We start from the raw sequence: 72,089 nt of genomic DNA, 5'->3' as shown, positions 1-72,089 counted from the left end.
CCTCTATATTCTCATAATTCATGGGTGCTTTGGAATTGAGATTTCCGTGACACTACAAATAACAGTTATTTGTTATCTCTGGAAGAATTAGAATTACCTTAAATAACTGAATTACAAAATCATACTTTCTAATTTCTCCTTAGTAATAAGATATTTCTAGTATTTTTTCCTACCCTTTATGCAATAATCATATCATGTCATTAAAACAGCTTTATTTTCAATTTCAAAAGTTATTAACATTGTAAATTGGTATTAGTGCCTCAGTTGTTTTATTGAATGATACTGACATTCAAGGAGTAACTAAAATAATCAAGACAAAACAGTAATTCTTTAAATTATTATTTAGATAAGGGTGGTTTTGATATGCGTCGTGTTACCATATTTGAGAAGATAGGACGTAATCTGTACCATGATTGTAAAAACTTTGATGAACACTTAATTTATTTGAGGGTGGCATCGATCTCTCTTTATACTATTTTCTTTCAAATGCCTCTTCTATACATTTTGGATTATCTCAAAAATTGTATGCATACTTGAGTTTGTTATGCCATCAAATGCCATTTCAGACGTGTCTGTTTTGAACCATACGCATGAAAATAGCATTCAAAATATGCCACCTTTCCTTTTACGAAATTTTGAAATTTCAATTGAAGCGAAGTGGGATTTGCTTTGCAGACGCCATGTTTTATTCTTAAATTGAAGTACACATTTAATCTTGCAATTTTCAAATAAAATGATCGTTTCAGCTTCGCATCGTGTATTGATATCGAGGGTTGCCCGCAAAACTGCGGTAATCTCTTTTGTTTTTTTTGAAAATCACTTTTTCGAATTATTTCATATAATACACCTGCAGAAAAATTTATAGGGTTATATTCCCAAAACTTTTGTTGTATAATTAAAATTCAACATAGTTGTAACTCAAAATGACAAAATGTAATTCCCGCAAGACTGTTGTAAGTTAACTTACTGCAGTCTTGCGGGAAACTGATGGTCATTTGTCAATAAGAAAAAAATGTCTTACTGCTATATTGCACTGATAAGAATTTTGAACTGTTTTATTTATACTCCTAAATTGCTTCTTATAGTAATACTTTTAACATAACTGAAGTGCAAGGATGTTGTAAGATGGTAAAAATGAATTTTTAACTCAATGCACTATATATGCGTCTCCTATAGAAATGCTTCGAAAAGCTTTTTCATACAAATTTAATAGTTTATAGTGGTTTAAGTACCTTTTCTACACATATACAATAAATAATCAATAGTTTACAATAGCTTTTAAGAAAAAAGAAAAATCTGATCAGCAATATGTACCGTCATCGTATGAGTATAGGTAGCACCTTTTTACCCAGATTCTGGTCAGGAAGGACCAATGCGCCCTATACATGGGTAAAGGACAAGCCACATTTTTCCCTGGCTCAAAAAGTTTAGAAAATCTATCTTTGTTTACACCACATACCTTTACATTGAAGACAATTCATAGGGAGTTGCTATATATATACCTAGGGCATAGGTAAAAGCTGGTATCAGGACCTGGTGTCTTTAATGAATTTTTTATCAAATGTAAAATTAAGAGCCCCTTTTTAAGCTTTAAAAAATGCTGTTCTACATTAATATATTTTACAATTGCATTTCTATAACTCATTATTAAGTTTTTAGCAAAACCTGTGTAAAACTTTCCAAAGTTGGTGTTTTCACACATCAAATGAATTGTTTAATTACAAGTTACCGCAACACAGGAGTAGATAATCAGGAGATGTTTGAGAAGGTGATGAGATCGAAAAGGTGTTTCGAAGTTTGACAAAGTTTGGACAAAACTTTAAATACCTCCCGATTTCAATAAGTCTTTTTCACAACTTTGTTCAAATTATGGGTGCTGCAACAATGGACTTAAAAATTACATGGTTTTGAGATTCCTTTTTTTGCGACCAATACATGGTTACAAACATTTTTTTCAGAAATCTGTATATATTTTACACTGTGTCTTATATACAAATGCGACCTACTATCATACGTCATCATGACGGTATGTTTTGCTCCCCTAGCTATAAGCAAGACTTTCTGAAATTTCATACAAGCAGTCTATTGCAATGAGAGTCTATCAAATTTGATCACATGTATACTGGAAACTCAACTCAGTAAAAATTGCTTTGTAACAGTCATGTGGTTGGGTCTTGAAATAACACTTTCCACCCATAGAAGTAATATTACATTTATATAATACAAAATTTGACTCATGTAGCTTAATTGGTAGAGAGGTTGCCTCTGAGTAGGTACAGAATAATAAGTTTCAAAGCTACATGCCTTTAAATAATAGCCATGTGTACTTGCATGCAAAACTTTTGGCAAGGTGTGACGCAGACGCAGACTCCAGGGTGAGTGAAGCTGAGTTATGGAACCTACACACCGCATGTCATATCATCACAGTGAACAAGTGTGTGAAGTTTCAATCTATTCCTATTAGTGGGTACTGAGATACCACAACTTGCTTACATGTAAAAACTCAACCAATACATGTACTTTCCTAGTCAAAAAAGGGGCGTTAATTTGTAAAACGAGCTATCGGAGGACAGCAACGCTACACTATTCAACAGCCTTGTCATCTGAATGAATATAAAAGTCGAAAAAGGGGCATAATTCTGTAAAATTGCAAACAAGGTTATGCCAGGAACCTGTGCAATGTATATCAGCTCATGACAATGAACAATTGTCTTAAGTTTCAATCCATTTCCCATCAGTGGGTTCTGAGATACCAGCTTACATACGAAAACTTAACCAAAAGCTGCTAAGATGAAAAAGGGGCATAGTTTTGTAAAAACATAAGTAGAGTTATGGAACCTGTGCATTGCATGTCATAACATCACAGTAAACAAGTGTAACAAGTTTCAATCCATTCCCATTCGTGGGCACTGAGTTATCAGCTTACGTATAAAACCTTTACCAAAAATTTCGAAGTCGGAAAACTATTATATAATTTTGTAAAAAGCAAAATAAGAGTACCGGTAATGGAACAATCATGTGCATTGTAAGTCAGCTTATCACAGTGAATAACTGTGTGCAGTGTCAATCCATTCCCACTAGTGGCTACTGAGATACCAACTTACAAACGAAAACTTAACCAAACCTGGATGCAAATGCATGGGTGAGTCCAATAGCTTCTTTCAATAGTCAAGCTAAAAAGCAAAACAGAGTTATGGAACCTGTGCAATGCAAGTCAGTTCTTCACAGTGAATAATTGTGTGAAGTATCAATCCATTCCCTGTTGTTACTTACATAACAGTTTTACATACAAAAAAGTAAACAAATGGGATGCCGACACCAACAATTTATTATTATTATTATTATTATACCACATTTATATAGCACTCTTTTCATGCACGTGTACACGTTCAAAAGTGCTTCACAGAAAAAATGCAAAAATACTAACAAATACACATACAAAAAAATGCATTCCACATTAACAAAATTCATAAATGTAAAACGTATAGATTAAACAAGACAAACATACATACATATTTAAAAGTAATTAGGTTACCCTAGGATAAAATACTGTTCTACGCAGTTTTATGAAGAAGAAATTTAAAAAAAGCATCAATGTATCGGTCAGTTAACAAAATATTGTACAAAGAAGTGGGTTTTAGCAGGCTTTTGAAAGCAGCTAGCGTGTCAGCTTCCCTGATCTTGACGGGAAGGGAGTTCCAATGCTTCGGAGCAGTGCAAGAAAAGCTGCGATTGCCATACATCATGGTTTTAGTTTTTGGCATAACCAGTGACAGTGTGTCTTGTGATCTTAGGTTTCTGACCGGTTTATACACTTCTATCATATCCCTAATATAGGCAGGGGACTGATTGTGTAAAGCCTTAAATGTGTGGGTCAGAACCTTGTACTGCATCTTGTATTTTACTGGCAACCAATGGAGCTCCTTCAGAACCGGTGTTATATGATTGCGACGGGGCGTCTTGGTGGTGACGCGAGCTGCCGCGTTCTAGACATGTTGCAACTTGTTAATTGTGCTGTTTGGAATACCACTTAACAAGGCATTACAGTAGTCTAACCGTGAAGTAACCAGGCTGTTGATAAGGGTCTTTGTGGCATCACTGGTAAGATACCGTCTGATGTGACCTATTCTACGAAGTTGTGCATATCCAGCCCGGCACACAGAGTTGACTTGTTGTTCCATATCCATATTGCTGTCAAGTACTGCACCAAGATGGATGAATCCAATACTTCTACCTTTTCATGGAATAGTTGATCTAACAAGAGCTGTCCGTAAGATAACATCCTTGACTTTTCTCAGTGCTTGACTCTAAATTAGAGCAATGCCAGTAAAAGAACAAAAATCTGTCAAATTTCCAATCAGAGTTATGTGGATTGATTTTTATGTTATTTTTCTCCTGGTGTAGACTTTGAAAGTTAATAACTATTTCAAGTTTTAAGTCCAAATCCTTGATTGTAACAGAGATATTTGACTTTATCAAAAACGTTAACCAAAAAATTTTAAACAAAAAGGGGCATAAATCCGTAAAATTCAAATAAGATTTATGGAAATTATTTCCCTTGGTGTAAACTTTGATAGTAAATAACCATTTTAAGTTTCAAGTCAGTAGCTCTGATAGTAACAAAGAATTTGAATTTATCAAAAACTTTAACCAACAGAGACGCCGACACCGACGCCAAGGCAAGTGCAATAGCTTTACATTTTCTTCAAAAAGTCGAGCTAAAAAGTATGTAATATTTTTGTCAAACTTGCTTCTATATTTGATTTGCATGCATGTGTACACTGTGATGCCAGGCTCTCATAATATGAGAAATTTATGCCAAGTTAACCAGGCCTCAACTAAATCCACTATCCTGTCGCAGATATGATTTGCTCTGAGCATGTGGAACTTGTTATAGTACTTGCCCTGCAGGATTAAAGTGTGATTTTTGACCAAAAATATAAGTAAATCCAATTAAAAAGGCTTTGCAGAAGCCAGATAGCTAGAAGATGTATATGGAATCGCAACTATATAATTCATCCCTTTTCCTTAATGTACCTTAATTATTAAATTATTATGATTGCATTAGGTAGACCCTTGACAATCAAGAAGAAGATGGACTGCTTTTAAGGGACTTAAAAAAAGACATGTCTGTAAAAATAAATTCTCCTAGCACGATGAGCACAAATTATAGCTGGGCAATTGACAATTCTGATCAGTCATCCTTCAGAATTACAAATACTTTCAAGGACTTTGTCGAGTCCAGTGTTATAGGAATTCTACTGTTACATTCATATTTGTTATATTACTCTCATTACAAAAGTCATGGATTATTTATACCAATCCCTCATTTAGTTCAGGAGATAGATAGACTACAGGACTATGGCTTAAAAGTCAATACCTATAACATCTATGCCACATATGTGGCATAATAATCGTGGTGCACAAACATGCACAGTTTCAATCTTCTTTGAATAATAGGAAAAATAAATCAGATTGTGCAAGAAAGTTTATTTACAGTTAGCATTCTAAAAAAGTTGATAGAAGTATATGGATGTGAGTGTATGGAAAAGTAAATAACTTTACCAGAATTAACATTTAAATTACTGATTGAGTGCAAATGTAACAATGCAAACAGTTCATATTCACCAAGCCGTTTCCAGATTCTTAAGTTTATATGAAAAAGGAAACAAAAGAAAATTTAGAAATGCATAATTATAAGTTTTATTTCAAATGCAAAAAGTAGTAACTGATACAATGAAAACAATTTGTAGTATAGAATACTGCAAAAGAGTTAACTTGCAACTTTAGATACAACATTTTTGCAGTAAACAGCAACAATGCAATTAAAATAGATCTGCTCGCAAGAGTTGTAAGTGAAGTTACAACACGTTTGCGGTAATGACTTGACTGCTTAAAGTTAGAAAGTCATGCAATGTAGTTGTAAGTAATTGTAAGTCAAATATCTTAGATAGGTATAGCTCTAGACATAAATGAAGAATTTATTTTGATAAGTCACTAAATATTTTCCAACATATCTTCAGGGTTTCTCAAATAAGCTGTTTCTTGTAAAATAAGAAAGTTTTTAGCTTTTCCTGAAAAGTTTTCAAAAATGCAGTTACCGCAGTTTTGCGGGCAGCCCTCGATATATATGTCTTAATTTTCATTCTTGTTCACAGAGTTTCTACAAACTGCATTTTTGTGGCATACATTAATCAATTTTCATGCGCTGTTGAGTACATTGGTCCAGTTTTTAGCTCACCTGAGCTTTTGAGTTCGCTCGATGTCCGGCGTCTGTCTGTCTGTCGTCTGTATTCTGTCAACATTTAGCTTGTGTATGCGATAGATGCTGTATTTTTCAACTGATCTTCATGAAATTTTGTCAGAATGATTACCTTGATGAAATCTAGGACGAGTTCGAAAATTGATCATCTTGGGTCAAAACCTAGATCACTAGGTCAAATAAAAGGAAAACTTTGTGTATGCAATAGGGGCTGTATTTTTTATTGATCTTCATGACTTTTAGTCAGATTGATTACCTTGATAGAATCTAGGTCGAGGTGGAAAATGGGTCATCTGGGATCAAAAACTAGATCACTATGTCAAATCTAAGTAAAACATTGTGTATGCGATAGAGGCTGTGTTTTTCGACTGATCTTCATGAAATTTTGTCAGAATGATGAACCTGATGAAATCTAGGACGATTTTGAAAATGGGTCATCTGGGATCATTAACTAGGTCACTAGGTCAAATGAAATAAAATCCTTGTGTATGCGATAGAGGCTGTATTTTTCAATTGATCTTCATAAACTAGGTCACCCGGTCAAATCAAAGTAAATCCTTGTGTATGCGATAGAGGCTGTATTTTTTAATTGATCTTCATGAACCTTAGTCAGAATAATTGCCTTGATAAAATCTAGGTGGAGTTTGAATATTGGTTAAAAGTAAGTCACTAGCTTAAATGAAAGCAAAACCTAGTGTATTTGAAAGAGGCTGTATTTTTCAATTGATCTTCATGAAATTTCATCAGATTAATTGCCTTGATCAAATCTAGATCGTGTTAGAATATTGGTCATCTAAGCTCAAATCAAAGAAAAACATTATGTCTGTGTTAGAGGCTGTGTTTGTCATTTGAACTTCTTGAAATTTGGTCAGTTTGATTGCATTGATGAAGTCTAAGTTATTTGTGAATATGGGTTATCTGCAGTCAAAAAGTAGGTCACCAGGTAAAATCAAAGAAGCACATTTTGTATGTAATAGAGGCTTTATCTTTTGTTTGATCTTCACGAAAATTAGTCAGAATGATTTTCTTGATGAAATCTTGATAGGGTTTGAATATGGATTGTCTGGGGTTAAAACCTAGATCACTAGGTCAAATCAAAGAAAAAGCTTTTGTATGTGTTAGAGGTTGTATTTTCACCTGAACTTCTTGAAATTTGGTCAGAATAACTGCCTTGATGAAGTCTATGTCGAGTTTGAATATAGGTCATCTGAGGTCAAAAAGGAGGTCACTAGGTCAAACCAAAGAAATACCTTGTGTATTTGATAGAGGCTGTTATTTTCAATTGATCTTCATGAAATTAATGAAAATTGGCCAGAATATTTGTGTCCATGAAATCACTAGGTCAAACATGTTTACACTGTTATGGTACTTTTCTCAGGTGCGCGACCTAGGACCATCTTGGCCCTCTTCTTAATCTTTCCTGTCTCACTCACATTCTGACATTGCGGTGTCATAATGTTTCTTTTTTAAAACAGCTCAATATGCTCATCATTTTTCTTGGTAAGTATGCCAAAGTTGAAGGTAAACAGCGTCACTCTGCTGCTGCACTGGTCTATTATCAATTTATTTCTAAGCTGTTGATTTCTTCCGCGAATTATACATATTACGAAGAAAGCAGTAAATGTTTCTGTTTAAGTATTGATTAAATATGCAAACTGTGTGATACTGCCAATTTCAGAAAAGCTCGCCGAATGGGCGTTTACATCAAACGCAGGTAGTGGATGACGTAGTTGTCACTAGTGATCGTTGAGAGGGTAATCTGATGATGCTTGTAGTTTGCTCCGCCCAAACGTATATTTCTATCGGTCCTAGTGGAAAGCAAGTGTTAGTTACAAAAGTGAAATACTACGGGAGTTTATTTTAGGATAATTCTGCATAATCATTACAATATACACATGCATGTGCATGTACACATACGCAGCATATACACTTAAAACTATTTGAGCCGTGCCATGAGAAAACCAACATAGTGGGTTTGCGACAAGCATGGATCCAGACCAGCCTGCGCATCCGCGCAGTCTGGTCAGGATCCATGCTGTTCGCTTTCAAAGCCTATTGCAATCAGAGAAACTGTTAGCGAACAGCATGGATTCTGACCAGACTGCGCGGATGGTTTTCTCATGGCGCGACTCATTTACATTATAGACCTGGACTGTCTGAAGATCGACATGTATGTGTATAATTCGTATTTATAGCAACTCTCGATGAAATACATCTGGTTTCATGTATTTATTTTGAATTGAAGTATCTAGTCTTCGTATTTTATTCACGGATGTCGGTCATGGATTTTTTAAACGCGAAAAATACCGCTTATTATCGATGTTGTCTTCCATATTGAACTATAAGGTTCGTTTACCCATTTTGCATTCAATTGTGAGAAAACAAACTCGACAATATTTATTTAAAACTACATGCAGTGTTTTGTCAAAATACAACGGAAAGTTTTGTCCCTAGAATCGTGAACGTCTGGTAATACTTAGTACATATATGTATAATGCCCTTCTTCTATTTCAACCTTTAGCCTGATTGTGGCAAGTGTTTCTGCCTTTGCGACCAGTGCAGACCAAGATCAGCTTGTACGTCCGTTGCATTTCGTTCGTGTTACACAGAGAATAGAAACCTAAGATCATGCACTAGATTTTGTAATAAAAAAGCTTTATTGTCCAGTTTACATGTCATGTTGATTGCTATTTTAGCGCGCCAATTTTGACTGATGTCACTCTATTAAACCTGCTTTCATGTCACTGTTATATTATAGCACTAAGTCTTGTTCAGTAATTCCTTTCTTCTACACATGTGTATCGGACAATTCTGTAAAGAGCGCAACGCGCGCTGAGTGCGACCGAGTAAATCGCGTGCAGTCTTGGCATTTTTTTTTATTTTCATTTTTGCTTCAGAAATTACTAAATGGTGCAGATAAACACGCAGCCATTTTTTAGGAAAACTAACACGCATTTCCTTTCCTACGATGCGATGTAATCCGATTGTCGGTAAAAAAAAATACAAAGTGAATCAGATGTGGTCACTATTATTATTTCTCCATCTGAGTCTGATTACTACGGTGGCACAGAGGTGACATCCGCAATACTTTATTTATATTGTGGCCACAACTTAGTGAATTGTGGCCACAATTTAGTAACTGGTGGCCATAATTTACTAAGATGTGGCCACAACTTAGTAAATTGTGACCACAACTTAGTATATCGTGGCCACAATTTAGTTACTTGTGGCCACAACTTAGTAAATTGTGGCCACAACTTATTAAATTGTGGCGTCAACTTAGTAAATTGTGGCCTGAACTTAGTAAATTGTGGCCACAATATAATAACTCGTGACCAGAAACTATAAATAGGTGGATTGACGGACAGACAGATGAATAAATTGGATGGTAACTACGTACCTACTTACTTATTTATTCGTCAGCTCTTCCGGCCGTCTATCTATCTTCCATTCTTGTCTTACCCTTTGCAGTGACGTAGACATTTTTATGCGTCCATTTCGTATGGTTGCTGATTTCTGCCATTTTGCGTTATCTCTCTGCGACCCTTTCGAGCGAAAACACGAGATTTAACAAGTTAAAATGCGGGGACGCAGGCTGAAAACTCTCTATTGAGTGGGGAAGCGAAGCGAAAACACGATAATTACCGGGGTCACGGGGTGAGAATTAGTAGCTGGTATGTCAGGGGTGGGGAGCGGAAACAGGATAATTAGCGCTGCTTAAACGTTGTATTTCCGAACCGCGCCCCGACATCCAGTTACCAATTTCACCCCGCGACCTTGTTAATCATCATGTTTCCGCTCCTTGCCCTCACTAAATAGAGAGTTATCACCCCGAACACCCACCATTTAACTTGTAAATTTTACGTGTTTTCGCTGGGCGCGGTCACCAGGCGAAAACTCGTTATTAAACGTTTAAGCAGTGCTAATTATCGTATTTTTGCACCGCGCCACAGACATACCAGTTACTAAATCGCCCTTGCGGGGTTTCGGCCTGCGTTCTCGACATTTTAACTTGCTAATTCTTATGTTTTCGCTCGAAGGGGCTGCGGGCTAAAAATATAATATAATTGGGCTAAAACGCGAATTGGCAGAATTTAGCATCCTCAAAGAGTGCATAAAAGTGTCTACGTCCCTGCAACGGGTTAGACAGGAATGGAAGATAGATAGACGGACAGAAAGACAAATAAATAGGATGATAGGTAGGTACCATCCAATCCATCCGTCCGTCAATCCATCCGTCCATCGGTCCGTACCTCCGTCGATCCATCCATCTATCTATCTTTTATTCCTGTTTAACATTTGCTGGTACGTAGACACTTTTGTGCGCTCCTATTTTGCACTCCTATACAGCAGCGAAGATAAAAACAGTCGTTTCGATTGGCTAATTCTGTCATTCCGCGTCTTAGCCCTATTAAATTATATTTTCGTCCCGCGGCTCCGTCGAGAGAAAACACGAGAATGAACAAGTTCAAATGTCGAGAAAGCAGGCCGAAACCCCGCCAGGGAGATTCAGTAACTGGGGTGTCTGGGGCGCGGGGCGAAAACACGATAATTAATGCTTATGCTTTAACGTTTAATAGCGAGGTTTCGCCTGGTGAGCCCACCGAGCGAAAACACGTGAAATTTACCACTTATAATGGCAGGGGTTAGGGACGATAACTCGCTATTTAGCGGGGGTGAGGAGCGAAAACATGATAATTAGCAAGATCGCGGAGTGAGATTTAGTAACTGGAATGTCGGGGCGTGGTTCGAGAACACTACGTTTTAAGCAGCGCTAATTATCGTGTTTTTCGCTACCCGCCCCCGACAAACCAGTTACTAATTCTTGCCCCGCAACCCCGGTAATTATCGTGTTTTCGCTCCGCGTCCCTGCAGAAGTAGAGAGTTTTCAATCTGCTTCTTCGCATTTTAACTAGTTAAATTTCCTGTTTTCGCTCGACGCAAAATGGCAGAATTCAGCAACCATACGAAATGGACGCACAAAATGTCTACGTGAGAGAGGTGAAACAGGAATGGAAGATAGATAGATAGACGGACGGAAGTACAGACAAATAAATAAGTAGGTAGGTACGTAGGTATCATCCGTCCGTCCGTCTCTCCATCTATTTATAGTTTCGATTGGCTGATATAAGTCATGGTCACGAGTTATTATATTGTGGCCACAACTTATCAAACTGTGGCCACAATTTACTAAGTTGAGGCCACGATTTACTAAGTTGTGGCCACAATGTAATAAGTTGTGGCCACAATTTACTAAGTTGAGGCCACGATTTACTAAGTTGTGGCCACAATTTAATAAGTTGTGACCACGATTTACTAAGTTGTGGCCACAATTTATTAAGTTGTGGCCAAAAGTTACTAAATTGTGGCCACGATTTACTATGTTGTGGCCACAATTTACTAAGTTGTTGCCACAATATAAATACAGTGTTGCGGATGTCACCTCTGTGCCACCGTAGATTACCACATCCAGTCTTCCAAGTTTCACATGGGTTAAATTAGGTTGCCTTGATGCTGTTTATTTCGATTTTCCAAGTTTGACGCCGAGAATTGTCTAAGTCAGATAAGCTTACGATAGGAAAATTATAGTTATGATTTTAAACTAATAAATGCACATGAGATTCTGATTAAATGCATATCATGGTCAGATGGTAAGATCGTTGAAAACTAGTGTTTGTGACAGGCAAAGTATAAGAATGAACGCCTTTTACAAACGCTGTGAACATAGAGGTGCAATTTTACTTTCAGAGTTTTAAATCAAGAAAATCGTTCGGGACACGTAAATTCTATAGAATCTATTTTGTATTTACGACATAATCTGTAAAATACCAAAGCAAAGGTTCGACATCGATTGGAATTTCATTGGAGAGTTTTCAATATGAAAAATACACCTTATTTCATAGAAATCCGTCAAAGTATTACAAAATATAGAAGACATGTGGTATGCGATGTCATGAATACTTAAGTCAAACGGAAAAATGTAGAGATAAAACTAAGCTGTCCGTCGATTCCATCGCCCTTTTAATCAACTTGAGAGTTCTATGTCGACTTCTGCCGTGTGATTTCTAGAATCCGAAATGTAGTACATATCCATCGTTTGACTGCTCCCGTAGTCGAGTGGTTAGTCGTTGTCTTGAAATCGCTGTAACCTCTCACTGATTGGGGTGGGGGCACGGGTTCGAGCCTTCCTACCGACCATATTTCTTTATGTGAGAAAGTTGACAGTTTCTTACGGAGACGAGAGTCTAGTACTGGTTCTTCCAAGGAGCGATGCTTAATTAAGTAAACTAACCTCCTGACATCAAAAAAGAACTGTTGAAATCTGGCGTTAAACTCAAGAAAATAAATATCCGTCGTGAGCAAGTTTCATGGCAAGGAGACTTACTTAGTCATGACCCCGAATCCAGTTTCAATTTGCTATTAAAGCCAAACGAAGGAGCCCAGTACTTAAGGTTTTTAACTTCATGTACAACGGCTACATGACCGGAAGTTGAATCATTGATAAGTAGGACCTAAATACATGTTCAATGTACGAAAATAAAAGATTCCAGTTAATTCAAGAATGTCTTCAGAATCGCATGTTTGCTGGATTACCAAACACACTGAAATGCTTAGAGCTATTACCTTTATAACTTGAGTGATGTATATAAACAGGCCATTTATGTTTAAGCAAAATATGTAATTTTTAATGTGAAAAGTGATGCCCATCAGGCTATGATTTACTATTGTAAACTTAGATCCCTGACCAAGCGATAAAAATACACATTTTTTTATCGACTTGTCACAAGGAAATCGATGTACATCGGTGACAGGTAAAAATACTTATAATGTATACGTTAAATGATGAGGAGAATGCGACGTTAATCAAGTTCAGTTTTACAGACATAATGTAATCAGGTCGTGTGCACGTAAAAAATGTTTGTTTTAAAACTGAGTCAGAGATACGGCTAAAAACTGTAATATCATCCATTTTAAAAACCATAAATACATTTGCACAGACTTTTCAGTTTAACTTGACTCGCGTCTTGGGCGGAGTTTATGTAAATGACGGTTACAAAATTAGCCACTCACGATAAGAAAATCGATATCAGTCAGTGACTAAATGTGTATGATGCAAACACTGAATCGGCGCGCTATCTGAAATTGGCAGTAAGGGAACCACCTCACAACAATGTAGAATTGTAATAAAATTTAGAAGATCATTTGGAAGCGTAGACTGTTATCAATGTCTGTGGTTATTGGTTCATTTGGTACGTAGTGCATTCATGGTTGCTATAATGAATCATGTTTCATGTCTTCAAAAACTAAGTTTATAAAATCCATAATCAGATTTTGGAAATGTCACATTTAGCTAAGATTGCTCCCCGACATAAATAGGTTTACCTCTTGTATAGTCTATATCCGAAATTAAAGCATATTTTGAAGGTTTTGAAACTGCCACGAGTAAATGACAACTTCTGTCGAGATATATGGGAGAGTGGTTATCTTTGGTGCTACACAAGAGATCAGTCTAAGAGATGGGAAGCTTGTCATGTTAGAGATGGTATGTACCTCTGTATTTCAAGTTAATTTCATCAGTCATTGAATCCGTTTGTCTATTTGAGGTAGAGTATTTCAAATGACATACCGATGTTACATGGTCATGTTTCCTGGCATTTTTGGCATAGTTGCACTCTAAACAAAAATACATTGGGTGACTCTCTACCAAGATTTTCCTGATTATTCCACCAGAGGATATGGTCACTTTGCTATGTATGCCAATAGAGGAAACTTTAACAAATTTCTTGACATACACTGATGGTCCAATTGAAGAAAAAAAGATTTTTCATAGATTTTATTGTAGTAACCCTTTAGAAAGATCTTTCCATGTATCGAAGTCTTCAAAAATATAGCTGTCATTGCTAAAAATTAAAAAAAAAATCAACAACATCTCCATTAAACCTTTGTCTGGTTTAATCATATTTCCACAAGAATGTTCCTTTCGTGACTCTTTACCAGTGTATTTTTGATCATTCAGATTGATCAAAAACAAAGCCGCTAGGGGTGTTGGTCACTTTTCCCTTTCTTTTCAGAACCTGTGAGCCATATTTACACGTTGTAAATTTCCCTTTATGAATATATTTAGACTATTTCTGAAACTATTGCACAAGTATGTTTTGGTGATTTCAACCAAGATTATCAAATTATTCTGAATCTTCAGAAACGCGGCTACCTGGTTCACTTATAGACTAAATAATGTAAAAATATCTTGTTGTCGAAACTGTTCGTTCCTACCTCAGTCCCTTGGACGACTAACAAAGCTAACAGAGAAAGTTGACATTATATTCCGATTTGCAAAAAGGTACAAATAGACACAACTCACTAAATGCATAATCTTACAAAACCTTTGCTACTGATTTGATTTTGAAATAATTTCATAGAAATGTTCTTAAGCCATCTTCATTTGCCAATAAAAAGGAAAAGGAAAACATTTATGTCGGAATAGTTCTAGTTTTCCATATAATTATACCTCAGATAAAAAACTCTGAAAATCTGTCTTTGTAGACAAGTTTACAAAATTGTACGACAGAAAACTGGTTTTAGGTGTAAAACTCGAGAGAAAATTGGGCCTATCATTGCCGAAGAATTACCAACAACAATTTTCTTTACATGTAATTCTTATAGGAAAATACATACAAATGAGAAAAAAAAACTTTTTAATGATAATTTATAATTATAATAATAGATATATATCCGGAAAGAGAATGCAATATCGACATATACAATATCGGAAGGAACAACGTTACAATATCCGGACAAACGTGTTTGAGTTGGAATGTAACTTTCGATGACAATACTTACAGTACTTACCAAAATTTGTGGACACTAGATAACTATTGCCGTGACCCATTTCAGGAGGGTTATGCTTGGTGTTATGTGGATTCATCTTTTGAAAGGGGAAATGTCAGCAGAGAGATTTGTGCGACTGAAGGTCAATGAAAATCCACGTAAACCCTATCTATAATTTAGATTTTAAATTTAACATCAGTATTTAACGATAAAAGCTTTCTTCACAATTGGAAATGTTTTTAAACAAACGTCTTGAATGAAGTATTCCTAGTTCATGATAAATTAGATAAATTTCCATTGTGTAGCTTAGATACGTCAGTCAATATGTATTTTCTGCAACATTTATCATCAAGAGTTAAAAAGTTAAGACAAACAAGTGATCCAAGTATAAATACCTACTTCTGAAATCAATTGGAGATTGGTATATTTCCAGGAGGTAATGTTAGGCATCATTTAAGATCCAGCCACCTAAATTAGGTATATTTTCGTATCTTGATGTAAGTTAAAAAACAGAAACAGTTCGAAACTCGTCCTATGATTCTGGCCAATATTCAGTCAGAAAAAAGTATTACATTTTTAAAAAAAAGTCTTTATATCATTGTCATACAATACGAAACTCCACTATACAGTCGAACTTCCTATTTAGAAAAATAATTTAAATACATGTGCCAAAATTATAATGTTTTGACTGATATATAGAATGTACACTTTCCAGACTTGTGATATCAAGTGTAAAGGTGTTTTGCAAGTCTGAAAATGCTATCTTTCAATCTTAAAACGTAACTTAGAAACAGTCGATCAGATACAGCAGTTTTACAACAAGTTTAACACAATTACCTTCATTTTGATTTCTTATTGTGTATATACAGGCTCTTTTTTCAGGAGTGAAGACTACCTGAACTATAACTTTGTTTAGAATTTGTAATCTCTTTCTTCTTTTTTCTATTAAGAAGGAATCAAGATGACACAGACGAACAATTACAGTACTGAAATTATCGATTTTCACTATAATAATGGAATGGCTTTACCAAATTACTTCAAATGTAATGACAAATTTGAATGTAAGGATCTCACAGATGAAATTGGTTGCTATAGGAATTATTCAGGTTCGTTTCAATGATCTCACCAGTTTAAAACTAGTCGTATTTTCCCTTTTAAACTCGCATACAAAAATAAGTGAAGTAATAGATTTGAAATTTTCATAACTTCTCATTTACACCTGTTTGCTAAAAGCTTACTAGAGTTTAGATTTTTTTTGTTGAATTTTTCAAATTTTAAATTCCTATATAGTTTTTCAACGAAGAAAGAGTTATTTTTGCATACTACCATTATGATAAACATACATTGCTTAAAAATGATTTGATTATAAAAGCTATCATCTTGCCAGCGATTAAAATTGGATGTCATTTATGTGCCTAGCTTATGAAGTTAGTTTTACCGCATTTTGACTAAGTGAATGTCCGGCTTGCGCATTTTTCATATCTTTCAAAACTATTCCTTGTAATCACAATATGTCTGTAAATCTTCCAAAGGGAAGTATAGTACAAATCTGTGTTGATATTTTACTCTTTATTTCGAATTTTCGGACACTTGTCCTTTTTCAAGAATATGGAAATATTTTTCTGACTAAGTAATATCCATGTAACATTTATATGACAGGAAATGAATGATGTTGACGTCCTGTCTCTAAGACGACGTCACGTCATTTCCTGTGTAAGACGTGACGTCGTTTCCCGCAAAAAAGGCAAGGTGTCAACATCATACATAACCAGAGAGCAAAACACAATACTAAGTACAGCAACATATACAAAAACTAAAAAAAAAAATTATCAGCAAAATAACTGTCCAATTCAGTTTTTAAACCCTAAAATTTACAGGATCTATATTCACAGTCAGTACGGAAACACTAGAAATGCATGCATTGTCATTAAAGTGAAGGGACCCTCCATAGTTACTAAAATTACCAAAATAAGTTGAAGAATCCAAGGGTCACTACTGATGACGATAATGACCGAGATAAGTGTCCTTACTGAATGCATTTAAATATTAAGTTTTACGTTACATCCCTGGGGTGTCTTCGTGCCTAGCTTCTTTATCCATTCTTCTTCCACCATCTTTCTGTAAATGCGTCCTTCGTTAATCACCTTTTGAAATGTCTCATAATTGGTTTATCTGGTTGGGAGAGACAGAAAGATGCCTGAAGGAACGCACAGAAGAACATCTTAGAGATGTCCGTCAACAAGCAGATAAACCAATTATGAGACATTTTGACATTTTGAGGGCCATACAGCAGCAGATGTAAAGGTTGCAGTACTTCAAAAGGTGTTTAACGAAGGACGCATTTACAGACAGATGGTGGAAGAAGAATGGATAAAGAAGCTAGGCACGAAGTTACTTTGCTGATAAAATTTATTTTGCTGATAATTTTTTTTTTAGTTTTTGTATATCTTGCTGTACTTAGTATTGTGTTTTGCTCTCAGGTTATGCATGATGTTGACACCTTGCCTTTTTTGCGGGAAACGACATCACGTCTTACACAAGTAATGGCGTGACGTCGTCTTAGGGACAGGACGTCAACATCATTCATTTCCTGTCATATAAATGTTACATGGATATTACTTAGTCAGAAAAATATTTCCATATTCTTGAAAAAGGACAAGTGTCCGAAAATTCGAAATAAAGAGTAAAATATCAACACAGATATTCCTTGTAACACTACAACTATTCGTATCGTGCTCACTGCTATTCCAGATACAAACTTGTCATTGCAAACATATGGCATCGATTATACTTTACCATAGCAATTATTCGTGGCTATGTGGGTGCATTAACTAGCTCAAAAGTAGCTGTTGAAGGTAACCTCTTGAAATTACAGGGTAATGAAATACTAATTTGAAGTATTTTATCAGTGAAACTGATGCAGTTAATATAAATTTTCTGAGCTCCGCTCTTTCAAAAGAATCTGAAAAAATGATTCAATTTTAAAAGGATGGAATAACGTTTCTATTTACTCTAACAAAAAGATTCTTAATTTTTGTTTTATTAAGTAAGTTACTTATTGCTAACATCATATATTTTTGTCTGTACACACTACAAATATTATAATATGGTTGTACCTTTTGTATTCTTTAAAACGTTTCTCTCTCTCTCTCTCTCTCTCTCTCTCTCTCTCTCTCTCTCTCTCTCTATCTCTCGAAAAACTTCACTTTGTTAATATTGGACCGGATTTGCAAAATGGAGGTATTTAATAAGAAGCGCAGTGTGCTAGGTGTCTGAAAAGAGAAGCCTGTAGCTGTTCCTAATGATCAGATAAATATAAAGAATAAATGAGCTCATTATTCTTACTTCCTTTATATCTATATAACACTTGAGGCGCAACAGTTTTTCTTTATATTAAAAGAAAAGTCCTGCTTAAGCCGATGCTAGAAGATATGTGGGTGTCGCACTTTCAATTACATCTCATAAACAAGCTCAAGCAAACCGAGTCTACTATGATCTTTTTTATTGTGGCATCCTGTGTTTCAAATCTGAAAGGATCGTTTTACAGATCTTCTTTATAATGTTATGACTTCCTGGCATCAAAAATAAAGACCTCGTCAGGATATTCTGCTGATTGGTTTCCTTTGTTTAAGTAAAAACTGAATGTATAATCTTTTCGAGAGAGAAAACCAATCATCCTGACTTGCTTTTAAACAACATTTCGGTGCTAAATGAAAAAGAAACATTTTGCCTGACCACGTCTGTAACCTCCTGCCTAAAAGCAGACAGTACCAATACAGTCTTAGACTTCCAAATGATATTATATCTATCTAGTTTATTTATTTCATGTTCTTCCAAAGAATGTTTGAGGACGCACTTACTTGTTCGACAATAGATACATTTTAGTTCAGTCATGGCTATCGGTGCAATCCCCACCTCTTTTATCCAATAAAACAACCTGAGAACCCGTCTTGGTCAAATAGTTCACGCTTGTCTGTGATAATTATGAAGTTTTTTTATATAACGATTAGTATCTTATGTATCAATTGTTATGGTTATCCACTTCTTACTAGCTTGCAATAAATCCAGATATTTGATAATTGCTAACGTTATGTAGGCAATGGAATTAAATGAAAACAAAATTTCAAGTAGGCACAAACTACTTTAGATGTATGTGTAGTTTAAGTACACAGTCTGAAATAATACTTAAGATATCATATTTAAAAAAAAAGAGTTATTTGAATTTAAAAAATGATCCTTGATAAATTACGCATTATGTTTATGGCTTCATTGAATTGCATGTACTCAACATTTCCAAGGATTTTCTAAGGGAACTATCGGAATATTTACCCCTTCTTATAATCGAAATATTGTACACGTTTCCCCCTTTAGTCGCAAGAAATGATTATTTCCGTGATTTAAGTACTATCGTGAAGTTTCATTTAAAGTATTTTATAATAACTCTCTGAATCAGATAATAGTTTTCGTCAAACAAATTCCCTATAAAATTTTATTCGACGAGGCGGCATCGAGTATATGGGATACACTTTTAGTTTGGACCATGTGAAGGTAGTTATGAATAAGTTCGAAACTATCAACAGAACACAGTGAATAGTGTGTTAAAGGACCCGCAATATTGCACGATAGACTTTAGTGAATAAACAAAAAATGGCAAAAAGAAAAGATAAAAAAAAATGTATTTTAAGCAAATTATATGTGATATAAAACGATGTTATTTGTCATTCCTCTCTTTATTTTAAGAGCAGAAAATACTTTCTTTTTATTTAAAAATTCTTCGAAATGTTGATCCGATTTATTGATAAGGGAGGTTACCTGATACAACGACATCTATACCACAATTAGCAGTGGGCTATTATTCTTGCTAAAGTTTCTGTAACCAGACACTGACATATTTCTAGTAACATTTCGGTTCAACCACAGAGGACTTCAGGTTCACAGTTCGTCCGAAAAAACATTGAATTCTACGATATTCCAAAAGTATATAAGAAAGGTTCATGACATTTGCAATATAGAGATTATGCATGTTATATCATTCTTTTCTTGGACAAAAATTGTGGATGCTTTGGCAACGGAAACATCAAAACACTGTTTATAATCTGAATCCTGGAATCTATAACGTAGGGGACTTAGGTCCCTGAAACTATATCATTGAATAGAAAATGATAATATTTTTTTGGTGAGCCACAACTTAGGAATAATTAGTTTTCAGCATTTCCAAAAACAACTGAATTTATGTGAAACTTATACATATGCACCTGCATATAAGAACTTTCCACAGGTGCTGACCTTAGTTGATGAAATAAGAACTTTAACTTTGCATGTAAAGCAACCACCAACTAGCAATGTCAAGGTCAGTAGAGGTTTGTATTGCATGGTAATACTTCTTTACCATATTTTTTCTTGACTGTTTTTAACAGTTTATAACATATTTTGTATTATGTGCTAATGATGATAATTTGTAACCAGTAGGTCTAATACAGTAAAGATTTCTCATATTGTAGTAAATGTACTTTAGACACAACACTTGGCGGCGTCTTTGATACTTGCACCAATAAATTTCCTTATATTCGTTAGGAACGTATTTTCTTTTCAGCACCTCAGCTGTTACCGACTTTTGAGGAGAGTGAAAGTAACCAATCCTTTGTTTATTACCACCAAATGTTCTTGTTATGTTCTTCAAACGAATGGATAAACATTATTGCCGTCTGTGATACAGTAATAGATTGTTTTGATGCTTCAGACGAGATAGGATGCGACTTTGTATCTGGCTATACTGATTCCGTATGTTTGTTCACATTCAAATGAAAGTTTAATGCGAAAATGTATTGTAGTTTTTATTTGTTATAGAAACAAATATAAAATCATGTAGTTGAGCTAATCAATTAATCTCTTTTAGCATTATTAATGTCAAAAGTTCGAGAATATTGTTTCAAAAGTCTTCAATTCTTGCGTGGATACCGATCTTATTTCACATTCACTTGAAGAATTCACCAACTCAAAGAATATCACATAATTTTGTCATTTTTAGTAACATTTCTTAAGTTCATTGCTTCTTTAGATATATTTGAACATTGAAAAGCATATTAAAAACGCGTGTTAAATGCGCTGACTTTGATTTTGGCTAAACTGTTTTTCTTAAAAAAAGATGGTTGGTCATATTATGAACAGAATACTGGTACTGATGATAAACCCAGACAGATGATAAAGTCGACCACCTGGGAAATTTTCAATTGCAATCGGTTATTTATAAAATTGAACACACCATCTAATAGTTTCCACTAACAACACCAACTGGTGTAAACAAAAACAAAATTGGTAAATATTCTGTATAAATAAATGACTTACATTTATTTGTATAAAAAATATTTATCCAAAACTACTGGGGAAGAGGGTGTTTTTTGCACATGCTCACTGTCGAAACATGAAGGCCTGACATTTGATAACTTTTCATTACTTGATCAGGAATGAATGTTGCAGATTTTTTGGGAAGGTTTCAATATAATAGTATGAAGAAAAATTTGTAAATGACAATGTGTTCGAATTTATCATCAGTCAACGTTCATACAGACCACATTTTACAAACCCCTTTCAGGGCCTCACTTCGTGTGAGTTTGTTAACTGAAAATAAATTTGAATTATGTAAAGTTTTCAGCAAATGTTAAGCTTTATTTTGATACCTACCATTGATTACAATTTGCAGAAATAAAAAAGTTATATGTAAAAACCCTCATTTTCTGTTCGGGTTTATCATCAGTACCAGTAATGTGATTTTTGTTAAACTATCTTAAAAATGCTAAATCAAGAAAAAAGATGCCCACGTCGGGACCCAAACCTGGGCCACCGCGGCAATAAAAGCCACTGACTGTTTATTTTTCAATTTGTTTAGTATTTGTCTTATTTTATTATTGAATTCATTTAAGTTTATGGATGCATGTGCTCAGTGTATATGTTTACGCGTATCATTATTGTCATATGGAGAGTCGTATTGTTGACCGCGTTCTTTAGATGTGGCTTTTCCTACTACATTCAAAGTACTTCTAAATGAAGATCCTTATTTTTGGTTGAGATAAAACCAAAGTTCCAAAGAGCTAAATTAAATATCTTATTTAAGGGCTTTGTCTAAAACGTTTGATAGATATAGGAAGAGTGTCATGTCTTAGAACGTGTGTTTTTTAAACTTTATCGCATTGATGATCTTTGTAGAAATGCAATTTAATTTCTAAACGTTCTCTAGATGTTGCTCTCAGGACAAACATCGTGTAGGAAGGATCAGTTTCAATGTGATGACGGTGATTGCATACATGTCAGTCAAGTGTGCGATTTTATATCTGATTGTATTGATGCTTCAGATGAATACTGCGGTAAGTATCAAGATATAGTACTGTCGTGTAACAGTTAGTGTTTTACTTATTTACTTTGGTTATTAATTATATTCTGCACTATTGTATGTATTTAAATGTTACTAGGCAAAGAAAAAAATAATTATACTCTAGTTTGTATTAATTAGGCTAGTTTTCACACTTTGATGAAAGTGGCAATCTATGATTAGTTTTAACTTGTTTATTGATGACAATTACGTAGCTATAGAATAAGTTAGTATAAACATGTAGTATAATGGCGACTGCTTAGCTATAATACATTGATAGTGATTAGTATTTACATAGAGTTCCATGATGATAACTTAGATCTTGATTTAGTTATGCTTTCATCATTTATATCTAGTATAGCGACAATTCCTTACATGTTGTACACGGGTAAGTATCAATATGTCGTACGATGGTAAGTAAAAGAATTCGACAAAAAGCTTTATTAATTAAAGTCCATTAAATGCCCTTGAATGTCCTTTTTGTACGGAATCGGGTAAGAATAGTCATAAAAACACAGAAACTAAGGCACGGTTGCCGTTTTACCGCATGGCCGAGCACATTGCACAATAATGTGTGATATTGATGTGGAAACGATAATGAAGGTTAATTATGTTCCGGGAATATTAAACGTAGAAGGGCCGTCGGAGGTTGTCGCAAGCTGGATCATAATAGTTTAGAAAATATAACCATATACATTAATCAAGTAGACACCACTGAAAAAGTGTTTCAGTTTCTTTTAAATAAAATCATGAATATGATGTGCAAGCTGAATCTTTATTAATTGTAATTAATTTATGATCTGTTCAACCTGGGGCTAGAGGGCGTGGACGGTAGCGTGGACAGTAGCTTGCATTTCCGCTACCGTCAATGTACATGTTCAATTAAACCGACCCTGCAACATTTTTCCTTAATGTTGTGTTGGACGACTTGTGGTTTCCGACTTTTTATATTTTTAAAACCTTTAATACAGAAACTTGCATAAACATGCATAAAAGTATACGTATACCTATAGTTTGTTGTACAATAGTTTACCAACGCAGATCTTTACAAAGTGTAATAAAATATACATGGAGCAAAAAATCCATACTCTAATCAAGTGAACTGCTATCACCCATCTCCCCCACCCCTCCCAAATTAGCTAATAGGTTGACAAAAACTTAAATGGAGACGTCCTGTGTTCGATCGCCACGCACGGAGTGTGTTCTCCTTATGGTTTGACAGAACGACAAATCTCGTCCTCCTTCGATGTTTAATATTGCTGATGTTAATGACATTCAATACTTAGATAAATTCTAAAATGTGTTTTGTATTTGACTGTTATCATGCAAAGTATTGTTGTAAGAATTATCTTATTAATGAGGTGACTTATTACTTTACGAACTGAACCGGGTCTTTAAATCAAGTGCTGAGGTCGGTATTTACTTTTTATAATGAGGTCTTTTTTGCATTAAGTACTGAGGTGACCATTTGTATGAAGTACTGAATGCTGAGTACAAGTACGTAAGTGCACATGTGTATCAAGTTTGATGGAAAGATCTAATTTACATAATAGGGTAGCGATTAACGTTATTCTCTTATGTCGGTATTTATATTATGTCCTGCCCTGACTCCAATAACTGCAGAGAAGGATATTTACATCAGCTATTAATTTTGGTATAAACATCTAGTTCTGAGTTCACCATGATAAATCTTTTTTAAATTCTGTTGAAGGTGATTATATAAAATTCTAGCAATGAGATCACTATTTGATTTAGATGTCTATTTACATTGACCACTTATGTAAGTATTTAGATGAAGTACTGAGTTGAGAATTAATGTCAGGCACAGAGACATCTATCACAACAGTAACATCTTTGACTTGTTTTAACATGTGACACTTTCCAGCATAAGTTAGCAAACATGTGTATGTTTCAAAGTTTGACTTCACGTTGAATACATGATATTCAATATATCAGCAATGTAAGAGACACAAAGGAAGAACCTGCTACCTTTGATGAAGCAAGCTTTGAACTTGTTGTTTTACTTTAAACATAGTGTAATTATGCTCTCCGTGTCGAAACCGAGTTTCTCGTTTATTCGTCTATTATCTTTTTATTCTGTCATGAACTCTGATAATAAACTTTTACAGAACATGATACTTGTTCCTCATCAGAATACAAATGTGATAACGGGGAATGCATTTCTTCTGAGAAACGTTGTGATGCTATAAAGCAGTGCGTAGATGGATCCGATGAGGATAATTGTGGTTTGTTGATATTCTTACCTGATAATATTTAATTTTGGAGTATGCAGTGAAATGTCCAGGAGTCTGACTAAATCATGCTTTTTCGTGATTCTCTTTAAAAGTTTTAAATGTTTATTAGAAAGTAATTTAGCCTGATGTAAAACAAAATACAATTTGAACTATTAAGTTTGCCACCGTGTATTTGATCACTCATCAATGCTTTGAAATAAGTGTAATGTATTTTATCTAAAATATGTTTTACAACATATAACCTGACGTTCCTCCAGCATTGCATGGTCCGCTCTGGACTTTCTCATATGGCCTGCATCTTGTTATGAGTATTGTTGAATTGTGGTACCTAGAGAAACTGTTCACGGATTATTATTCACATAGCTATATTCGTTAGAAACAGTTAGACATATGTCTTGAAACAAGGCAAAATGAGTAATGTTGCTTTTTTGCAAATCAGTCTGTAGTTCCGTTGAGACACTGGAGAGAACCTTTATTTATTGTTGTGAGGAATCCCAGCACCCTATATTTATATAAAATAAAAGATCAATAGATCATGCACTTCGCTTTGAGGGTATACTTTAATAGTAGTGCATGCTTTACGTGTTTGGATATCAGATTCGGATTTTCTTTCTTTCCAAAAGAAAACAGAAATCCAAAGTAATCAATAATTTTTTAGATATCCAAAGAACTAAAAAGGATAAAACGTCGGCACAAAACCATGTCCAAACAATCAAACAAACAAACGTGAGTTTCTATCATGTTTGTATGTAATTAAATTAGCTTTAGCTTGTTATTAGTGTACATTTTTCAACAGTGTTGCGTACGTATAGGAAAATATGATTATACATTAATTTTCTTCAAATTATAGTAAAAAAAGAAATGCACTACAAAAAAATATGGAAATAGATCTAGTTTCTAAAAGGATCAACTCATTAACCAACGGAAGAGGCAAATCGGAGATATATAGTGGTAATATATACTATGATTTTGCTGGAGTTTGAATATGATGTCTCTCCGAAAGAGAAACCCAACTAATTTTATTTATTATCTATGAAATGAGTCAAACATGTGAGACCAATTACTATTCTTGCAGCTTCAAAATGATCCTCTTACAGACTTTATTCATACTGCATTTTCCAAAGGTTTCTGTTTAAGCAAAAGTGCAGCTATCCCATACGATCGGTGCGTTTTCCAAAATAGGCCGTAGATAGGAAACGGTATTCTGAGATACAAATGGTACTATCAAATATTAAACTTCTGTTTTAAGGGTTTTATTTATTTATTTATTTATTTATTTATTTATTTAGTTTTTGTTTTGAGATCTGAATTAAATTTTCGAATATTTACTAAATTCAGCTATAAAATTGGCATACGTTCGAATTGCGAGAGGGCGTAGTGTAGAGCTTTGAGAAACACCAACTTTTATACATTGTGCATCAGAATATGAAGGATCCTACAAAAACCATTTGCATTCTGTTGCGTTAATCGTTTTAAATCCATTTGTTTGACCGTAAAATTCTTAGTTTGTGTAAAATCCAGAATGTTACATATTGTCAGATGCTTTTGATATCACAAAGAACCATACAAGTACTTTTTTCATGATCAAATTCTTTGCAAACTTGCTGTAAAATATCAGTTAGTAGATATACTGGCCAATGAGTAGAAAGGAAACCTGGCTGATTCTTATGAATGAATTATTTGAATGAAAATAAGATTAGCATTTTATCAGGTCTCCAATTCCGTGAAGAATTTATATTGCTTAAATCATATAGTCCAAGCGGAAACACGATATTTCTAGACTTGAGCATGCATTTTTTATCATTAGCTTTATCTGTTACTCGTTTTTATTTGTTTCTGAAATGTTTTGGATAGGACAACATCTTGTTGTTCCATAAGCTCTTACAAATTAAGTTGGAATACTTGGTTTTATCTTGAAATTTATTAAATTGATAAAAGACGTACAAGGTTCATCAACAAGTCTCGTCAAATGAATCATTTAAAAGAGATGTCGCATTTGTTCACCGTGTTTAATCTTTTAGGTGGTTTAAATATGCATTTCTTAACTGATAAAATTAAACCTTATAACTTGAGAAAAAAAAATCAAAAATTCAAAGCCATACAGAAATCTACTTGACCTCCGTGATCTTATCTTCTTTTAAAGTGTGAAGTAAACATACCAAAATATAGTAAATATAAGTGTTGAATGATTTTCTTTCCATTCTTTACTGTTCCCCGAGTCAAATCCTATGCAGCAGTTAAAATGCAGACTCCTTAAAATTACTTACGATGAAACACAATAAGATGTTGTGCATAACTATTTTAAGTGTTATTGATTTATCTCACTGAGGCATATCTTTTTGGCGACTAGAAAAATTCACGTTTTGAGTACTGATAAGCTACTGTGTAGAAAAAGACAACTAGATCTATCATATGCTGAAATGAATTCATTTTTCAAGGAACACAAATATATATCACACACTTGGAAATTTCCAAATATTGATAGAAAATATAAAAATTAACCAGTGTTGAAGAATTGCAAAATTCACACCTCTTTTGAAGCATTACTGCCATTATTTTGCATCTTGATGATCAGAATATATCTGGCTCAGAAATATCTGCATTGTCAACCTAATTATATCAAATTCCTGCAAACAATTTGTCTTAGTCGTACTGGCAAGTTACATTTAAATGTGATACTTGAGTAGGTTATAAAAAATGTTTCCTTAAAAAACTCAATGCATATTTGTCAATACAGATATCACAAAGCAATCAATCCTTAATATTTTTTATTTCGGTGTGCTGTTGAAATATGTCGGCATCTGTGACAATGAATTTGATTTTGACGTATCTGGCTACAAAACACGTTTTGGTGATTTCCTTGGTCCCTCTATATGTATTATCATAATGCAAAATTTGTGCGAGTGTCGCATAATATCTGCAAAGATATAATTTGTTAATTAACATATTATATTATGTTACTGGCATAAATATTTGTTTAATTAATAAAATATATTGCAGAGAATTGGCATTTCTGAATTTGAGAATTAAATGATAATTGAAACGCCGTTTAACTCGTATGTCCCTGAGTTTGAACCCAAAAGTCCCATATATATTGTGACGATTTGGAGAAGAATGTTGCTAATGTTGTTTAAGCATGTTGTACCTGTAGCACGACTCATTGGCACTTGGTATATGAATACATCAATATAGTGCATATTTATGTTAAGGTAATAGTTTCAATAAAACAGTATTAAACTAACCGACCTAGCCTTTGGCGTCGTTCTGTTCATTATGGTTGTTGGAAAGGTTGAACAGTTGCACAAACATAATATACTCTGACCTACATTTACACATTTTTAATTACAGATATATGCCAGCAGAAAACAGCATTTCATTGTGATATTCTCAGATGCATTCCAAAGAGATTAAAATGTGATAAGTATGTAGATTGTGAAGACGGAACTGATGAGGTCTCCTGTGACAGTGAAGCATATGTCTCTTGTAAGGAATGGTGGGATGCTGGATACAGACTAAACGGATATTACGTAATCGGTAGCAATTTGCTTTAAAGTTTTATACTTTAAATTCTATGTTTTTGCCATTATATTGATGACTTAATGCAACAAAATCTAACATGATAAGATTTTTTTACGAAGCAAGCTTACTAAAAAGGCGAACCCCTGCACAAAAGCATAGCAGGTCTGTATCCTTCCAACCACTCGAAGGATACACAAAATGAGGTAGCAGATCTTGATTAATTAAACGCTTGCAAACTCTTTATAGTAATTTAACACAAATCACACTTCTGAAAGAATGATTTTTTTCAACACTTCGGTTCAAGCTCAATGTCGAACGGTTAGGTCAAAGATTAAACAGAAAGAAATTCAGCCCATTAAGAATTTTGTAATATCTAACAATTACAATTATGGGATGACTTACTGTGCCAGATGCAGCAGTATTAGGTCAAGGTCAAGTTTAAGACTTAAATATAACATAGGGCAAAGGACTAACGTTTAACTCCGATGACAAACTTCAATTGTAGTTTTAAATGAGGTTGTAATAGAATAGTTTTATTTCGACAGCTACAAAATAAGATGATTTTATTCCAAAGAGTAAACGTTCTTTTTGCCGATGGCTTCTACTGCCCTTTAATCAATATTCTATATTTCATAGAGGACATTCTAGTGCAGTATTTTGCCGACGACTAACTTAAAATCGTTTGATCACAGTAGAGGAGATAATAATATAACGACTAATATAACGTTATTTTGGTTATGTCTGTGATTTACTTGGCAGTTTCCTATATATTGTAGAGGGGATACTAGTTAAGTGTAATTTCGATGATTACCGTGATTACGGCGAAATATATACAGTGATTGATGCGCTTGATATATATGGAATCCCGCCTGCAATAATCGGCAGAACTGCTGACATGATAGACGACGTTATATACCTATCGAACAAGTACAACTGTACTCAAAAGGTAAGTTGATTTCTTATACTTTGTTGTAAAGGGATAACGTATGTTCTTCCTCATGTCGTTTGAAGAATACCGAGCGAATCTGCAGATGCTATGTAATGAGAGTAGAACATGTATTAACACTATTCTAGGTAAAACGCTATATGTCTATAAGCGATCACCTCTTCGCTGCGTCTTGTTTTACTTAATAGAGAGTTTGAGATTTCAACCTTCGCCTTCCCCTTCAACGTCTCTTGCAAAGTTAACGTATGAAGTTGAAGTTCGATTAAAATTCCTTGAGATTTCAAACATAAGAATGACCCTTACTTCTTTTAATCCGCCCATTCAATTTATCCGTAATTATGATCGTTTTTTTTTTCGTGCATTTCGATACCAATTGTCCGAAAGGGCAGGAATTTTACAAGAGGTTTTAAAAATGAAAAAATGAAAATTAAATAAAAAAAAAAACATTTCAATTTATATAATCATCGCATGGATATTAGAGCGATTACCCAAAAAAATATATATAAAACGATAAAACAATGTGAACAATGTAAAAACTCGTTAGAGTTGCTCCAAACATTTAGGTTTTATATAAAATTATGTCAGTATAGTCGGTATACAATGCACGATTGTAAATCATACATGATAGGAAATAAAAATGATTATTACATACGTAGAATTATTTTCCATTGGGTTTCAATAGACCGCGATCGTGCAATATTTTTCCATATCATGACGTTGAACGCTTTCATATCGGACTAGTCCCAATCCGTGACTCTAGTTACCTCCCCTGACGGTCCGTCCATTGAGGATCTCGTTTCTTTAGATTTTTGTTGCTATTGTGCGTTTGTTTAATTTGTAATTTATGCAACATTTTGTTTACTTTTACACTTTGATTAATCTGACCTATTAGATACTGGCACGTAGTAATTTATCAGACTGAAATGAAATGAAAGTTATAATTACGTCATGAGTTGGACTAATATAGGACGTGGAATGTTTTCTTAACGTTGTAGCCTAATGGAAAGAATCGCGTGACGTCCATGGCGTCCAAGCGCACGTTGCGACAAGAAGTTGACGTCATTTTCGCGGAAAATATTAATGCGCGTCAGTTTGATTTGTTTATTGCGTTTTTTGGAGATTTTTTTCTGTATTTTTTCCTTCTTCCGTGACAGAACGATAATTTAGATATAAATTAATCATTTGATAGTGGATATGTAATAAAAAGGTTATCAATTTTGTATGTGGGTATATGCACTCGTTCTTTCGCGGACAATATTGCGCTCCTAAAGTCGCGCAATATTACCTCTGCAGAACTCGTGCATATATCCACAAGAAAGTTAATAACCTATAATGATCATATCAACGTGATAATGACACTCTGTATAACTCTGTATAATGCCAAACTCTCAGACAGCACAATATGATTTTAATATACTATTTTATAAGTAAAGCATCTGCGGATCCAGGAATTTTGGTTAGAGGGACACCAACATTAAAGAGGGGGTCACCCACTTCAGGGGGGGGGAGGGGAGGGGGGTAGGGGTAGGGTAGGGTCACACCGAGTTTCAAAACCGACTTTCTTTGTAAAATGTAAGAATCAAAGGGGGAATTAACCCACAATGTCCCTCTGCCAGGCTCTGGTTCCGTGCATTTAACGAATGGAGTTATCCCATACGGCTAACAGGAAACGTCTCTCATCATGATATCATAGATCTGAAATTGTCTGACACTTCAGAAGAATTTTCCGTCTTACTAGTACCATTTTATGTTTATAATTAAAAACGCAATTGTCGTATCAAATGTCCGACAGAAACAGATCGATTTTATTTGGATGTGAAAACAAAATGATAATCTCGCGTAATTATTTATTTTTCAAGTAAAATGACTGTCATGCCATGTGCCTCCATCCAGATTTCAGTCTTTGATGCCGAGTATGTGGACAGAGCAGATGTAAAAAGAATGAAGTTTCGACTTTCGTGATATCACATCTTCGGACGTTCTAAACTTAACTTTATACGACAAAAAGGCCCATCTGGTATAATCGATACCGCCTGGGGACACAAATATGCTGTAGAAGTTAAAGTTTGAACAAAATCTCAAAGTTTCTCAAAATCAGTTGATAAATTCATACTTCCAGGTTCAGTTCAATGTATTTAGTTAAAATCATTAGCCATACAAAACTTCATTATTCTAATACCTATTGATAGTGTTTCGCATCAAATTTAGTCTAATTATATATACAGATAATCAAATAACTTCATAAGCAGAAATCCAGAAACTAAGCTTTTTATTTCGCATAGTAATAAAGAGAAGTCTTAGGCCTACGTGATATTACATGAAAAACTTTAGTAGCAACGTGTGATATTAATAAAATACAAGCATATCGGGGAGGTTTTACCCAAAATATATATGAGAGACGTTGAAGGGGAAGGCGAAGTTTGAAATCTCAAACTCTCTAATGTTTCTTGACCGTAGTACGTTTACATCTCGCCTTGGAATGTGCCTACGTAAAAGTGTAATAAAACGTGAATCCTTGTTAAAATGCGTACATTCCCACATATCAATTGGCTTTTACCAATTGTTGTTATAGGTTCATGTATCAGGCCCTAGTCATTACACGACTATGAGCTATTCCATGTTTTATTTCAATTAATTTGAAAGGAATATTATTTCAATTTATAAAAATACAGCTTACAATAATGCGCGGTATATCTACCTGTCTTGACAGGATCCCGCTAAAACAACCATTTTTCTCCATCAGTCTCATCTTATATAACCACCACAACTCCCAAGAAAATATATTACTGAAACCAAGCAAAACACAATATGCTTTGTTTGTTCGAGTGTTTTCATTATAGTGGAACCTTTAATACTACAAATGATTCAAAAGGGCCAGTAATAATAACGCTGAATTCTTCTTGAATATATAATATGAGCCTTAAATCTACTGTCTGCATTTTGTGATTAATTCTATGTCTTGTAAAATTCTATGTTTTGTAAATACAAACCAGGAAAGCCTGACATTTCTTCACTGCTTTACATCAAATTTGTTTAAAAGCACTTTTATTCCACACTCCCTTAACCTTTAGCCTGCTAGCGGCAAGTAATTCTGCCATTGCGACCAATAAAGACCAAGATCAGCCTGCACATCGATGCAAGCTGATCATGGACTGCACTGTTCACTATTCAGTCAGTAAATTTTCAGTGAACGCCCCCTACGATAATAAATGGTATTGCCTAAATTCATTGATGGACCAGTCCATTTTAGAAATTAAGCAGGGTAAGGGATAAATTAATAACATCATCTATTGCAGTTCTTGGTCTGCCTGGGACACTTATAATATTGAAAATTGGAAACTGATAGCTCTATTGTTTCAGTGTAACAAGACTTAAGAATAAAACATTAAAATTGAAACACTTACAACCTTTTCATAGCTAGGTTTCTGTTGTCTGATTTTGGACCTCCGCCAACGTTTTATGTATAATTACATTAAGAAAACCTGCTTAAATGTTCTCTTGAACGTTTATAATTTGAAATTTGTAATTTTATATGTAACAACAAAACGAGTCATCCCGCAGAAATTTCATATAATTATATTTGTGATTGTCATCAAAGTTGAGCAACGTAGTTAGATTATTTGACATTTTGAATTAATTCAAGTACACAACTAGTATAATACATTACTGTTTCAGATCAAGAGTGTGTGCGAATATAATGTTCGTGAATGGCATGGCAATCAATCTGGCAAATGTGAATGCGTGACATTTACATACGATCCCGCATATTCCAGGTATTTCAGGTCTTAAGTTTCCCTGCGTCATTAACACTTCTTATACTTGAATTTGCGAATATAATACATAAAAATGTGTTGTCTGCCTCCTAGTGAATATGTCTCTCACCACCCTCAACTCACTTGGAGAGATATATTGTTTTCGCCCTGTCCGCCAGTCCATCCGTCCGTTCGTCACACTTCAATCCCGATCAATATCTGGAGAACCATTTGACCTAGCGCCTTCAAACTTAAAAGAATTGAAGGGCTTATTGAGTTATAGAGTAGGACTCCTATTGTTTTTGGGATAACTTCATCAAAGGTCAAGGTCACAGGGGCCTGAACTTGGAAAACAATTTCTGCTCAATAATTTAAGAGTCATTTTACCCAGAATGTTGAAACTTTATATGATGATTAGACGTGCAGAATAGATCATTTGTATTGATTTTTGGGGTCACTTTGTTAAAGTTCAATGTCACAGGAGCCAGCACGTTGAACACCATTTCAGTAACTTGAGAACCATTTGACTTAGAATCTTCAAACTTCATGAGGTATTAGGACTTTTACAGTAGATGACGCATTTTGGTTTTGGGGCACTCCATCAAAGGTCAAGGTTACAGGAACATTCCGTCCTTCACATTTCATTTTTTGTCACTTACTGGAGAACCATTTGACCTTAAACCTTCAAACTTCCATTATGATAGGGTTTACAGAGTAGATGACCGATGTTTTTTTTAAAACTACTAGATCAAAGATCAAGGTCACAGGGGCCTGATCATGGAAGGTCATTTTTCATCACTAACTGCGGAACCGCTTGACCCAGAATGTTGAAATTTCATAGGATGATAGGACTTACAAAGTGGATGATTCTTATGATATGGAATGCAGAGTAGATAACTCCTAGTGATTTTTGCGTCATTTTATGACATGGTAAAGTCACAGGGACCAGAACATTGAAATCCTTGTCCGATCAGTATTTTATGTACCATTTGACCAGAACCTTCAAATTTCATACTAGGAGGAAAGTAGATGATCTGTGGGGGCACTTCAGCAAAGGTCAAGGTCACAGAGGCCAGAACATTGACAACACTGTCCCATTGATAAATTGAGAACCACTTGACCTAGAATGCTGAAAGTTCATTTGATGATTGGACATGCAGAGTAGAAGACTACTGCTGATTTTGGGTTCAATCCATATAAGTTTAAGGTCAAAGGAGCTAGAACAGGGAAAACCGTTTCCAATCCATAACTTGAGAACCACAAGGCCCAAAAATTTCGAAACTTCGTGGGATGTCGAGTAGATGATGCCTATTGCAGCAAATTTTCAGTGTCTCTTTGATATCTTGCCTATTTCTACTATGCATTGGGGGAGACATGCGCCTTTTTATAAAAGCATCTTCAAGCTTACGTATAGAATCTATTTTTAAAGCAATCTTTAAAATCTTTTGTTAGATTTTATATAATCTAGCTGAACACCGTAGTACAATGTAAGTAGAAAAAATATTAAACCACTGTCACTGCGCCATGTTATTCTTTGCCGTTTTCATCAATATAACAGAGCTTCGCCATGAGAAAACCAACATAGTGGCTTTTCGACCAGCATGGATCCAGACCAGCCTGCGCATCCGCGCAGTCTGGTCAGGATCCATGTTGTTCGCTAACAGTTTCTCTAATAGCTATAGGCTTTGAAAGCAAACAGCATGGATCCTGACCAGACTGATGCGCATGCGGATGCGCAGGCTGGTCTGGATCCATGCTGGTCATCCTGACCAGACTGATGCGGATGCGCAGGCTGGTCTGGATCCATGCTGGTCGCAAAGCCATTGTGTTGTTTTTTTCATGACACGGCTCATATAACTATTTAATTTGGAGTGTGTTTGTTTTTTGTTTTGTTATTTAATTTCATAAAAGTTTTCGTTAATAACTCAATTTATAAATACTAATTTAGTTAAACTTCATAGAAGTTTTGATTAATAGATCGAGTTATGAAATATAATTTTAGTTCTTTCGATACCAGTGAAAGTTTAACCGACGTAATTATTTCTATAAAGTCAATCCATCGTATTATTTTCATTTGAAGTTTTCATAAATATATCTTTCTATAGCCTGGGAATCCAGTCTGACAATTTCTTCTCTTTTTTTACTACCTGCAAATTGACAGCCTTGGGAAACCTGTTTACCGACCGCAGCGCCACCTATATTTCACCCGAAATATGCGGGTGTATGATATAGAACGATAACTTCTGAAAGCAATAATCCATGGCTAAAAATAGAATTCTCACGGAAAAGACAGATCGGAATCGTGTACTTATAAACATAAATTTGCGTCATAGTTATCAAGTTGTTATATAAATGCAGACCTAGTGATCTACGAAAATTGCCTAATTTTCGGCAGCATTGCCTCGTATTCGTTTCAAACAAGAGAAAATATGATTAAATGTTAATTAGGCTAATTAAAGAAAATCGATAATCAGTAGTGACATGGAAACTCCTTCAGATTTCCCCAGGCGTTGATAATATAAAAACTCGATGAATGCCAATTAACACTAATTAGCGCAAATTAAGTGGGACCTTTAATGCATAGATATTAGGTATGGTTTCTTTTGACAAAACACAAATATTATCAACGGCTTCCCAGGCTAATCTTTCTATAAAATATAATATGACGTTACTAATTGCATAGAAATTTTCATCAATGTTACTACAGTTCAAACTCGGTATCTCGCATTCCAAGGGATCGAGCGTTTTACTTTGAGATCACAGAAATTCGACTTAAATTTAATGATGTTTTGTTCACACGTTTCGGGACAGAGCAGCTTGCAAACGTCTTCGCGACAGCCAGAAGTTTGAGATATGCGAGTTTCAATTGAATACGACAGAAATTTCCTCACTTTAAATATTTATAAAAGATAATCGGTATGGGAAGATTTCTCGGATGCACAGAGCACAAAAAAGAACACAGCCCCAGAGCCACGCATAGCATTTGCATAGTAGGCCCACAACAAAAAGCTGTAATGGAAAAATATTACAGACGGGTTGCTTCAAACATCTAACAAGTACATATTAATTTATGCTAAATATTGATAGAAGGGACGGAAATGGTAAGGGGCGAACTAGGGTCGGGGGTGGTGGGGGGGGGGGGGTATGGCGAAGGGGAAAGTTGAACAAAGACGAATATACAAGGGAATGTCATGTTCTTTAAAAACAGTCGCATTACAATGTAAAGATGATTTTGTGTTCTGTCAATTCAACTAAAGTCACTGTGTTTAATATGTCCAGTCCATAGAAGTTTTCATCACAATATCTATCAACATCAATAAATGTTAAGGTCTTTGAATTAATATCATATATGTTTTCATTACTATATAATTATTATAAAGGTTATTGAAAGTGTGTAGTACATAAACTCGGAAGAAGTTGGCACAAATATATAACTTTTTGTGAAAGGTAGTTTGGAGGTCTGTAATTTCTGTAGTTGTTTTTTTCAGTAATATAATAACTATTGCAAATCATTTTTTATATTTAAGAGTATTTTAAAATCAACACAAGCTTTTAAGCAAAGAACCTCAGCTTTTGACATGTTATTGAAAGATAACCCAAAGGAGTTATTTATAAATGGAATTTGTTCATTGCAAACTTTGAAAAAGATTTTAACAGACATCATTGCTATGCCCTATTTCTTATTTTACGTTACGGGATATTTTGTAAATATTTCTTCCCTACCCGTTCTCATCGGTAGCAAATGCTATTGTTTTGTCGTTGTTTGGTTTATGTACTTAAACAAAACTTAATATCAATTATAAATACTTTCGAAAAATGACATTCAGTTGGTTAGTTCGGTGTTTCATGAGAATTCAGTTATACTAATAAACCTTTACAGATATGTACTGGATATATCTTCCTCTGTGCATACCACATTTCTACTTATTTACTTCTTCTGGAAGTGAGATACTGCGAATATGTATAATATTCTTGCAAACATAAGGATACTTGTACTTTACATGGATTAATGCCGATGCCTTGGTATAACCGAACAAAGAAAATGGCATCTGCGTCAAAATCTATGTTATGAATCTGATTGTGCAACCAGACATGATATAAAGGTAGCTGGCAATGAGGTCCTAGGCTTAACTGAAAATTGCGATTTTTCGGTTTAGTTTTTATCTAGTTCTTTTTGCGAGATAGGGCATAGCATGTAGAAGCAATTCAGCTCATCCATTCATTAAGTATTTGCCACAAATAAAAACAAATATATATTGCTTTCCACTTATCAATTTCCTTAAGATATAAATCGTATTGTTTAGAAATGTCTTGCACGTAATCTTAGGTTGAAGTGCATGTTTTTTTTCCTTTGGTTTAAGGGCTATTTACTTTTATCAAAATTAAATAAAATTTTCTCTAGAAATGAACTACAGTTAAAAATTATGTACTGGTTTGCCTTATAATTCAGTATGAAATATAGAAATATTACGCTTAAAACGACTAATCCACACATTGTGAATTGTGATTTTTAAAATAAAATATCACCGGAAGGCAAAATGCTACCACTGTTTCATACATCTGTATGCAACATAATTGTTGACTTGATAGTTTTCATAATTACGAGAAATATCGCTTCATAGGCATAGCGCTGGAAGATGAATCCCCTTCTAGGAATTTTGCAGACCAAATTATTTTTGAAGCCTGTGACCAGACTGGCCGTACCGGCGACAATAACTATCAGAACAACTCAACACCCTTTACAATATTTACAAATTTATTTACATAATATGAGTATTAACAATGAATAAATGATATGTAGAAAAGAAACTGATTATAAGAAAGAAAGAAAAAAAAATCAAAGTTCAGTATCTCTAGACACAAAGTTCTATCACTGACAGTTCTATTTTAATGTGACGTGGCACAAATCTTTCAGTTAATTGCGAACTTTAAGTAGCACAAAAATATATATAACATATCTTCAAATCAAGTCCATTAAACCGTGAATACGTTGATTTCGTTTTGGCTCCCTATGGTGGTAGGTGATTGCATCCCTGAGCTGACTTCAGAGGATAACAAAAGTCATCGTCTTTGCGGTTTACGGCACAACCATGGGACGAAAGCTCTGCGCTGGGAAAGTCACATCCAGGCGAGTGAAGACAAGTGAACCTCGGGTATTGTACTTCCGGGTTATGACATCACCAGGTAAAATCGTCTGGCGGAAGAAGCTAAAATATATAACATATGGTCAGCACCATAGCAAAACAAATAAGTCGGGGCATAAAACTGCTCCTTTGGGTACACCAAACCTCCGTAGGCTCCCATAAATAATATGTGCTACTTATACAAAATATATGTGCTACTAAGTTCAGACGTCACGTGATTAAAATACGTCACTTATTACTTCCATTATTACAAAAATTACTTACTTAAAAGACTAAAGTTAAAGTATGAAAAAGATATGAAAAGTTTATGATGAAAAAATATAGTAAGGGAAATGATAAACTGCAGCTATTATTTACAACTACAAATTAACAAAATTCAATGTAAATCAAACGTTATATCATAGTTGGCATCCATATAATATCTAATGCCATACAACAAAACGGACATTGTATGTATATGCTATAGGCTGGCACAATATTTCAAATTACAATAATATATTACATACATGGTACTAGACTTGCCATATAGATTTATACATTACAGTGCAATACAATGCAGTAATGACGTTCCATAACAACGAAATGTTTGACATAAGTTTTTGAAAAAGTGTACTTTACAATTATCATGTTACACACATTTCAGTACAAATCTTACAGCTTATAGAAACGAAACGTTTTAGACTCCTCTTTCGAAATAATTTACAAAAGTCTGAAAAATTTAATAAATTATCCTGACATAACGAAACTAGCCAAAATCACATGCCGAAAAGTAAATGTTACAGAATTCTGTAGAATGAACAAAAATTTACCAAATAAAAATCGTAATGCAAAAATCATACAAAAATCTAACAAATAAATGTCTTTCCTCGATCGAGCCTAAATTTCTAGCAAGAAAAATCAATTTGACATAGATTCGTCTAATGTCGAAAGGTGGTGTGCGCTATGCATATCTAGTCCAGTCTATTTGTAGGGTAATGTCCCGCCAAATACTAAATTTCATGGGACTCACGGCTAAGCCGTGGACTCCGACTATTTTTATTTTCACGGGATTCACGATATAGCCGGGAAATCTGACTACTTTGGCGCGGATTGAAATTGACAATTTAAGGCCCGTTATAGTGGTTTTGGGGATAAAAACATGAATTACTGAAGTTTATAAAATATCAACTTTCTTATTACTGAACCGAATTTAATGAAATTTACATGGAAATTTAAGTTATGAAATACAGAAAAACATTAGAGGTATTTTATGCGTGAAATCTGATATTTACCTCAATAACTCAAAAATTTACAAAAAGATGATGCAATACCTGCATTTACATTACAGATATAATAAGGCCCGTATGACAATTTGTGACAAAGCCCCTTGTTTTTAGATCGTGTTTCTGAATTCTGTAATCTAGCAAGCGTTTTTTTTTTATGAATTACAACATGTTATTTACGTTACCTTAACGATTATTTAAAAGATAATAAAACTGCAATATATTGATTTATATGGTAGAATAAACCAAACTTATAAGCAAGTGGGATCAATGATATGCAGAATATGCTGTTGCCATTGTTCCCGCTTAGTTTTGTTTTCTCAATCGATCACTTCATTTTCTGATTTACGTTACCATTTGTTTTTATAAAAAATAATATCTATTATTTCATTTGGTTAAATTGTCTGAAAATATCAGATATGTCTAAAATATAGTATTTTCATGTTATTTTACAATTTATCACTGTGTTTTTAAATCAAGTACGTCACCATTATTATATGCGTTACTTCTATTCATGATTAATATTTTTCATTTCTCGATCAATAGATTGTTTAATATGTCATCCATATAATGATGTTTAGACTTAGATAATGCGAGTATCTTTTCAAGTTTGAACTAGTTTGATATAAACATGCATGTAGCACAGCACTGAAATTGTAACCTACATTACGATACGTAAATGAATGTGTATTATAATAACTGAAAAATACATGCTTACGACTGCTTATCTGCTTAACCAAATCAATGTACAAAAGTCATAATTGAAAAACATTTATGTTGTAGTATTACGCATTCTTCCACTTCTAACAAGCAATTTAGTATTTTCTGCTATTAACAGTTCTTTTCAGTTTGATATTTTCAGTCTAGCAAGACGACATAATCACTGTCTGTTTCATTTATGGTGTCAATAATATTGGTCATCTCTACGTTTTCATAGTCATCATCAGAATCATCCTCGTCACATGTGTCATAAATTATTTCAGCTAGTTCTCAAAGCGGCATGCCTCCAGATCGTTCGACAAAAAAAAAATTTCTTAGACATCTTGAAATAAATGCTATAGTTTTTAAGAAGGCTTTTAAAGCGGCATGCCTCCAGATCGTTCGACAACAACAAAAAAAACAACAACAAAATATTATTTAGATATCTTGAAATAAATGCTATATTTCTTAAGAAGCCTTTAAAACTTAATTATTGACTAACTTAATGTTACGGACACTTATTAGAATTTGCAGGTTTTACTACTTTTTTTGATGAAAATCGAAAAGCATATGTCACGCTTTTACTCCAGGTAAACTGTCTCCATTATAAATATCTATGTTTTAAAGTCATTATTCACTACTTCAGCTATAGCGCTATTGGTTACGACGACGGGAAAATGTCTTTATTGCCGCGGCGGTCCGGGGTTCGATTCCCGACGCGGTCATCATTTTTTCTTGATTTGGATATTTTTTTAAATATTTTAGAAACAAAAATACATATTCTAATGTTCATAATACGACCAAAACTTCCATTTGAAAGAAAGATTAGTTTTAGCCAGATCTGGATGCATGCTGCTTAAGGGTGTTTCTCTTGTTGCTCTGTCTTCTGCAAAGGCATTGGGTACATACGTTTTTGGTTCTAAAGGTTTGCTTTTTATATATTTATACACGAGCATTTTTGTGTTTTACATGCCATGCCTTTTTGTTTCCATTACGTGTGTTAGAGATTCACCTGGAGGGGATAACTTTTATTTACACTGTCCCGTGTCTTTGGAACATGGTGGAGGTAAGAGTGAGGTCTGGTGCGCACCATAAACCGGTTTAAGCTCCCCAGTGGTGTTTTTGCCACTGACCGTTCCGAGGCGGTGCCCCAATGTGTTCCTTTGTTTGTTCGTTTTGTCCTTATGTGTTGGCTTTGTGTGTTTGCGCGTGTATGTGTATGTGTGTGTGTGTGTGCTTGTGGTGTACGCGTCTGCATGCTGTGGGTTTCGTTTTGGGGAGGCTGCGTGTTTGGTACGTGGCATTCCCTGTTTGATATTTGTCTTTGTTTTTTAAGACACTATATTATCTGAACACAAGTCATATTCTAACAAATTTTCTGATCCAAAAATCCTTCAACTTTTGGTAGAATTGGGATGTTCTCACGAGCATGAATCCAAATAAACATTTGATAGTCCACAAATTTTATGTGCATTTTAAGTGACTATATGTACTCAGAACATTGCCAGGACGTTTTGATACTTTTCAAGAAACAGTCATATGTATCACCTACTTCCGCTAACGTTGCATCATACTCCAGGATTTTCTCTACTTATTTGAGCGGTATTACTTTCCCTTCTCGGACAAAAGCACTGATTGTGTCAAAAAGTCAGACAGTGTATTTCAGGCAAATTGAGCAGATTCCTTCCTTTTGCTTTGAAAGATGTTGTGAACATTTAAAAGACGTCTCTTGTTACCCGTTCCCGTGTCAAATAAATCAGTATTTCGTATTTTTAAAGATATTACAAATATAACACAACACGTCTGTATCTTTGGATCTAATTTTGATTGTCGTTTTTCTCGCTAGTAGAACTGAATTCTAATGAACATTGACAGTATCTTGAACATGAATTTGTCCTAAACATAAGTTACCAATAACAACCCAGCCTAATCCTAGGCGTTGAGCAAAAGGTGCTCCAGCTGGACCTACAACTTGATCTAGTACATGGTGAGCTTCTACAACATCTCTTCCTAACAACAACATAATGTCAGCATTTTCATCAAATTCTGGCATGTAATTTGCAACATTTACTAGATGCTCGTGACAGCGAGCTTCATCTAGAGTACAGATCTCATTTTTGTTATCTGGTATCTGATCACACTCAATGAGTGTTGGTAGTGCGTAACGGACTGACCCATCTAGAGACTCAACCACACATTGTTTTGCTCTACGACCACTCTTATTTACAGAACCATTACATGTTTTAAGTACAAAATCATAATTTTCACCCTCAATCCCTAACAGACTAAACATTTCAGATTTCATGAGAGACTTGTTACTTTGCTCATCAATAACAACATAACATTTGACTATATTATTGGGATTATTGGGATTGTCTACAGTATACATATTGACAAGAACAATTTTTGCACAAGATTTTGTATCTTCACATATTTCTGTACAATTGTTTGTAACAAGCTGTTTGGCTGTCCTCTCCCCACCTTGACTTTCACCATACGCAGCATCTTGAGGTGTAGTAGAACTTCTTCCAGAGTCAACAGGAGAATCTCGATGCATGATAGTTGAGTGAGATTTTCTAGAACACATTGAACACTCAATTTTATTTTTACACTCGCGTGCCATATGCTTATCACTAAAACACCTGAAACACAGCTTTTTCTCATTTAACACTTTTTTTCTCTTCAAAAGATTTATTCTAAATCGCTGACAATTTTCCAAAGAATGATTTGCTTTGTGTATAGGACACTTTATTTCGGTTTGCTCGGTTTTGTGAACTGACACACTGTTGTTTGAGGTTTCCTGTACTCCTGGCATCTTGTTGACTTGACATGCTTGAAGAATCAAAGTAGAAGCTTGGATCATTCCGAATACGACTCTGATCGTGAACGAACTTGGCTAGCACACTAAATGGTGGAAATGGCACACTATTTTCAATTTTGTATCTAGCTGCTACTGTCGTCCATTTTGCTTGAAGGTTGTGCGACAATTTTGAAATGATCGGATTAACACCAACAGCTGAATCGAAGTATGACAAGATAGTAGTGTATCTAGAATCTTCTTTCAATCCTTCGATTTGTGACAGAATATCTGACAGATCATACAACTTTGAACAATTCTTCATCTTAATTTTGGGAAATGCCTCTAACTTCTTTACAGTGGCACTGTATACATTTTCCGGTGATCCGTAACGATCATCCAAGCGGAACCATATCTTTCTAAGACTTCAACTGGGTCAATAATATACGCCGTCTTCATAGAAATAGCTTGCCGCTTCGACACAGGACCAAACCATTTGATCAAGAGGTCGATTTCTTCAGAGGGAGAAGCTCCGATTTCTTTAACCACTGCTTGGAATGTTGATTTCCACGACTGATATGTTTCCGGTTGCTCGTTGAAGGTCGATAATCTAGACATTAAGATGACTTTCCTCAACAAAAACTGTGTAAAGTCATTTATTGCTTGTAACATATCTGTAGATTTTCCGTCTGGTTTCATGTGGACAGTGGGTGTGGCCCTAATATATTCTTTCTTTACTTCGCTGTTACCAGGAACCGACAAACCTTGTTGTGTTGAAATGAACATTGAACTTTTAACATCAGGATTAACGGTCGGAAGATCATCCAATTCACTATTCACTTCTGACTGTTCTGAAGCTTGTAGCTCAACTTCAGCAATGGCTGCTTCTTGTGTTTCTTGCAGTAGTTTTAAATCTATTTTTAGATTTGCCTTCTGTCTTTGACTTGCAGCTGCCGCAATTTTTTCCTGTTCTTCGATCGCAGCCTTTTGACGTTCTAATTCAGCCGTTTTCTCAGCATACAATGCTTTTGTTTTTAATGTCTGCAGTTTTGATGATGAAGCTGACCTTGACCGCGCTGATTTTGTAGAAGAATTTTCTGCTCTTAGGAGTTTGAATTCTCTGATTCTTTTCAGAAAATCATCTGTTATTTGTCTATTATTGTTAGATAATTGAATCACATTTTCAAGTAACTGTAGACTTTCAGTTATCTTAACACCTTGCAAGTATCTTTGATATTCAGTAATTGTTACGTCATAAACGTTGAACTGTTTAATAATTTCGTCTTTGACATTTTTCAGTTTTAGTGTATCATAGTATGTTAGGTCTTGATTATCGTTGATTATTTGCTGGACTGAACCCCATTGTTTGTCAATGATATCTTCGAATTTCTGCACTTTTTTCTTTATAATTCTCCATAGCTTTGTATGTTATGGTTCGTACACGTCTAAACATTCAGGAGCTGAATGTGTACATGTACACTATTCATCAGCACTGTGTTTGTCCCTCTTCGGACTTCAAAGATGCGTAGAATCTTCTTGAACAATATCGATCTTTTACTATGTTGCCTCGTTATTGGACTGTGGACCAAACGAAACAAAGTCAAACAACGAACAGCTAGTATTAACCCTTTTATTCACTGTGTACTCATATGCGAATATTGCTGTGTGAATGTGTGTGTGGTAAAAGCTGAAACAATACAAAAGAATGGTCTTACTATTAACCCTAACACATTTTGTAAACTAAGACTTTACCAAAATTACACAATTTACAATGACATAGCCTTTTTAATATTCTATATTGCAAATATCTCTCTTTAATAAAAAACCCTTTGAATATTTTATATGTAGTTTATAAACCTGACAAATAAGTAAATTCACCTATTTAAGTAACATTTACGGTGTTTAAAATATAAATTTCCTAGATATTACTTGTGTACGAAAAGTCTAAGTACGAACCCCCATTTCAACATTCTTGAATAAAATGTTCATACAACTGTCATAGTTACAAATTACAAGCAGAATAACAGTAGGGGATAGTGCTTTCATAAAATACCTACATCGATGCGACTGAGAAGGCATCTAAGAAATTACAGGCTGGATTTCTAAATAAATGTACGGTAGCAGCAAGCTACGCGCCACTTTAAATAACAAAAAAAACACGTGATGTGCCTAAAACCTGAACGACTATGCAGCGGAAAATTCAAGTCGGCTATTAGGTTACACGATACAAAATTTCAATCCAGCACACTCCCCACCTGTTATTAACAATAACACAATACGACTTCATAATAACAAAGCATTCGCAGCAAATAAAAGAAAATACTGTAACCTCCCGAAATCAAAACCGTCTATACCACATGTCCTTATATCGAGGTTACACTGTATTTCGAATTTTTTTTTTTTTTTTTTTTTTGCATTGTTTTATCTGTATTAAACAATGAATACATGTTTTGTCTTCCAAAAATTACTATAGATTTTAGTAAATCAAATATCTGAACTTTAGATCTATAATAAAACTGAGTATATAATGGTAATCTTAGAATGCTTTTAAGGCTAAAAGTAGATCTATAGAGACATCATTACTTAATAACAATATTAAGTATATTAATACAAATTCAATTCTTTTAATTGAATTTGCTTTTTCAGTCTGTGCAACATTTATATAAAATAAACAGATCAATGAAATCAAGGTTATACTATAAACCTTACAGTTTCCACTTTTACAACTGAACACAGAATACCTTGCTGTAATTAATTTTCAACAAGAAGTACTAGATTCACTATAGGACGTGTTTCCATTTTTCACAACACAAACTTCTACTTTTCTTACACTGTCATCGTGGCTAGGGAATACACGCGTAACACGTGCTAAAGGCCAAATATTTCTAGGGATTTCTAAATCCTTAACCAGAACAACATCACCAACTTTCAATGGAGTTTGCTCTTGACTCTTTACACGTTTCTGCAATGATTGCAGATATTCCTTGTGCCAACGGGACCAAAACTGATTGGCCAAACACTGTACTCTTTTCCACTGATCTCTATACAAATCTTTAAGGTCTATGTTACCTGAGGGAAGTTCTTCATTTTCGAACTTTTGAGTTAACAAACTGGATGGACTCAATATCTGAGGAGTATTTGGGTCATATGATATAGGGGTTATAGGGCGAGAGTTAATCATAGCAGACACCTCTGCCATCAAGGTGGTAAGTACCTCATGAGTCAAAGTTTTGACAGGTAACAACATTGCCTCAAGGATCCTACGAGCTACCCCTATCATTCGTTCCCAACTGCCACCCATGTGTGAACTATGAGGACTATAACCACATAGAACCTGAACGTTGCAAATAATTTTGCATGGTAGTGTCTTCAACATTAATAGCCTCAGCTTGAATATTATGAATGGCCCCTACAAAGTTTGTTCCACAATCCGATCGATAGACCTTGACCTTACCCCTTATGGATGTGAACCTACGAAGAGCATTAATAAATGCTGAGGAAGATAGGTCTTCAATGATCTCTATGTGAACAGCTCTAATGGTGAGACATGTAAATAACACTGCCCAACGTTTGCTTGAAGCCTGACCACCCCTAGTACGTCTAGAGACAATTTGCCAAGGACCAAAGACATCAACTCCAACATAACTAAATGGTGAAGCTTGCTGAATCCGGTCAAGTGGTAAGTCCGACATTTTCTGACTAGCAAAAGAACCTCGTAACCTCCTACATGTAACACAGTTCTGAATAACAGAAGAAACCAATCGTTTGGCTCCAGTAATCCAGAAACCAGCAGTCCTCAAAGCGCCCTCGGTGAAATGGCGACCTTGATGATATACAGACATATGGTAATGTATAACAAGCAATCTAGCTACTGAGTGTTTTCCTGGGACAATAATAGGTCTTTTTTCTTTGTCCGGTAGTTCACCACGATTAAGCCTACCACCTACATGTAACAACCCATCAGCACCAAACACAGGGTCAAGAGATAAGATACTACTTTGTCTACTAAGATTCTTACCACTCGAAAGATCCTTTATTTCACTAGAGTAAATGTCCCCTTGAACTGTACGTAACACGTATAAACTAGCTTCTTGTAATGAGCCCAAGTCTTTTGGACAAATATGCCAACCTTTACAAGGAAGTCTACTTTGAACTGACCTAGCAATATGTTTAAGTGTAGATATAGCTCTCACTAAACTTTGCCAAGTTGAAAACCGCTCAAACCTGTCGCTCAGTGATCTTTGGTGTACTACTTTAGTAGCACTAACAACTACCTCTTTACGGATTTCCTTATCACTCTGGGGATTTACAAGAGGAAAGTACTCTGGTAAAACTACATTCCGCAACAAGAATTCAGGTCCACTTAACCACAAACTATCAATCAACTGTGCAACACTAGCTCCTCTACTACCGATATCAGCCGGATTCTTATCAGAACTGACATAACTCCACTGATTTGGACTAGACACAGAAACTATTTTCTGAACCCGATTACTGACATATGTGTAGAACCTTCTAGAACTGTTGTTCAAATATACTAAAACAACCTTGCTGTCAGTGTAAAATCTTACATCAGTTAAGTCTACTTGTAGCTGTTCAGAAACGGACCTATATAACTCGACAGCAAGTACTGCGGCACAAAGTTCTAACCTAGGGATTGTGTGACCTTTTTCTGGAGCAAGTTTGCTTTTACCTGCAACAAAACCAACATGTTTGTTTCCTTCTTGAGTGAAACCAACTACATACACTACAGCAGAAACAGCCTTCTCAGATGCATCTGAAAAGGTATGTATTTCAACCCTAGCCATTTCACTTAAAGACCCAGTCAAATAACATCTTGGAACCTGAAGTTTTTCCAGATCTTTAAGATTTTCCTGCCAACTCTGCCATTTTTCTCTGATGTTATTGGGAACAGGCTCATCCCAATCAAGCTTTAAAGACATTGAATCTCTAAGTATAAATCTACCTTTAAGAACTATGGGAGATACAAAGCCCAGAGGATCAAAAATACTGTTTATTGTAGACAGAATACCTCTCTTGGTAAGGGGTTGAACCTCACTATTTGGTTTGAACAAGAAATGATCCTCTACAATATTCCAGACAATACCTAAACTACGCTGACTTGGTAACTTGTCAGAATCAAGATCCAGATCCTTTAAACCTTTGGCAAGCTCTTCTACTGGGAAACATTTCATCATTTCTGGGTCATTTGACACAAACTTGTGTAAGCGTAACTTACTCTCGCCTAAAACTGATTGAGTTCTTTTAAGCAAATCAACAGCTTTTTCTACAGAGACCTGTGAAGACAGACCACCATCGACATAGAAGTCTTTCTCTACAAATTCGCGAACATCTTCGTCAGAATTTTCTACAGATTTACGAAGACCATAGGTAGCAATAGCTGGTGATGGACTATTACCGAAGACATGCTTACACATACGGTATTCGACTAATGGTTTGGTTGTGTCATTGTCTAAAAACCAAAGAAACCGCAACAAGTTTCTGTCGCTCTCTCCAACACTGAACGAATAAAACATCTGCTCAATGTCTGAAAGTATTGCAACCTAGTCTTTTCTAAAGCGGACCAATATCCCAAAAAGACTATTTGTAAGGTCAGGGCCTTGTAAAAGTACAGAGTTCAGTGACGTACCTTCGAATACAGCCGATGAGTCAAACACGACTCTTACTTGGTTAGGTTTGCGTGGGTGGTATACGCCAAATATGGGCAAATACCAACATTCTTCATCTTGACCTAACTTGGGTGCAAGTTCAGCATGACCTTTACTTAAAAGCTGTCCCATAAACTCAAAGAAATGCTGTTTCTTAACAGGATTTTTCTGAAAGCTCTTTAACAAAGTCTGTGACCTATGTACTGCTTGAACCTTGTTGTTGGGTAATTTATCCCGAGGAGAACGAAAAGGTAAAGGAGCCTCCCAACTACCGTCAGACCTTTTCTTGAACTGATCATCCATAATACTCAAAAATTCCCTATCTTCAATGGACAATGAGACCTTATCGTCATCATGGGTCTTGACAAACAATGGATCTTGGACAGTCACGGACATGTGATCACAAGGTTTGAACAACGATGTACGACCGTTGTTAAGTACATGTGTTTTATGAACTGAATTCTAAGCAGTAAATGTTATTCTTGTGTCTATTTCTTCCTGTGTAAAATACAGTGGTACATACTGGTAAGGTCGGACTTGAACGTTGTTCCCATCTTCACTTGTGAGTAAATAATACTTTTTACATTCGACAAAATACGGTTTTCTTTCCTTTAACTTTCGTGCATAAGAGTCATATTTCATTGTCCGAAAACTAGTTTGATCAACTACGTTTTGTTTACAGTATTTGACATGAATGCTTTCCAGTCACGTGGTTTTCACTCCTGATAGTAAAAATTTTGCAGCAGATCCAAGTCATCAACGCTCGTATGATTTTTATCGACCGAGGACTGTACGTGTCAGTAACAAAATCGCCATTAGCTGTCTTTGGTAGCTGACTGGACATAGTTTCGGCTACCTCTTGAAATATTGCAGGGATGGATACTAAGCTTAGCAACAGGGCGTTAATGTAAAACACAAAGACAATGTTATCTTTTTGGAGGGTTGGTTAGGTTACATAGTGAAGTAGTTTTAACTTGTCTATTTTCACTGACATTTTATCTGCAGAAATATAACGGCCAGAGGACAAGGTGTCAACTCTTGATTGATGTCATGCTGAACAGCCAAAAGTACCATACACGTTACGGTCTGGTCTTATCTGTGATATTTTGTTTTGAGAATGGTTATTTTCCTTGCAACTTCAGCTGTGACAAACGTTTTTGCTCCTCTTAATGGGGTATTGGAAAGGAACTGATTTTTCTATCAATCTCCTTTATATAACTTCATCCATTGTATTTTCAACTATTTAGTTGCTTGAAGGTCATACGCGATGTCTGCTTTCGCAGGAATGCCAGACAACCACAGTAAAGTTGATCTTTGTTGTTTCTAGCCTGGAATAGGTTTATGAATGATTTTATTGCCATCATAACCTTGTTAACTTGTTTTTCATTGCTGCATATCTGAGCAGGTTATACTTCTTTGTGTTCGGACAGGGCTTCTCTATTAATGTAAGCATTATGAAAGTTTGCTTCAACATACCTGGCTCTGTTATGACGGACCATGCACTAGCGGAAGTATGCAGCAGAGTTTCTACATAAACTAGTTATGCCACTCTCAGACTTTTGATGTCTGTTAAATTGTTAATTGTCTGCTCTATAGTAATATCTACAGCATTTTTTGATGCTGGCACTGAGGACCTAGATACACTAAAATCATTATTTTGGAGTAGCTCTTCTGCACCTGGTTCAATATTCATCATTGTCAAAAGACTGTGGTCAAATGCAAAAAAAATAAAGAGCACAGTTTGTACAGAGATGCTATATGTAAATCAAGAGCATTAATAATTGATGCTTTATTATTTCTTTATTTATTGATTTCATGGCATTTTATTTCACATGAATAATGATTTATCTGTTAATCTTGATTGTAAATTCAGTTTGAAGAAGATTATATATAATTAATGTAATTAGTAAATTTCAGAACATAGATTCATATTTTGTTACATATATGCATGTGTTAAACATATTTATGTAGTATGTATCTGTTTGAACAAATTACATTACCCTATCCGAAGTATTGTTTGACGTTATTTTAAATATTTTGAATTTGAAACTCTTATAATCAACAATATGTCATTTCTATCTTCTTTACATTACTGCTTACATTTTCGTAATAATTAGAAATGTTTTTCAACTTATGTATGTGAAGCTCTTATCTGTTATCATCACAACGTCTTTTAACGGTACTTTTGACATAGACACTTCAAATGAAAAATAACATCACTTAGTTATGTTTTCTATTCTAGTTACAATTTTTGGTAACGTTAATTTGATAAAGTAACGCACATACCTATAAGTGGCACTTTTACCTAGAAAAATAAAAAATTTGAATGTTCTGCATTTAAATATTGACCTATTTTACAGCTAGTAAATCATTTATGGCTAACTGTAGTGCCACACAGTATTTTCTAAGAAATATTAATGGTAACGTATAATGTATGCTGTAACGTTAAAGAACCCAACTGCCAGTCGTATTGAGGAAAAAGAAATTAAATACAGTTCTAGAGAAAAATAATTCAAAGGACCTGGAATTGAACTCATGACGGAAAAGTACAATACGAATACTGTTATAGTTCAGTCGACGAGAAATCACTGACTGCATCTTACACGTACCAAGTGTATTGACTTCATTTTATGGTTGATATTTCAAAACGTAATAATATTTAGCGATACATATACGTGTGCGCTCTATTGATATGGTTATTTTCTCTAACCGTCACATGATGATTGCTAGGTGGTCGCTTACAACCGTTTTTTATTAACCGAGAAAGCCTTATCAGAAATGCAATGTAGAGAATGTTTTTCAGCAGAATTTGATGAAAAATACATTGTTTGAACATAGAATATGCAGCATAAAAGTGAATATAGAAAGAATTGGATTTTATTTTAAATCTGACACAACGATGTATGGGTTATTCGCTTAGTAACGGGACACTGTTTCGCTTATTTAGTTTGAAATGAGGTACAGTCACTGCTAAAGTTATAAATGCGGTCTGTTGCGCTGAAAAACATAGATGAAATGTGTCATTCACGTAATTTGACGAAAGATAATAATGAAGTAAACCTGCCTGTTTTGCTGTTATTTAGACTGCAAAAGAAAATGTTTCATCTAATATCTCAATATGAACTTTGCTTTCGAGTTCGAGAGAATGATGTTTGACTATCAATTGTATTTCATGTATATTCTCAGATATATTTTCAAATACCCCATTTCAATACGATAAAGATATTAAGGGCATGGGACGTTGAGCTGCTTATGCATTTTGTCTGTCAACATTTACCTTGTGTGTGCGATAGAGGTTGTATTTTTCAATTGATCTTCATGAAATTTGGTCAGAATTATTACCTTGATAAAATCAAGGTCGTTTTTAAATATGGGTCAACTCGGGGTCAAAAACTAGGTCACTAGTTCCAATCAAAGAAACAAACTTGTGTATGCGATAGAGGCTGTATTTTTCAATTGATCTTCATGAAATATAGTCAAAATGGTTGCCTTGTGGAATTCTAGGTCATGTTTGAATATGGGTAATCTTTGGTCAAAAACTAGATCACTAGGTCAAATCAAATAGAAACTTTGTGTAAGCAACAGAAACTGCATTTTGCACCTGATCATCATGAAATGTTTTCAGAATGTTTGTCTAGATGAAATCTAGGTCAAGTTTGAAAATGCAATTTGGTCAGACTGATAACCTTGATGAAATCAGGTCAGGTAGGAATATGGGTCATCTGAGGTCGAAACTAGGTCACTTGGTCAAATCAAACAAAAACACTGTGTATGCGGTAGAGGCTGTATTTTTCAATTGGTCTTTATGAAATTTAAACAGAATGATTCCCTTGATAAAATCTAGGTCAAGTTAGTATATGGGTCATCTTGGATCTAAGACTAGTACACTAGGTCAAATCAAAGAAAAACCTTGTGTATGCGATTGAGATCATGAAATTTGGTCTGAATGATTACCTTGATAAAATCTATTTCTGGTTTGAATATTGGTCATCTGGGGTCAAAAACTAGGTCACTAGATCAAATCAAAGGAAAACTTATGTATGCAATAGGTAATGCATTTTATATTTGGATCTGCAAGAAAGTATGGCAGAATGGTTGCATTGATTAATTCTAGGTCAATCCTGAATATGGGTTATCTTTGGTCAAAAACTCGATCACTAGGTTAAATCAAGAAGAAATTTGTTTATGCAACAGGGACTGCATTTTGCACCTGTCATCATGAAATGTTATCAGAATGTTTGTCTAGATGAAATCTAGGTCAAGATTGAATATGGGTCATCTAGGGTAAAAAACTAGGTCACCTGGTCAAATCGAAGGAAACCTTATATGCGATAGTGGCTGCATTTTTACTGGATATTCATGAAATTTGGTCAAAATGACTGCCTTGATGAAATCTAGGTCACGAGGGTCAACAACTAGCCCACAAGGTCAGAACGAAGAAAAGTATTGTTCGAGACCAAATTTTCGGTCCAATCTTGATGAAAATTGGTCAGAATTTTCGTTTTCATGAAATCACTAGGTCCAACATGTTAACGCTGTTATGGTGTGTTTCTCAGGTGAGCGACCTAGGGTCATCTTGACCCTTTTGTTTCAGTTCAAAGATCAATACACGTGATTTTTACTCTGTAAGTAAGTTCAAATAGAGTTAGATTCGGGAGGAAACACTTGCTCGCTATGGGACTCTTCTCTGAGCATACATATTGAAACTGAAACTTACGAATCAAACTTAAGGTAGTTCTGCACGTTTGATAAACCGGAAGTAATGGCGTAACGTCATTTATCCGGAAAACGTAGAATAAAGCCTGGATTCTGCGTACGGAAATGAAAATCATTTTATCAATTAATTGAAATCTGTGAGAAAATTTATTACAATTCAGTTGCTTTATTTCTAAAGTCAAAATATGATATTTAAACATATGACACGTTAAAATTATCAAAATGATGTCTTAAAATTAGCGTGAAATGTCCGGTTCACTTTAATCATGGTCAAATATCTCAAAAATAAGCACACGGACCTATACATTTTATTTCACCAAATTTTAGGCCAAATGTTTATTTACATCTTTAAGAAGTTTCATCAAAATCTACATTATAGAAAATTTTCTATTCGGGAAAATGTTATGAAAGTAATGGTTTTTCCATAGACTCCCATTATGAAATATTGCTAGAGGTCCACATTTTTCAAATCAGTCTAGCAAAAATCAAGCACACGACCCTATCCTTTTTATTTGCTGAATTTTCTAGGTATATTCTGAAGTTATGAAAAATCAGAGTTTAATCAAATTTCAAAAATCAATCTGTCCCACCTAATTTTGGACCTTAGATAATTTATTTATACTGTATGTAAAATTGTCAAAATGGCATCGTTAATACCGGAGGGTTAATATCTCTAGGCACCTTTTTCATTTTTTTACAGACGTTATTTGGGGGTTTGATTACAGTTGGCGACGTCTGATATATTTATTGTTGAATAAAGTACATGGAAAATAAAACAAACTTACAGGATTTACTGGTACGGAAGGCACTGAATTAACATTTTATTTCAAATTTAGCTGTTATTTACTTTCAGGTTTTCAACGTTTTTTCTGAAAATTTTTTGTACTTACTCAATAGCATTGACGTAAAATAAATACATGTCTCAAGTCAAGTGCGTATCATTGTTTCAGCAATAGATTTCATATTAGAGGCTTGGGGAGCAGAGTTGCACGCAACCCATTTAACTCATTTCAATTAATGGTAACCGTTACTGTTGTTTACAATCGTATAAATAAGGTTTGGATGATAACAGTCTGTTAAAATGTTGTTTTTATCAAGAATACCTGTTTGTGCAGGCCCTATTGACTGGTGCTTTCTATTACCTATGTCCTCGCTATTTTCAGTGACCGATCGATCTATGTAAAACATTATTCCTAAAACCAATTAATGATTTAAAATGTACATTTTTTTAAATTTGAGACAACGGCCTATATAAGGGACTACGTCAGACCACAGACACGAGTATCGGACCTGGGACATAAAATATGACCAAACTGATAAAACCCCTTGTTTTTCATCCTAAATGAGTCGAAAACTAAAACTGTGCAGTAAAAAATGAGCCCCCTTCAAACGATACATGTCTACTGTAGACATATGTCTCTTTTGAAGGGGACTCATATTTCACTTCATATTTTTCATTTTGGACTCAGTCTGGTCATATATTTTGTCCCATGTCCGATACTCGTGCCTGTGCACTGCGTCAATCAAATTAATAATCGCCTTTATTCTTTAAAAAAAACATAATTCTATCTTCGCGTATTCTCTCGTGCTCGGCCGTTGCAGGGTGGGACACGTTTAAACATCATGAAAGAATTCTTTCGGCGTTTAAGGGCAAGTGATTCGAAGCTAACAGCTTCAACCACATGGCCGAGAAGCCCCCTACATGTTTATAAAATGTTTATATTTTTCAAATAGTTAAATGTTTGTGAGATACAACTATTAATCCAGAACAGTATGTATAATTCTTGACCTTTTTGTATGGCATTTATCTGACCAATGGTATTACGTTAGTCGGTGTAAACATGAATTGAATGTGAGCCAATGTATATCCTTTGATGATCTTTTCTTCGGCAGTCCTCAATAATTTTGGGTACTCTAACTAATAATCATTTATACTTTACAGGTAGGAAGTCGAAATTTCAAATTTATAAATATACCGCACCTTCCATAACGGGTAAAGTGAAAGGTGTTTGTTTTTGTCGGCGACAGAAAAATCCCTTTTTACATGTTTTCTTTTATATTAGCAGTGTCGGTATGTTAAAAAGGTAGAATCTAACACATTAACTTTTTTCATAGATTTAGGTCTTGGCTCAAACTTAAAGTAAACTTAACAATTCCCGTCTTTGACTTTACTCTTATCCACGTAAACAGACTGACACAGTCGACAACTAATTTACTTCACCCTCTTTAAATTCAAGACTCTGTTAGCTTCAATATTTACTAAACGTATTGTCGTTGGGGTAGATACGCGTAAGAGAACGTACATATTGTGCCGCCTATGCAATGGATCGCTCGAGATATTTAGTGACGTCATATATTGTATTCAAATAATTGGAATTTAGCGTTTGAAAAGTTTTTGTAACATGGCAAGCTTGTTCAATGTGTAAAAGGCTATATTCCAAGAAGGCTTAAGCAGTTGAAGACTTTGTATCTTACAGGTTCTTCCTGGATTATGCATTTGAAAAATACTGTGATTAAAGATATTGTTTCAAATGCATACTTCAGTTATTTGCCTGAAATTCTTCAAAACACCTCCGCAGATTGACTGGATGAATTTTCGGATGATGGGTTTTCTGTGTAAAACTTCTGACTTTGAAAAGTGTGCATTGAACTAGATATCGATTGGAAGGATTTAAGGATAAATGGAATAATGATTAAAGGAATTTATAACTGAATACTTAATGGCCGGATTTTTTTAGTGCAAAGTAAGTTCTTTTTCTTTTTTTTTATTTTTACATGTTTCAAAATTCCGTTTGTATACTAAATTGTAATTTTTTTTTCAAAACAATTTTGTTTCTTACGGGAGGAAAAATAGCTAAGTTAAAAAAAAATAATCATGAAACGTCCCCGAGGAAAAACACGTGATATTTCCCGAAAATTTCATGTTTTGTTCGTAAAAAAAACTGTTTATTTCTAATATTCTGATAAAGTGATCTTATATATTTGAAAATTTACTGTTATAAATAATTATTTTGCTGTACCTTTTGAAAAACATATCTCTGGGAGCTTATTGTGTCCTTCTGATCAAAATAAGTTTTCAAAGAGAAAATGTATAATTTCTAAGGTTCCATTAAGTTATAATACTTTTTATTAACAATTATTGCTTATTTATGATATATGATAACAGATATAAATTTCAATACATGTAAAATTGTTAACCCAGGTAAGAATTTATTGCAGTTAGAGCTTCTACATTAAGATGTGTTGAAACTAACTTCATGGGGTTAGCGGGCTAGTACTAGTCTCTTCTCCGTAACTTGTCTGGTATATTCAGGTGGCAATTCGTTTGTGTAAATTTTGAATATATTGTTATTATGCTGTTTTGTTTCGGTATTATCGAACATGTAACTAAATGCAAAACAATTTAACACAACTAAGTACCTGATAGATGAAGTTTTGAATATCACCTGCAAGTTAAAATCATAATGGCTGCCATTTTTCAAATGATGAAGATATTTGCTCAACGCTATCAAATTACAAGCAGAGCAACATCGCCTCCCTTTATTAATGACGTTAAAGTAAAAATAAAATTTGGATATGTATACAATGTAGAAAGCATATACTTACACACTAATCTTATGATTTATCCTCTAGACGATCTGGAAAATTGCAAAACAGATCAGTTGATCAGGAATCCTGTCCTGATAGAATGGTAGGAAACAGGTCCATCACCCACTATTCTGATCGTTCTGACGATTTCTTAGTCTATGCGTTACATCATACATCGCAACAAAGGCTAGTTTATCCTACCTGTCTTGTTTTACCCTGTCAAGGCATGACTCAGATGGGACCTGCTACATGTAGCGAGAGAATAAATGGTAAAATATAATTATGTTCAATCTAAAGTTACATGTTTTATGATTATCTCCCTTAAAAAATTAAGATGTAAAGTGCGATCAGAATGTTGCACAAATTGTCCTATTCCTAAATGACCACACATACTAATTGTATGACAGCGTTTCTTTGTGTTTGTACGTCCGTACGTCATGCTGTCGTGCAAGTTTGAAATAACGTTTTTAGTCCTTTCGTTCTTTCTTTCGTACGTAGGCCCTGGTAAGGTTTAAATGAGTAAACATATTTTTTTCATTCATTCAATCTTATGCTGCAATCTTCTTACTATAAAATTATAGACATATTTTGTTCTGTGTAAAAACCCATTTATCTCGTCAAAGTTGTTAGACACATTTTCCATTATTTTGCTTTCTTAACAAGAGAGACAGACAGACAGACAGGCAGATAAACAGACAGAGACAGAGTAAGAAACATTGTGTGACTAAGAGAACCGCGATTTGAATGATAATTATGCAGTTTTACAACCCTGACTTTCATAGAGAATTACTAAAGGGACAATACATAAATGTGGATTTGTTTATTAGAAATTTACACAATTCAGATAATTTTTGTATATAATGGATTATGTTCAGTACAAATTCTTATCTTCCTGCTGTATATTATGTTATTACACAGTGTATAATTTATCATGAACAGGTTTGAAGAATTATTAAAGATAAAGGTTGATCTTAGATAGTAATCGGTAAACTTGCCTAACGTAATAAAAACCCCAATTTATAGTGAGATCACTATATCATGCTTTAGAAATCGGGCAGTCTTCTATGGCCCGAAGAAATGTATTGAAACTCGTCTCCCAAAAGAGAATAGACCAAAACAGTTTCCAAAAAACGAAAGACAGATTATTCTATTGAATATTATTTAAACTAGCTTCTCGAGTAATAGCATTACATATTTGCCACTTGTATCAATGTTATATGCATTTCGCGCGTTTTAATGATATCTTGAATAGTACCTTATGTACCTCACTCACTTTTAAAAGACATTAAATTTTATATTTACTTTACACAGTTGGTAAAGCATCAGACGAGCTTTCATGTGCTGAGAACGGACAGATTATTCCTGCTAAGCAGACATGTGTATTTGATATTGACAATGCGGGCTTTCCTCTGGGATGTCGTGATGGAAGTCATCTTACTAACTGTGGTATATTCAACTCGTCATTTGACTACTGATAGTTATCAAAAATAATATCATGTCTTTTTTTATGAAATCAAGAGCGGTTATTCATCTGCCGAAAATTAATTTCGGCGAACATAAAATAATTCTTCTGCGCAATATATATTCAAGTTTTAAAGATGACTTGAATTGAAGAATACAAAGTATAAATCTGATAAAAATAGATTTAAATCCCCTACATGCTAGTTTATTTTTTGCAATAGATCTATATTAATAGCATTTTGTCTATTAAATTCTTTTTTCAATATGAAAAGGTATTGGTATTTTACAACAAAAGATGGCCATGATGGCATAAGATATCTCACCTGACATTCACATTTGGATTGAATACTTTTGTAGGAGTTTTTTGTATATATTTTTCTTTAAGATTCTTGTGACAATAAGAATTCTGCTTGATTCGAAGGAAAATGTAAGGGTACTACTACAGGAACTCCCCTGTGTAGTCTGGTTGAAATATGCGTAGTGATTTAGGGGGATATAGACTTAAAGAAATAGTGGCTTCAGAAAAGACGATGGACACATGGAATGAAGATGAGTGACGGAAACTCGCCCGACAAACACATCAAACAATCTATAAGTTCATCGTGAGCAATTCGTGTGCAGAAGATAGCGATTCATCAGAGTCTTTCATAATATTTATGCATCCACCTTCCTTCGATGATTAATTTATATTCTTTTTCACGTTCTAAACCACACAATCACTCATGTGATATTTGATAATCTTAGCATAGAATTATCATATATAATGAACCATTGTATTTCAATAATTTAAATCATAACATAATTTCTTTTTAAAATGGGGTCGTACTTTCCTGCAGTCATTTATTACATGCATAATGCATTAATTGTACATTTCAGAAAACTTTACGTGTCCAAATGAAACTGTAAAATGCCCAGGTAGTTACTGTTTGCCGGTGCGTTTTGTATGCGATGGAAATATGCATTGTGAAAGAGGACATGATGAAGAAAACTGCGGTAAAGTAGATATTTCTTTAGGGTCCTTACAGCTGGTTGACGCCAAATACTAATTACTCTGTTCGTTGTTCTATTTTGGAATTGGATTTCTCCACACAAAAAAAAATGACGTATGGATAGAAGTCGGGACATAAGTGTGTCACCATATTATTATGAATTAATATACACCATTTTTCGAAAAGGAAGTTTTTGGGCGTGGACGGTAGCATGCATTTCCACTACCGTCCATGAACAGGCTCAATCAAACCGAGCCTGCAACATTTTCGTTTTTGTCGAGTTGAGCGACCTGTGAACTTTCCGCTTTTTCTATTTTGTACGGGCCTTAAGTTTGTAATATCCACCCTCATTTTGTAATTTAAATCCCAAAAATATCATAGACGTACATACATGTATATGCCATAAGCTGTTGCAAGATATTCTTAATCTAGGCATGTTAAAATGTGTTATATGTGACATTACAACATCGCAGTTTGAATTGTATAGTAAATATACCAAGTAAAAGTGTTAATAAAGTAGCCAAGACGGTCTTACAAATTGCATTGCAAGTCAACAAAGACGCTAGTCTTAATGGCGGGCTTTCTGTTATTTTGGAATTCAGTATACAGGCAAAATACTGAACTTTCATGGTTTAAAAATAGTCTTAACTGCATCGGACATTTCTTTTTTAGAGATTTAGAACTAACTATGAGTTAATTTGTGTACGTTTTCATCGAGCTTCATAGTTGAGATTCTTCTTCTTTAGGATGTGATGCGTCACAAAGTGAGACACTTATTATGTATGAAAAAGGAACTGCGGAAGAATCATTCATTAGTCAGTTTTCCAGACAGTTTTATACTCCAACAAGTATCGTCAGAATATTGCAGTTTGAATCATCAAAACCTTTGAAGTCATTTGGCATTGATTCTACTCGAATACATGTTACAGACAGGCAAATTGATCAAAGAGGTGACGTAACACGGTTCCCCAAATGTAATTTCAAGGTAATGTCAAGGGATTTTCTCAAGTCTGTAAAATTCACAATGAATGGAACAAAAGGATTGATATATATTCAAAACAGTCCAGCATCTAAAGAAGTCGCTGATGAGATGTTTGCAAACCTGGACGATCTAGTTGGAGATGTTTTTCTTTACAGTGTTACCCAAGACTTAAATACTACATTTGATAATCAAATTGCTGTTCCAAAAATTACACCTGTACGTGTTAGAAGGTGGAAAACATTAACTGCTGTCGGGGCGGAGTATTTTAGTGCTCTATGTAAAGGTATCTATATGTTTCAATTTACTGTAAACTATTCAGCCTCCCTTTCCTGAATAATGTAGTAAGTATCAATTTCGTGCTGATATTTCAAAGTGCTTGAATAGCACTGGCTAGAAAAACTGTTGTAAATGATTGTGTATATTTAACGAAAATAACATTGCAATCATGCGATCACAGTGTGCGAACTCTCTGTGTTTTATGTTTTTGTCCCTGCATTTTTCGAAGCAAAAAGGGAGACACAGAAATGGGCTGCGTACTTCTGTATTTCATGTCGGGATTTGAAATACATTTGCAGAAATGTTCCTCATAATGAAACAACATGTCGCACGCAAGACCAATAACCACAGAGCCATGGTCAATGTCACACTTGGAGCTTAAATATTGAAATGATATGGTTCACTCGGTTCATAATTTTACCACTCATTATGGGATTTTGTACATATATTCTACAAAATTGGAAAACGCGTCCTCTTCATGACCAAGGCCCCTGTCTGCAAACTAAAGGAGGTAACAATTAGAAGTCAAAGACAATGGGTCAATATTTTGTTTTTCAATAACGTTACATTGTATTGATATTTATTGATAACTTTACAAACAGTCACTATAACAAATAAATGAGTGGCGAAACATAATCAGTTTTTGTTGTTTTTGGGGGTTTTTTTTGGTAGCTTTTGACAGGTCTGTACCTTGTGTTGTAAATTGATATAAATTCAAATAACATGGCATGATTATTTACCAATACAAACAATATGTCATGTTCAATACTAAGATTTCTCCCTCAAAGGTCAAAGTAACTGGCATACATGTTGAAATTTTTTTTAGTTGGTTCATAAAGTTATTTCCCTCTTCTTGTTTTGCGTTTCTTATGTAAAGTATTAATTACTTCCCTGTAATATGAAATTATTCCATTATATGTTTGTTTTTTGTTAAAGGAATAAAGTCGCATTAAATCTTTAAAAAAAACATATGTAAGCAATTGAAAGCATTCACAAATTAAAAGTTTCCTGAAGTTTTCAAACCACATACATCTTCATTGCAGTTAACGCAAAGGCAAACTGTCACGGAATGTATAAATGTGCTTCAAGTAAAATTTGTATACCACACGGACAGGTCTGTGACGGCTACAGACATTGCATCCATGGTGATGACGAATCATTATGCGACTTTCGCTGCCCGTACTTGTGTTCATGTCTCGGGTATTATGCTAACTGCAGCGCTACCGACTTTAGGTTGTCGGGGATCAAAAACATACCAAACACTGCCAGGAATTTGGATCTTAGTTTAAATAACAGGCTAAACAGTGTTTTACAACATCCTGTGCTAGATTTCATATTTTTGTCAATTTTAAATCTATCTAAGTGTGACATAAAGGACTTATCTCGTAATGCTTTCAATAGATTAAGAAACCTTCAGTTATTAGATGTAAGTTATAACATAATAACAACATTACCAGATCGCGTGTTTAGCAGTTTGACGAAACTTAGAGTGTTGCATATCCACGGAAACCATTTTTTGTCTACAGTACATCCGTACGCCTTTCGTAACCTATTTCTTATCCGTGATTTGAATCTAGCAAACTTACTCCTAACAAAGCTCTCGGCATATACTTTTGCTGGTTTAAAGTTGAAAAGCATTGATTTGTCTCATAACAAACTAGAAGATATAGAAGCTTTTTCCTTCAGTAATTTGTCGGTAAATTTCATAAATTTTGAAGGAAATACAATAACCAATCTTAACAAGAAAACATTTACTGGAGTAGCTGATTTGAAAGTACTTAAAACACCTTCTTTCAAGTTTTGCTGTATCCGACCAAACTATCTTGATGAAAATAATTGTTTCCCAACACAAGACGAATTTTCCTCCTGCGAAGACCTAATGCGTCATTCGGCACTTCAGTTTCTGCTCTGGCTGATTGGCGTTTTGTCTCTGATTGGAAATTGCCTGTCTTTAATATACAGGCTAAAGGTAGACAGGAAGAGGCTGACACTTGGATATGGTATATTTGTAACGAATCTGGCTGCAGCTGATTTTCTTATGGGAGTTTATCTCTTGATGATAGCGATAGCTGATGCTGCTTTCAGGAAAAGGTATTTTATATAACTACCTTACTTTAGATGTATATTTGCTGTTGTTTTCTTTTCGCAAATGGTACTAACTTTTACAACCAATTCTAATACGACCCGATTTGTTTTCCTATTAAACAAAGAAGGCTGAAAACTGTGTGTTATTATTCAACAATTCATTTTTTGACGTCACAATTATTACGTCATAGCGTTAGACGGCATAACGGCGCGCTTGAAAAGAAATCAACAGAAATCAGGCACATAATTGATGGATAGTCGTCACGGACGTTATAATAATTCTTGATAACGTACTAGAATCAAATGATAATCATATCTCAAACAGTGATTTACTCATGAATAAAATTATTGTTTGTCGTTTAGATGCGTATTATTATATCACTCGAGCTGCGCCCTCATGATATGATTCCAAACACTGATTTTATTCAATGACAAATCACTGTTTGGGATATATTATTTCGTAAATAGACTAAAACTGAAAACCTCTAGTTGTACTATTTTCAAGTTCTCTTTCATCAAGGACTATTGTTTAACAGTGAATGAAGTATTTTGCTATCTGTGTATCTATATCTGGCGGCAATGCAGTCATCTTTTACATTACGATATGGAAAACTTTCAATTTGTAACAGATCTATGTAAATCTACCATTTTCAAATATATGACTAACTCAAAAGATTATGAGTTTATCTGCATAACATAATCGTGCAAACTTTGTACAGTTTCCTCTATCTAAAATAATCGGTAAAATAAAACGACAGTTTATACGCGAAACTAAAACGCAAATCTTGAGAGAGTTCTATTGACAATAAAATTAAAGTGTACTTGTCTAATAATACTGACATAACATGACATGAAACTATATAAATGTATAAGATATGTCGTTTCAGGTACATTTACGTAGATGACTACTGGCGCGGAAGCTTTCTGTGTAATCTTGCTGGTGTTTTATCCACAATATCGTCAGAGTCCAGTGTGTTCTTTTTGTGTTTGATAACATTAGACAGGCTATTAGTTATCAAATATCCATTTGGCACTAAATTTTTCACCACAAAGAATTCAGTTATCTGTGTAATAATTGCATGGGTTTTCTCAAGCTTCATCGCAATTTTACCAGTTGTGTATGAAGGATACTTCCAAAACAAGTTCTATTCGAGATCTGGCGTATGCATTGCTTTACCATTGACAAGGGAGCGTCCTCCAGGCTGGGTCTACTCTATTTTGATTTTTGTAGTATTGAATTTCATCACGTTCCTCCTGGTGGCAGTTGGTCAGTGGTCAATATTTTACGAAATTCAGAAGTCTAGTGGAATGGCTAAGACAGCTCAAACTTCACGAAAAAGAGATTTGAAAGTTGCCAGAAATCTACTCCTCGTGGTTGCAACCGATTTCATGTGTTGGTTTCCAATTGGAGTAATGGGTGAGATTTTAACATGTTTTACTTTTTTAACATTTTCACATTTTAATATATATTAATGACATTTTAATTGATCCTATATGTAAATCAAATTGATTCCATCAACCAAAAAATAACTGTGACCTACACTAATGAGAAATGCTCAAGAGAAAACCACTTCCAGTCTAACGATCAGCAAATTTTACGATCATGTTATGCAAAATCGTTCGCGTATGAGAGATAGTCTCTAAACTATCTTGAAGGTATTCAGTCAATAACGGGCTTTGTTCAGAAACTTAGAAAAATATGTATGTATTAAAAGCACCTAATAATGTAATCGGATGAAAACATTTTATTTATATTTAGACCCATAAGGCAACTGAAGTTTTGGACATATTTTTAAACTGGACTTTATCATAAAAAATCAAGTTACCCTCTGACAGAAATGTTACTACAGTCGATAGCTTTGGAAAGTTCCTTATATACCCATATCAGAAAACAATTTTATAATATGCCTATATAAATTCTGCCAAAAAATGGCTTGTATTTCACAATTAAAAATGACCAGGCAGAAAGACAATTCCGTATTATACAATTTAGATTCCGTAATGTATGCTGCCGGACTACTTTCATTAATATGTATGATACAGTTCTATAAGTAGAGGACACCTGAGTAAAATGTATACTTCCAAAACAGAGCAACCTGTGATCTACTTGTTCTGTACAGTTTTAAACACAAGTTATCAAAAACAAAGACCTTTGAGGCGTAACAAATTTAAAGCAAATATTGAACCGAGGAGAGGTTTCAAAGCATTTTACAAGAACGTAATCGCAAAACTCTTCTGTAAAAATGGCAAAGAATGCATTATTTTTCAAGGTGATTCTATTAGATTTTACATGTATTAGCTATTTCATATTTTGTTATTTAATGAATGCTTTTTACTCAATTTTGGCATAGGGCTGAGGATTACTTTTGTGTTCAATTAGAGGCAAATTATTGGGTTCTTACGCTTTATAAATAGGTAGTTTGAGCTTTGGTACCGAAGTTGTCTTGGTCACCTAGACTAATTAAGTTAAGTTGACGTTTGGTACAATGTACCATTTTTCTTCCAATACAGAAAATAATTTGTCTTCTTAAAGAAAATATATATAGTGAGGAAACGTGTTGCAAATGCAAGTCAGTGATTTAAAGAGGAAAATAGGTTAAGAATAGTATATAAATAAAGTGAAATGTATTGTACGCTTAAATCCAGGTGTATATTTTAAATTCTTTCTAACGCATTTCTTGTTTTGGAATTCAAACGTTTTCAATGAAGGCATTCCAGTAAATATAAACAACTAAATGTAAACTATTGAAAGGTAAAGCTTTATTTCCTGGATGCATGTAGTAGCAAACTCAGTCGGAACCACACATTCCTAAAGTAGACCCGCCACAAATTGAAGCAGATATGGAGAGTTATGGAAGATGGGTTGCTTCATATATCCATAACAGAGAACATCGTAGTTGTCTGAAAGAGATCAAAAAATGGGTAGAGGGGAAAGAGAGATTAACCTTTGAACCAAGATTAACATATTATTGAGTATCAATCCGTAAACATATTTCTTTTTGTTATAATTGTATAATCTAAAAAGAAGTTACAAATGTCATTCTGAAACTTATTTGAGAAAAAGAGGGTCATGATTACCCTGGATCGCTCACCTGAGTAATATGAGCCACAAGTTTCAAATAGCAAACTGATGCTAAAGTATTAGAAGGTAGGTCAGTAGTTCACATTCATGGTAATTGAAAGTCAGTTTTAAGATCGGTGTGCAAAACTGTATATGTCATCCAAATTTCAAGGCTGTATCTTAAAAAAAAACAAGAAAGTAGGTCAGTAGATCAAAGTCACAGTCAAGTGATCCCTAATCACTTGGGGTCATCTGGTAATTATAATTAAACAGTCTAGGAAATATCACCTGATAATTTTTGAAGTGTTGTTTCCTATGTAACTCATAATTATAACAAGTGACCCCCAGGGCGGGGCCTCTTTTCACCCCAGGGGAATAATTTGAACACTTTTGGTAGCGGACCACAAGGCAATGCTACATACAAAATATCAAAGGCCTAGGTCTTGTGGTTTTAGACAAGAAGATTTTTAAAGTTGTTTTACTATACAAGTCTATGTAAAACTTGTGACCCCCGGGTTGGGGCCTTTTTTCACCCCAGGGATACAATATGAACAATCTTGATAGAGGACCATAAGATGATGTTACATGCCAAATATCAAGGCTCTACGCCATGCAGTTTTGGACAAGACGATTTTCAAAGTTTTTCCTTTTGGTTGCAATGGCAACCATATTTCTGCATTGAAATTAATTCTTTGAACAATTTTGAAAGGGGACTACCCAAGGATCATTCCTTTGAAGTTTGGTGTAATTCTGCCCATTGGTGTTTAAGAAGAAGATTTTTTTAGAAAATGTTGACGGACGCACGACACACGACGGACATTGAGCGGTCACAAAAGCTTACCATGAGCCTTTGGCTCAGGTGAGCTAAAATTGATAAGAATTGGGATTAATGTATTACATTTTCTCATCTTGTTTATATCTTATTTAAGAACCTCCAGATTAATCAGCGAAATTGTGTGAATGGTTAAAATTGCTCTGCAATATCACTTCTTAGACAATAAACTGAACGAAGGTAACGTGTAACTATACTAGCATGGGCTTCGGTCAAGCATTAGATGTAGCTAAAGCATGGAAATCCCTTCGGTATAAATGGTATATTACGTATACCAGGTGTTGCTATTTCATGAGATACAGTCAAACCTGTGAACAAAGACCACTCTTCGGAACAAGCAAAAGTGGTCTTTGTTCACAGGTGGTCTTTATTCGGGGGAAAGGGTCACTTCTCAGTTAGCCATTATCATGCTGATAAAAAGTATTTTTACAGGTTCTTGCTTTCTTTATGTTCTATGTGTTAATTCGGCCAGTGCAAACTTGAAAACATCAATCACGCAGTAATTATTATGTTTTCTATAATGCGAAAGTCGTGAAATTTATGCGGATTTCAAATATTTTCATGCCGGAACGGTCCAGCTTGGTCGTTATTGGGGGACAAATATGGCTCTTGGGAATGAATTAGGCCGGTCGGTGGTCGCGGTCGCTAGGTGGTCGCTATTCACGGCCTTTTTTTATGAGCATTTTTCTAGGGGGGGGACCAGAGACCGGTCGTTGTCGACAGGTGGTCGCTATTCACGGGTGGTCGCTAGCACAAGTTTGACTGTATTGCTATCTTATAAGGCTCTGGGCATAAACTAGTGATAGTACCTAAATTTTAGATTATGAAAAACAGTTCAAAAGATAATGCTGGTTGCTGATATGTAACATTTAGGATTGAATATAATACTTAACTCATTATTTAATCATTTCAAGCATATTATTTAACATTTTCTGAAACTTCTTATTTAATTTCCATGTATCTGCTCTTGCAGATGGTCCTACCTATCAAGTCATTGATAAATATTTAATTCCCAATTATACCTGAATTAATGCGGGAAGAACTTATCTTAATGCAAAAACGTTGTCAAATACTAGGTTATTTTGTGACGTCAGAAAATATTTTAAGTCTAAAATAACATATTCAGATCCGCTTTTTGAGCTGAAACGTAGATATAATTTTATTTGTAGCATATCACACATCAAATACAAAAATAAGAAACAACTCTTCAGTATTCACCATGAAATTTGACATTACAATGAAATAACTTATCACCAAGTTTTTAACCATACATTTTACTTCTTTATTGCTATTAACTTGTGTCACGCAGGTGAACAGGTAAATGCGGGATAAGATTAATATTTGTATCATTGATTGATCTCTAATACTATTACATAATCATAAGTATAGTGTTATGTTTGAAATTAACTCACATAACTACTTCTGCTCAGTCAAACAGCATTTGACTGCAAGTACATAAGAACGGCATTTCCGTCAAGTTAAATTTAGACATTTCAAAGGACGGTAAAATTCTTTAAAAAAAAAATATTCACCGATATTTTAGGTGCATTAGCGCTTTCCGGCTATGCGATATCTGGAGATGTGTACGCATGGGCAGCTGTGTTTATACTGCCGGTTAACTCCGCCCTTAACCCGATCCTTTATACATTAACAGCGATCATTGGAGGACAGGTATGATTCATACTTCACGACTTATAGATTTATCATAAAATTGGAACAAATCTATAAATTATATTTTATTTGAAATTCATGGAATTAACTGAAAACTGATTTTGACATTCTTTATATCTACTAAACTGTTGTGTAATATTTTATAGAATAATTGATTTGGTAATTATTGAATGAACAATATAATGCCGTTTAATATTTTTCTTTCTTCATTTGTACTGACCGTTAATCTTTTAGTGAAATGTCGTATACTGTTTGTAACTGGGCTGTTCCAGTAATTCGCATTAACCGTGGTCGATACATTCATGTTTATAATATCTTATCACTTGTTCATAGAGAGCAACTACAGATTTAGCTAACATTTTATAGTCGACAGATATATCCGAGTGAAAAGAAAGATGTTTTAATAGTGGTATTATTGCATTAAAATCACCAATATCCTTACATGATTACGTTATGAGACTAGAGCCGATGATTCACGTACTGTCTATCACTAAGATTCTGTTCTGTTCTGTTCTTTAATCATACGCAGTTTGAGTAGCCTCCTTCTTTATAAAGTTTGTTTCTATAGAAACCTTTCAGAACTTTATTTTAATGATCGTTTTAAATGCTTAGCTACAGTAGGTTCCTGATAACACTCGGCTGATGTAGAATACATTGCGTTTCAGTCCGACTGTACATACTGTATAACATGTAATTTTAACGTTTATTTCGAACCTAAACACATGATTCCTCACCCGTGTCATTTGAAGTTGTATAAACTTATACAAAGAAGAATTGTATCAATCAGTAAACATATTTGTGCATTTGTAACGATATAGACAGTGAGATGCTTAGTGCACAATATTACTGCATATGCAAAACTCGGTGGGTATTGTATAATCACCCCTTGGATATGGTGCCTGCATTTTAATTTTGTCTTTCCTGTGATATGCAGGCTCCATAACCTCAGATCCACTTCTTAAATTCCAGTTTGTTTAGTTCTGCCCATTGTTTTCTCGTTTGGGGCAAACCCATTACTTTATCTGGAGACCAAACGCCGCTTTTCGTGGAATTACACGCCTCAACACGTGTATCATTGAAGGTTCCACGTGCACCGCCGTTTGAAAACATCTGCGACTGTCTCTGAATTGCTTTGTGTACTTCTTAGCATGTGTAGATGTTAAGTTCTGCTCAACCCGGGGCTAGCGGGCGTGGACGGAAGCATGCATTTCCACTACCGTCCATGAACAGGCTCAATCAAACCGAGCCTGCAACATTTTCGTTTTTGTCGTGTTGAGCGACATGTGAAGTTTCCACTTTTCTCTTTTATTCATTCATGCAGCATTAGGTTGACTCATTATATGTTTTGTATGTACATTTACAGTACAATACAAACGTATTTACTGTTCTTTTTTGTTTGTTGTTGATTTATTTCTACACGTTATATTCAATAACGAGATACTACTAGAACAAAGCAGAACAGCTAGTTTACTTCTGGTTTCACCTGGATAGAGGGAAACCTAAGTTGACAGATGTGTTAACAAGGTGACTATTTATTCATGAACTTGATAATCCAGAAATGCTCTCTGAAATAAAGGAACCTATCCTTCAAACATAATCGTAATTCTTCACTGTATAATAAAAATAAACTGAAATGATCTGTATATACTGTTAAGGACACACTTTTAGAATAAAGTAAATTGCTTTGACCGCCGCTATTTTTTGCCAAAGAATGCAGCAGCATGAAATCATAAGAAACATTGTCGTTTTATCAATAAGGATTTCCAACCAAGTACGAAAGAATCACGTATTCTTGAAATGAAATTATATGTTTTCGGTAGAGAACCTTGATCATTTTGCTCCGATTATAAATGTTCTAAAGGAGCCTAGTTTTTTGAAGGACACAGTATTGGTAATTCAAGCGTCTTGAGTGTGTTATTATATAGCCATTAATAAATCCAGTACCCAGAGTATTATTTTAAACTACAAATGAACTTGTCGTCCATCCATATCCTGTAACGACTTTCCCAAGCCTATTTTAATTTTGTAAAAATGTCCTTTTCAGCAGCAGATCTGATACGGTACCCTAGCTTTCAGGAAACTCCATGAAATATTTTATTATTATTATTATTATTATTATTATTATTATTATTATAAGCACGATCTTATGCTATTTTGCTCAAATGTTAAGGTTATGTTTGTCTGGTTTCGATTAAACGCCGTTTTCAAACATTATTATATGGATTCGAGATGGAGGTTTAATGACACAATGTCTTTTTTCAAATCGCCTCGGAGAAAATACGCCACGCCCAAGGTTCAGCAAGTTTGCATCCGTAGCTCAGTAATATCTTTTATTTAATTTCATTAAAATCAGGATATTAAGTATCCGATCCATAAATATTGTGTTCTATATAACAGTGCTATCAAAATATATCAAATATTGATGCATGGTAAGCTCATATAATTTTGGTATTATTTGAAAGTGCATTGTCTACTGAGAAAGAAAATATAAATTACATCACAAAATATGTAATAGAAATTTATTTGTGTTACTTTTTCAATGATACATCAACAGAAATCCAGTTATTACAATGTAAGATTTATCATTTCGCAGTCAAAAAACGTGACTGCGGTGACTGCGGCATATTATTAAGGTCATCCTGTTTACTAATTCTTGTTCAGCAGACACCGCTTTGAAATGATACTAAAAACATAGGGTAACCAGGCATCGAAATGTTATCTATTTGTGTATCGGATACCTTAAGGTTATTTCGTTTACTGGCGTATCAATTCCGTTTCTTCTTTCCTGTAATTGCGTTTAGAGCTGTCACATAGACGCGAAATTGTATGTAGAGATCAATATAAATTCCTAAAGTTTTAACAAAGAAATTATTGTACGTTAGCTTTACAATGTTGTCCTTTCACCTTAGGTAAAAAGGGTGAATATCTACCAGACCAACCTAGTCTGAACAATCATCCTTACAAGTTTTCACATCATCTAAGGCAGACAAGAAAGACAAAAACCCCTGTCATGGTCCCCATGGTCCAAATATTTTTCCGGATTATAAGGTTGCAGCTTGTGTTTTGAGCAGTAAAGCAGTGAGTGGAAGTGCTGAAAGATAGAATCATAACTTTAGCTTTAACGAATTAGTCAGCAGTGAGGTATTCGAATTTTACTGTTACTGCAGCCTTTAAAAACATTCAAACCGATTTTGATGTAATAATCTTGCAGCGGTCTGTTATTGTTGAAAATAATAGGGTTGATAAATATTGCTCAATAATATCGTTTTATCATTAAGAATTTCAGACCCAGTACGAAGGAACATTCGAGAGAGAAGAAAATTAAAGGTAAAACTAATATTCTTTTCGAAGAAAGGTAACTGTTGCTATTCAGTAGAATCTATGTATGTACATGTATATATACTTTGTTTATATACAAACACTTTTTCTTAACTATTCTTTGATTAGATTCCTTATTTATGTTACTACTGCTGACAGCATATTCCTCAGAAATATGTCTATTTCAGAAATCGGAGAGTGTGTTTTGACGTTCAATACAATAAGTCGACGCCTGGCTGACAAAGAGGATTTTCCGTCTTCGAAATTTTGGATAAATCACAGGATATCGGCATCGGAATACTGTAGTGTGTACAAGATATCCCATGAGAAAATAAATCTTCCATTTGATGTTATACTTAGAAGTGCTGCACAACTTGCAGAATTTCTCCACGTGTTGCACAGCAGTTGTCTTGGAATGAAACCACTGGATGAGAAATCTGTACTCTTAAGAGTTCGCAACAGAAAGGTTCATGATGTTTTTTAAAGAACACGTTTATGTCACTCTTGTTGTTTGCTCTTATGTAGTTGCCGAGGAATGTTTTTCCTACATTACCTTGCTCTTCCCAAATCCAAAGTATTTGTCTTTCGTTTTGAGTTTTCAGTAGTTCAA

At 34.6% G+C, this 72,089-nt stretch overlaps 2 protein-coding genes across 2 annotated transcripts; one reads left to right on the top strand and one right to left on the bottom strand.

Annotated features, from left to right (window-relative positions):
* Nucleotides 1–46,148: 46,148 nt before the first annotated feature.
* On the bottom strand, nucleotides 46,149–48,896 carry LOC123541975 (uncharacterized). Its single transcript, XM_053526001.1, has 2 exons — nucleotides 48,482–48,896; nucleotides 46,149–48,379 (listed from the first exon to the last, which is right to left on the bottom strand). Exons 1-2 carry the CDS (start codon nucleotides 48,894–48,896, stop codon nucleotides 46,149–46,151), a joined length of 2,646 nt encoding a protein of 881 aa, XP_053381976.1.
* An 8,134-nt stretch (nucleotides 48,897–57,030) lies between these two features.
* On the top strand, nucleotides 57,031–68,167 carry LOC128549372 (G-protein coupled receptor GRL101-like). The gene is made up of 7 exons (XM_053526000.1): nucleotides 57,031–57,073; nucleotides 58,116–58,250; nucleotides 59,142–59,258; nucleotides 60,001–60,519; nucleotides 61,556–62,603; nucleotides 63,485–64,014; nucleotides 68,034–68,167. Exons 1-7 carry the CDS (start codon nucleotides 57,031–57,033, stop codon nucleotides 68,165–68,167), a joined length of 2,526 nt encoding a protein of 841 aa, XP_053381975.1.
* Nucleotides 68,168–72,089: the final 3,922 nt, after the last annotated feature.

The sequence above is a fragment of the Mercenaria mercenaria genome, chromosome 16 (genome assembly GCF_021730395.1).
Source record: "Mercenaria mercenaria strain notata chromosome 16, MADL_Memer_1, whole genome shotgun sequence".
NCBI lineage: Eukaryota > Metazoa > Mollusca > Bivalvia > Venerida > Veneridae > Mercenaria > Mercenaria mercenaria.
This window is presented reverse-complemented; position numbering and strand designations above follow the sequence as displayed.

Excerpts from the sequence above, each read along its gene's own strand:
- LOC123541975 (XM_053526001.1), bottom strand. The coding sequence starts at position 48,896 with ATGTCCGTGACTGTCCAAGATCCATTGTTTGTCAAGACCCATGATGAC. Across the intron at positions 48,380-48,481 it reads CTCATCGGCTGTATTCGAAG|ACATTGAGCAGATGTTTTAT; the intron begins GTACGTCACTGA and ends CAATACTTTCAG.
- LOC128549372 (XM_053526000.1), top strand. The coding sequence starts at position 57,031 with ATGACTCAGATGGGACCTGCTACATGTAGCGAGAGAATAAATG. Across the intron at positions 60,520-61,555 it reads TTTTAGTGCTCTATGTAAAG|TTAACGCAAAGGCAAACTGT; the intron begins GTATCTATATGT and ends TCTTCATTGCAG. Across the intron at positions 62,604-63,484 it reads GATGCTGCTTTCAGGAAAAG|GTACATTTACGTAGATGACT; the intron begins GTATTTTATATA and ends ATGTCGTTTCAG.